The 60948-nt window shown below is 38.1% G+C and overlaps 2 protein-coding genes across 2 annotated transcripts in view; both read left to right on the top strand.

Moving 5' to 3' along the window:
* The first annotated feature begins 359 nt into the window (after window positions 1-359).
* On the top strand, window positions 360-39390 carry LOC133528657 (venom carboxylesterase-6). Its single transcript, XM_061866113.1, has 11 exons — window positions 360-579; window positions 9219-9457; window positions 10848-11042; window positions 15691-15886; window positions 16227-16361; window positions 22354-22489; window positions 25560-25687; window positions 26365-26470; window positions 33961-34133; window positions 38278-38561; window positions 38795-39390. Exons 1-11 carry the CDS (start codon window positions 451-453, stop codon window positions 38976-38978), a joined length of 1905 nt encoding a protein of 634 aa, XP_061722097.1. The 5' UTR covers window positions 360-450; the 3' UTR covers window positions 38979-39390.
* A 13271-nt stretch (window positions 39391-52661) lies between these two features.
* The window catches only part of LOC133528490 (uncharacterized), a 69418-nt gene continuing 61131 nt past the window's right edge, over window positions 52662-60948 (top strand). Inside the window, exons 1-3 of the mRNA XM_061865879.1 lie at window positions 52662-52806; window positions 53036-53142; window positions 55773-55940. Coding sequence (XP_061721863.1) covers window positions 52763-52806; window positions 53036-53142; window positions 55773-55940 — 319 coding nt within the window. The 5' untranslated portion in view covers window positions 52662-52762. The remainder of the gene's footprint in view (window positions 52807-53035; window positions 53143-55772; window positions 55941-60948) is intronic.

Raw genomic sequence — 60948 nt, 5'->3', positions numbered from 1 at the left:
GTTAGCAATTAATCAGAAACAAATTAGGAGTGGCGCAACAGTATATCGACCGCGAGATAGACTATCCGCGTTTTTGAAACGGTATTAATTTGAGAATGACGGGTATATAGTCTATTTCGCGAACGAGGTACTGTCGCGCCGTTCCAGTTAGGCTTACTTGTATAACAAAAAATCAGTACATTAATCACAGTTAAATATATACATATAATATGAGTAGGCAGTTTTCTTTAAAAAGGCTTAATAATTTAAGACTACTTATAAACCGTAAAATTAAAATGATTCTCAGTTTTGCAACACCTAGTGCGTCTAACGAGTTTCGTATGCGGCTATACTTAGTTTATGACTAAAACAGAGCAAAGGCAGTAAGTGAAAGAGGACGTTAAGATTTCAGCTGAAATTTGGGACAGCATAAGTAAAAGACAGTTGAAGAGTTGGTGAAACCAAGGCAAGATGCGCGTGTTTTCGCGCGCGGTGCTGTGCGCGTGCGCGCTGACGCTGGGCGGCGCAGTGGCAGCGCTGCCGCCCGCAACACTTGGCGACGTGGTTGCCAATGCCGCGACCAGCCTCAACAGTATGAAGGTAATTTTATAGTAAACAATTAACCGTCCGCTATAGGGACGTGGCACCAGTATAGAAAAATCGTTTTTTTTTTTTTACCACGTCGGTGGCAAACAAGCATACGGCCCGCCTGAAAACTAATAGTGTTATTTATTTCACTTTTTAAACACTGACAACATTTTACTATAAACGAAAGCTATTGAGATACTTAAGATTTATTTTTCATTGATTTTTGGTAGTTTTAAAGTTAATTTTAATTTATTCATAATATTGAAACCAATTGCAGTACCTATTATTAAAAACATCGAAAACATAAAGGACGAATAGGCCATTCAACTTTTAACGCATAAAGTGGTGGAAATTTTGCAGGTGTCGGTGACTATCGAAAATACTCCAAATTTTCTGTTAAATTGATTGGTGTCATTAACGTACAGCGGAGGTGTGAAGCTCAAGATCAGCGACCTTTTGAAAATTAAACTGGTTCCTTTTCTCACAATACAATGTTTGTCTTCACGGAAAAGCTAGAGATAAATATCTAATGATATTCCTGCCTGGGCGATTATATAAGTTAAGTTTCGAGTGCTAGAAATATAAAACCATGGCTGGCTTATTTACTTATTGCGTCATACACTACAGGCTAAAGTAAAAGGTAGAGTTTAATTACGTCACATTTACTATACTATACTACCAGAAATGAACTCTACCTTGAACTTCATCGTTTCGAGCTACATTTTAAATGTTATTGGGTTTAAAATAGCAAAGTCAAAATAATAGGATGTCACGTCAACGCAGAGCCGAAACTACTCAAAAACTTTCTAGTTTAAATTTATATTATATCGTGTATAATAATTAAATGACTTAATTTCTATACGTGAATGGGCGTCGTCGTTTGGTTTAATGGTCAACGCCAAGAAGTCGCAGGCAATTGTCATTGGTGGATCTTACTTTATCTCCAAACTAGTCAATAAAAGTTTGCCTAATGTTTTCTTTGACGGAACTCATATCCCGTTCTCCTCTACTGTTAGGAATTTAGGCATAACCATGGACCAGACTCTTTCCTGGTCGGCTCATATTTGTAATGCCAGCAAGGAACTCTTTTCCTCTTTTCATTCGCTTCGGCTACTACGAATTTTCCTACCGTTTAATACGAAAGTCATCCTTACCCGTTCTCTTCTGCTCCCTCTCCTGGACTATGGGGACGTAGCGTCCCTTGACCTCAACGAGGAACTCCTCAATAGGATGGAGAGGACCTTAATAATATATATTTATATTTATTCATATGTATATATATATAGAAAGATATTTATTTATATATAGTTTATAATATGTAATAATATATAATTACTTTAGATATAGTTTTAATTACTCTTTTAGGTATGGGTTAACTGGAAGAGATCCCTCTTAGGGATAAGTTCGCCTTTGTACTAACCAAGTATTTTCCATCTGATGTAATATTTATTTTTCTCGCACAATAAGATTTGACCCGGACAAACATAGTTACATAGATACATAATAGGTATATTGCAAGTTAAATAAAAGCTTGTAAAAATAAACTTATTATTTATGTTTAGCTCAATGGTTAACTGGTACAGACTACCTTTTAAGGTGTTAAGTCCGACATTTGTACTCTTTTTTGTAAATTTGTGCAATAAATTTTAAATAAACAAATGAAAATATAAAACTCAATAAGTATATGTAAACATAATAAAATAACTATACATACCTACTACACGTAGTTGGAAGCTTTGAGCTCTTTCAATTTAGAACATAAAACGTTAACTTCAAAACAAATTTCCATAAATTACAAAACTACTGATATAGGACCATGAAGCCGTCACAAAGAAAACTTTTCTGCTTGGAAATTGAATCAGGCATTTTCGGAGCAAGTAACGTCGCGTATTATTGCGCTATTCCCCTGACAAATATGTCCCAAACAGCAATATCCATTATTAGGCAACGAGAGCTGTCCCGCATTCTTACCGAACATATTACACTTCCTTACGTAACGGTGTTTGTTATAAAGCGAGTGCTTCTTCGAACGAGGATCACCACCATTAATTCTGTTGAATTAGGTATTTCATCCAGTGACAGGCGAAGTAACGAGTAGATATAGTGTATACTATGGAACTGTTTTATCACCTGCTTTGTTTTTTGTATTGGGTTTTCAGCTGAGTAAATTCTACTGTTAATAAAAGGAATCGGTTTTTGTGAGTCTGTCTAAATAAAATCTTATCAACCAATTTCAAAGTTCAACTAGGGTGCATCAGTTTCCCTAATTCGTCAATGCCAGAAAAATCTTTGATTCGTCAATTTCCCTAATTGGTCATTTTTCCTAACTTATCATCGCTATGCTGGCAATAAGATTGAACCAAAGAAGGGGCAATAGGATAGGATATGTAAAAAAATAGAACCTTTATTTCTGAAATTATTGGCACCCTGATTCGACTATCAAATTAATGTCATCCTCTCAATTTGTGTTTTTTATTGCTTTTTTCGCCCCTCTTACCTTCCACTCGGTTGCTTGGTTATTTTATGGCCAATCCGTCTCCAATGTTTTTTGGTCTATATGCGATAGAACAAATCCTAAGCAGTACATTTATGTCTATAGAATTTGGGCTCATTAGAATTGGTGCAGTGATGAGTTCGATTACGTACTCGAAAACATTTTTTTGCAGAAACTTGTCATTGAAAAAGAAAATACCTACGTTAAATGAGCAGTAAAGTCTGAGATCCCGCCTTTAAACTGTGACAGAAACGAAATACATTAATACTTGCTTCATTACGGTATTACTCGGCGGTCGACTGATGCAACATCCGCTAAGACTAATAGCTTTTACCATTGTCAAAAAACGTTTAAGCACTCAAGGTTGTGATGAGCTTGAAAATAAAGAAGTGCTTGCGGTATAGCTTGCTGTCGTGTTATTGAACGGATTATGCAACGTCTTGCTTAAATGAAACTTACCGCTGCAACCATTAAGATCCACAAAATGAGTACAATTTAGCTTGCAACAGTGTTTTCGTAGCACTTATATGTAAACTACAACAACACATCTGCTAGTTTCTAAGCAATATTATTACATAGTAGTGTTCTAATTGGTCATTTTTGTGCTATATAAGTATTTCAAAACATAAAAGCTTTAAGTTGGTATGTATATGATTAAGTATTGTAATATGTGTATATACTGCCCGTTTTGCAGCCTCATCGCAACCCGCAATAATAGATCCAAAACAAAACTACAAGCGATATCTTAAATAGGTAGGTACGTCACGGACTTTAATTGTTGAGTCAGTTAGTATTGACAACCAAATTAGCTTGAGCCTTAGATGGATCAACATTTAATGTCTGTGAGCTTACGTAAGCTACCATGTAATGTACATATAAGCTTTTTCAGCTCTTCGGTACGTACGAATTTCACAATGTCTATTTTGTTCGTTCCCCGTCTCTTGTCAGTGCATTTATTCTTCCTTCGATACTGATCTGCCTACCGTTCACATGTTTCACCATAAATTCCCATATTCCACATCTAGGCCAAGTATGTCATTTTAGTCGCAGTATTTTTCGCAACTCCCATTGGTCTACATCCTACGTGTCTAATCGATTTGGTGATCTCTTTCGGACATTTGCAATATCAATAATAACAGGTGTTTCGCGCAACTTCGATCTTGCCTGTACTGTAATTATCGTAATAATAATACTATGTTTATGCTTTTAAGCACATTCATAATCTTTTATAAGAATAACCTAATGAAGTAACAGGGGCTGTAGCTACAATAAAAACCTTCACCCCACAGTGTTTTCATTGACTACCAAGTAGGGTTTCTGCTCGAGAATTCTCGAAGCAAGAAATCTCGAGAAATTCGTCCTTCGCCGAGGCGGGAAAAAAAAACTCAATGCCTCGAGAACTTGAGAAATAAATCTCTTTTTATAGTAAAAAGAACACGCGTATAACACGTGATGTATTAAATATATTAAATAAAATAAAAAAACTCACATCTGAGGATGCCGAAGACCGGGCAAAGTGGAGAAGATTAAGTAGGAAAGCGGACCCTGGCGCTAGGCCGGGAAAACGCTAGGTTGAAGAAGAGAAGGATCGTATATGATTTATACCTAATTGTTCCATATTTGCCTCTACTTATTTTTCAAACGTGTTTTTCAATAAAAAGGACACGTCTTTAGATCCCTTATCTTATTTCTTATGCTAAAAGACGAATTACATTACAGGGCCAAGTAATAACAAATATTACAAAACTAATTAACTCTTAATAAATCAAATAATACCGATATACTCGTATTCCTATTGGCAAAATAAAGTAAGTATATATTACGTAGTAAATCTTGTGTAAGTTTGTCACTTCGAGTTAAATTAATTCACTTGAATATTCTTGCCTAATAAAAGATCATATTGTGATTTGTATAAGTACCTACATTTTGATAAATACCTAAAGAAATACACTATAGCATATTACATCGCCGGCGCGCACGCCTGCACCTATAGCTTTGTTTTTGGTTGTTGAATTTTTGATTATTAAGTGCAATTTATGGTAATTAAAAAACCATGTATATGATTATTAATCTCACCTACGACTCCTATGTATCCAATTTGTATTAAAGCAAAAAAAAATCAAATTAACATCATGTATTTTGAGACTTTAAATTTTTTTCGAGATACTCGAGAAATCCTGGTCGAGAATTCCCGTGCCTCTAGAAATAAAAAAGGTCGAGAAACCAGAAACCTTACTACCAAGCAACATAATTAAAACATACTCGTAAATCAACATAAACAGTAAACTTTTTTGGATTTCGATGAATCATAACATAAGTTATTTAACTACACAGGCACTTGATTGAACATTCTTAATTGTGATTCTACAGAATCACAATTAAGAATCTAGAAAGTGGAGCTCTTTAACTTATATTAAGTGCTTAAACCATCGCGCAATGAAGAGTGGACTATACAATAAAGGAGGATGGGCAAGAAATTCGGCTCTCGAGAGCCTTGGCATAGGCGAATTTGGGACAACCCTGTGCATGTTAAGTAATGTGTAACTCGACAAACTGTGACCCTGTTACATGCAACACTTGCTTTACGAGATAGTGAAAACAAAAGGTCAACGTACACTAGAAACGTACATATATACTTACCTACCATGAGTAGGTATAGTGATCATTAAACCTAACCTAACCTTAGGTTTAGGAACGTTTCTACAAAATTATGCAAACATTTTATGTCCTATGTGTTAGTTATTGGTGTTTGTTTAATTTATTGGTTAATTCAACTGCTTAAGTGATACAAATGCGCAAATATAATAGGGGTACTCACCTTGACATTTAGCAGTTCAATGGATGGTCTTTTGAAATATTATGTAACTTTTGGAACGGCGCTGATGTTACAATACAAACGAAAGAACCAATAGATTCGATTATCAAATCTCTACATGGTGTATTGAGAAAGTGCAGTAGGCTACTGTCACTTCTTATGTATGCAAATAGATATTATGAAAGAGCAAGGTTGGTTTAGCATGGAATGGAATTACAGTAATGGTCTTTTAAAGAACCTGATGGGCCCAAAGCAGCAGCTGAATATATATTATATGAAAAATATTATATATATATATATATATAGTAAGTAACACAAGTGTGCGTGCGTGCGTGCGTGCGTGTGTGTGTGTGTGTGTGTGTGTGTAATCGTAATCATATAATTTCAACTGTAACTGCCGCTTTACACCGATTCACTGTAAGCTGGGTTAAATTCATACTTGTGGAGATCTTGTTGTACAGAAATGGACCAAGGAAAAAGGCAAAGTTATGGGCAAAACTAGTTCTACTGGGTGGATTGATAAAAATTCGGTTTCTTCTTCTCTCAGAAACTGTTGAAGATGGCGCTTTCTTGTGTTGTTTTAAGATGGTTGCTTTTATAAATAATTGTCTTACTGATAGAACGTTAAATTCTTTATATAAAGCGGTTGTTGAGTATCTGAAGTTTTTAAATGTAGCTACCTTAATAACTGCTCTTTGAGCTCGTTCTATTGCAATCATGTGAGACTTTTTGGCACCTCCCCAAACTTCAATGCCGTATGATATGATGGACTGGCACAGTGCAAAATATACATTCTTGACAATATCAGGATCTCTTAAATGTCTAATGTTTTTAAATATATACATTAGTTTCCTAACTCGAGAGCATAAAGAATTAATGTGGTAGTACCATTTTAAATTTTGAACTGGGATAATCGCAAAGATTTGAGACAAAGAGTAATTTAAGGTGCTCATCTAATGATTTTTACTTGATCTAAAGGGCAATTCTAAACAGGTGACTCGCGCCTCACTCGAAGTCGGCAGCCCATAGGTATTGCATCGTACAATCAGTCTATGCATGGAGGGTATACATGAACAGGAACGCCGTTCGTGCCGTTCTTTATGGTCGAACTCACCAGGAATATTTTCTTACAAATATTTCGTGCAGAAATAGATTTTTGCGAACTGACCTTGCATCCCAGATGAGAAACTTGCGCTCATTGGCATTAGACTGGTCATCTTATCCCACCATACGATATTTTCGGGGTTCTAACCCACCATTTACGGTTTGAAAGCTTTATCGTTAGACTCCCAGCACTTCAAAACATGGGACTTTATATACTTTAGGGGAAGACGAGGAAGCGGCGGCTTAACCCTTTTCCAGGCCGAACCAATTTATAAGGTCTTGCCAAAAAATTCAAATATATTACAAATTTCGGGAAATGGGACTTGAGTTCAAATGAATCATCCAACCAATCAACCAACGATTGATGATTGATGATTAATTTGAACCCAAGTCCCATTTCCCGAAAGTCCAATCTAATACGGACCTTAAATCGGATTGCTAAGGTTTAAATTCTATTGGCGCGTATACGCGCCCCCGTATATGTGGTTGTTAAATCGTATTATGCCCTGGAAAAGGATTAACAATTACATGGTGCGATGCAAGATCGGTACCTACGGTGCAGTGTGAATCATATTACACTGATCAGTCCAACTGCAAAAATGTACGAAGTGAACGACAAATTCCTGTTTTGGTCGGTAACATTAGTTCTTCCTCAAGGAAAACTATAATGCTTAGGCAACATAACGCAACCAGCCAGACAGCGCATTGCTATCATAGTTTGAATGTTTTGATTCTCACAAACCCTTTATTAAGTGAATATCTGGAGCGCTGCGGTCATGCGGTGGGCCACAACTTCTTAGCTGTGAGATAGGGCCATTTATCTGACCAATAGACTTTCGTCATGGATTTAAGCCTTGCAAATACTTTAATAACACTTGGGAAACGGATATCAAACCAGATACACCACACCGAAAGCAAGCCTTGCCCTCGGTATAGGCGTATAGGTAGGTATGAATGCCATACCGAGCCGAGCAACCAACACTTTTGCAATTTCACACTGTTTTCGTAAAGTGTGAAAATTTTACTTAAGTGGATAATAATAATATAAGTGTAAGCGGCTCTGAATGTATGTAATTATCTCATCAGCATATGCCAGGTTACACCTGGTGTGTGGGAGGGAAGCCGTTAAAATCGATTGAATGATGATAAAGACAGTGATTTAAAGATTTTGACTCGCACATTACTCCGAATTATTGTAATTAATTCAAAAATAAAATTTACAGTGAAATAATTAACTGCAATTGAAATGAATAAGTGCACACTAGTAATTTACATGGTCCGTGTAACGTAATATTGGTATCAGGTAATAGTTGTGTTACATAATGGACGTGTTTCGATTTAAGTCTGTCGAAGATTTTGTTTTGAAGGTTAATCTAAGAAACTAGGTCTACGACACAATGTGAACGCAACTCAAGAAGTCGTCGGCCCCATCAGCTGAGTCTATGCGACATGCGTTCACTGTCACATAACTGACATAACTTTACTACGTTCGTACGACAGACTACGTCAACTATTTTGGCCCATTCTAAAGGGGCCCACAGATTACCAGTAGGGCTAAGATGGTCGGCTCTTTATCATTTGTCACCATGCCTGTCACGTTCTAACCAGTATGTAAGCGCGAAAATGACGGACATATTGACAAGTGATAAAAATGGAACCATACTGCCACCGCAGTTCGCCGGAAGATATCGCCCTGTCATTTATTCGCAAAAGCTGAAAATCGCGAATAACTCGGTTTTCCTTTAGATTTCGCAGAAAAACTTAATGAAATCATATAGTCAATTATAGTCTCTTTGATCCAAATGATGATGGAGCCGGCTTTGAGCACAGATTATACAGGCGGGCTGTCGATCACTTGTCGCGTTCATTCAGCCCAATTCCCTGAAGTTAGATTTTGATGTAGTAATGAAGCAATTAATACAACATTTTCACAAATAAGAAATTTGTTGTAACATAACAGTTGCTATTCGACTGTAAACCTTGTACTATAAATACCCCACTACCACCATACCATTTTTAATATACTAAATGTCCCGGTAACTGAGCCATTTATTCAAAAGTGACCTGATCTCTTCCCAATGTTGTCTACCGGACGAGCTGATGGTCGATTGGCTCTTCTTTGTCTGATAGCGGTCACTCATCCGGTGTGAGTCACTCATCCCTAAGTCCTGATCAGCTTGTCCCGTCAGCTATAGATTTTAATAGAGAAACTCGCAATTAAATATAATTTCTTGTCAGGTGACGGGAGCATGGCGTCGCCTGTCGAGCACGGTGAGCGAGTCCGTGGGGCTGAAGCACGCGCTGCGGCGCTTGCAGGCGGTGCCTGCGCGCGCGGCGCGGCTGGTGCACGCGCTGGTGGACCGCATGCGCGTGGGCGGCGGCCCGCTCGTGTTCACACAGCACGGCGCGCTGCGCGGCCGCCGCGTCGTGGCTAGGACCGCGCAGCAGGCGCCGTATTATAGCTTCAAAGGCATTAGGTATATCCAAGGTTAAAGATACTTACCTTTTTTGTCTGAAGTGGTGTTACTGAAATCCCTCGTTTTGTGCCTATATGTAATTCAAACTACCACCTGACACATCCTCAAAAATGTGGCGCCGCGATCTGGGAGCACGGTAGTGCCCTCGCGAACTAACTCTACAAGCCCTATTAACTTCACAAATTCTACTCCTTAGTCAAAATATGTGACTTGACCGTTTCTACTACTTACAACTCTTACAAGAACTATTGTATAACGGAAAAACCGGCCAAGAGCATGTCGGGCCATGCTCAGTGTAGGGTTCCGTAGTTACTCTTCCGTCACAATAAGCTAGCTTAAAGTATAGTAAAATTGTTAACCAAGGGATGAAACGGTACCTTTCACGCGAGTCAAACATAACTAAACAGCTAAACTGATCATGTCCGCTATAGTTTTCATTTAAAGTCTTTCTTAAGCTCTACTTCCACGATTTTTTTCATATTTTTTGGACCTATGGTTCAAAAGTTAGAGGGGGGGGACACATTTTTTTTTCTTTCGGAGCGATTATCTCCGAATATATTCACTTTATCAAAAAATGTTTGTTGAAGACCCTTATTAGTTTTGAAAGCCCTTTCCAACGATATCCCACACTGTAGCGTTGAAGCAGAAAAAAAATGTCACCCCCACTTTACGTGTAGGGGAGGTACCCTCAAAAAAATTAAATTTTTAGATTTTAATGTACGACTTTGTCGGCTATATTGATTTATATATCCATGCCGAATTTCAGCTTTCTAGCACTAACGACCACGGAGCAAAGCCTCGGACAGACAGACAGACAGACAGACGGACATGGCGAAACTATAAGGGTTCCTAGTTGACTACGGAACCCTAAAAATGACGATAGCGTAGCGAAACGGCCAAGCTACATATTTTGACAAAGGTGTAGAGTTTGTGAGGTTAATAGGGTTGATCGTTGACAGTGTCAAAGCTGACATATACGCTATCGACAACGTAATTTACTTGCTATACATCTCGCTCGCACTTATATGCGAGTACGAGTGAGATGCATAGAAAGTAAGTAACGTTCTTGATACCGTTTATGTCAGTGCCGAACAGGTCGTAGCCACACTAATTTTGGCTGGTAGAATTGAATTTTTAGTGGTGATTTTGAATAATAAATCCAATCATTTATTATAACTCAAGATAGGTTATGGGCATTCCAAAATTGAAGCGCTTACCTTGTGACAAATTGTACAAGTTGCCTTTAGTCGTCCCTAGGCAAGCGAGAGATGTGCACGTCCTAACGAGCTCGAAAGAGAAAGAGACAACATCATGTTTAACAAAGAGTATTAGCTAGAGTATGACATAGATGAAAGTCGTCTCGTAAAACAAGTAACTATTGTCCCACCAGATACGCGCAGCCGCCGCAAGGCTCCCTGCGGTTCCGGCCACCGGCGCCGCTGGAGCCGTGGTCCGGCGTGCGCGACGCGCTGGAGGAGGGCGCCGTCTGCCCGCACCGCTTCATGCTCTTCGACACCTACAAGGGCGAAGAGGACTGCCTGTTCCTTAACGTCTACTCGCCTGCTCTGCCGGACAAGCTCACTGGGTAACTATCGTATTTGTATCGCTTTTTTAGATAACAATACCAAAGGGATTTAGCGATTCCAATCCTGATTTTTTGACTTTCACTCGATAGAAAATAAAACCGGTAACGTGCGAGTTTATCTTACTCGCGCACCGAGGGTTCCGTACAAACTTTGAATTATCTCGTGTAACTATAAAGGCGAAAGACTTTTGAACAGAAGTACCTATCTATACTAAGTATATTTGTGTACAACGCCATCTATCGGCAAATTGTCTGAGATAATTTGCGCGATGTAATGCACGTATGTTTGTTTTTTCGAGGATAATTCTCTATAATGTGAACCGATTTCAAAAATTGATCTTTTATTTGAAAAATCACTGACCTATCACACATAGACAGTCCTCATTGAAAAATGATCTATTTAATGTAATCTCATAGAAATTTCAGGTGTAATAAACACACGTAAAGTTGGTTAAATTGCAAACTGAATTTGGAAAGGTTTTTTCCGCTTCCGATACGTAGAGGAGCATGCGCATCGAGGTTGGTAGGTTCCGGTTTAAACCCCAGATATGGTCCCTAAGATTTGAGACATTTTAGGAAAAATCCGAAAATGTTGAGTGACTGACAAAGGAAGAAATATTAAGCGATCTCTAAGCATGCTTTTAATATTCACGGATGTGGCAGACACACAGACAAATAGTAATGTAAAATATAAAACAAATTAACATAACAATTCCAATTAGCAACAAAAATTATATAATTACAACTTTTACCCGATCTGGGGACACAGCATTTTACAAACAAAATGAGAAATATACGAGTAGATAGAATTAAGGGTTGTATTATACTATTATTTTGAATACCTATATTATATTCAATGAATTATTTTATTCAATACTTATATACACTATGAAACTTTTACGGGAGGTTGCGGATACTCACCTGCTTAGAGTTGTATATTTAGCTCTGTGTCAGTCTATTTTAAGTTATTGTATACTCGCTTGGGGTGGTTCTGCTAAATCAACTTTAATCACTTTAGAGCGAGCACAAAGAGCAGTTCTGAAAGTCTGCCTAGGACTCCCCCGACGGTATTCTACTTCTGAACTTTTTATTAAAGCGCACGTCTTAAGTGTTCGTAGATTGTTTTTACTGCGTGCTTCCCTTTACGTACACAATATCGTCAGTCGTCAGCCTAATCTACAAGACATGATACTAAAAAGAGTGTACAAAATTCCCAAGCCCCCTGTTAAAACTGCTTTTGCTATGAGATTCTCGGCTTATCTCTTTCCGCATTTATACAATAAATTAGTAAAAATCTGCGACATAAGGCACTGTAACTTAACTGAAGCAAAAAGGCATATCCAACCCCTACTACTTTCTTGGAACTATGATGAGTCAGAGGATATTTTGAAATGACTGTAGTAGACGACAATATTCAATTGCGTCTGCTCCCGAAAGATGAATAACTTCTACAGCTACTTTTCTTTTATTTTGTTTTCTCTCACATTTCGTAGTTATACACACGCACATATTCATACATACATACTCACATATATACACACATACCCTCACATAAACACTTTCACTTACATACAAATTACTGAGACCTTTTTAACTGTTTTGTGCTTAGTTTGATAGTTAGTCATATAATTAAAAAAATCTTATTTAATTTAGCTTTAACAATAATGTATTCTGTTAAAATGAGAACCGTACCATTTTGATACTTCTCTGAGATTCCCACGTGACAGGCTGAGCCTAGTGTGGGGATCAATGTACTGCTGGTCGTGTAATGCCAAATTCTTGAAATAAATATTATTCTTATTCTTATTCTTATTCTTAATTATTTGTAAAAAATATGTGGCCGATCTTGACCATTTCTCATGTAAAAAAAAAGTTATAGATCGCAGAACCAGATTTTAAAACTTAAGTACTAAAAAGTCACTTAATACAAAATATATATCCACAACAAGTTTCGTCAACGGCCTACCTAGTATCTATATAACAAAAAGTAATAAACAAATAGAAACCTACCCCCCACTCTGATTTTCACCCGGACCAAAAGTGCCAAAAATACTGGCAGCATTGCCTCGCTGAATGGCCAGTGATATTTGCTGGACCAGGAAAGAACCAGAGCGAGGGTCGCAGCCCCTTTCTTTCAGCCGACACCCTATGCTCTTGATAAAGGCTTTGGCCTCGGCACACCAAGGCCCCGCCGTCTCAACGGCAACCGGGACAAAATCATACACTTGCTCGAGGTTGGCGTATTTGTTATGTTTTAACTTGGCCGCACTTTCAGCCGCTGCGCCTGCTTTGTTCACCGTGTGCGCGAGATGAGTAGGAGCAAAAGTACTCACACACGTGGCATCCCAAAGCAAGCTGCGGCCTTTCGCCCAAGGAACAAGCGTAAGACCATCCGGTCTCTTACCATCTAAACGACTCAGGCCCTGGGGCTCCATGATACACGGGACATTCGCCGAAACCAAAGCTCGCCTTATCAGATCGTTGATAGCACAGTGCCTGGGTATCCTACCCACGCACCGCGAACAGCTCAACCCATGGTGACCATCAGCCTCTACCATTACCCCACACTTACACTTATGAGGCTCGCACACCTTGCTCCCAATTCTCAGTGCCACAGCCATCCGCAACGTGTCATTATCGAGCAAGGTTCCCAAGTGCGGTGACGGCAAGGCATGCAGCCACGCCCCCGACTCCGGTTCTCTGACAGCCTTCAGTCTAGCCACATCCTTCCCAAAAGCACCCTCCACCAGGCCTTGATGCAAATCATGGCACAAAATATCGTCCCACTGTCTTTGGGATGAGGGGTTCTCCGGTCGTTCAACCCCCGCAAAGCGAGACGACCACTCGGAAAGAGCTTCCTGAAAAAATGCAACGCAGACATTGCCACCATCAAAAGAAAGAATTTTAGTGACAAGACCTGCCGCCGCATGAGATGATGCCAAGAAAGCTACCAAGCCGACGTCACGCATGCAACGTACCCCCAACCCCCCATAACGAACAGGAAGTGATGCCTGGCGCCACTGTGGCTCATCGAAGCTGACATTTAAAACACCTTCTAAGCCCTGTCGAAGCACACGATCAAACGCGTGTACGTCTTGTTCAAACCTCCAAATTGGCGCAGTCCTCAAGATATACGTTACGCGAGGCATCGCAAAACAGTTTCGCAGTAAAATGAGTGAAACGTGCGCCGACAAGTGTTCGAAATGCAAAAAAGCAGACTTCAACGCCTGAGTCTTAGCCTGAACCGCCGAACCCACCCCTTCCGCGAAAATGGGTGCCCCTAATAAAGAAAACGATTCTTTGTTCAGCAACATAAGACCTGGCAATACCGACTGAAAGTCAGGCAATGCCAAGGAGCCACATGGATACAGCTCACACTTTGTGGAATTTACTTTCAATCCAATTGATTTTAAAATGTTTTTATTTTGTAAACCGGCCAGCACAAAGCGCTTAATGTGAAGAAGATTTTAAAGCAAACCATTACACTAATGCTAAGTAAACGTCATAATTTCATATATGTTTGACCTTGCACTGTCTGGGCTATCAAAATCGCTGCCAACTTATCTAGGTCTGACTCTAAATGCGACCGTCACATGTCCATGTAGTTGAATAGTTGTATCCTTCTTTGTTTAGATTAAAATCTAAATCTAAAGATGACCATGTTGATTTGATGTCTAAATTAGCTGATTTATGAAGTGGATCGTAGATTCAACTTCCATTTCCTTGAGGATTTTCCTGCAAAACATATTATTATTTCATTTTAGGTAATTTTATTAAGTCAAAGATTACTTCCCTTAAGTTAGTAGGTATGTATTAGTTGCTTGCTTAACTTATGCTATACCTGACAACAATGAAAAGTATAAAACATTATACCTATTCATTATCCTACTCTACGAGAACTAGGCATTTCATAATGGAAGTGGTAAACCGCGAATGTACCTACTCATAATTACCACAGAACCTTATCAACATGAGTCATACTCTGGGTATACGAATAGGCCCCATACCGGGTCAGTGTTCCATATCAAATATTTCGAAACATCCTATTTCTAAAACATATGTTTTTGCTGAGTCAAGCGTGACCCAAAACTTTCTAGAAGAGAATTTCCACTATCGTGTGTGATTGCCTTAGCAGTAAGTCGTGTGGCTTGCAAACTGGGGTCGTGGGTTTGAAGTGTTCAAACTCCAATGAGTTTCTTGGAAGCACACAACGAAAAAATATTATTTGATACTTATTTTCAAAAGCTCCGGGGGGCGTAGCGAAGATGACAATCGTGCATCGACAAATGCTAAACGAAAAAATGTAGGTATCGGGATGACCGATGCTACGAAGTCAGGTGACTATTTCTATACATCATTCAAGTTTCGATTGGCGTCCAGGAAACCGAAATAATACCAATAAGATCCAGTTAGCCCTCTGGGTTGAAAGACCAGATCACGGAATATGTACAATAATAACCTTATTAACATTTTCCGGGGTGTGGGCCGGCTGGCATGGCGTTGCTTTCGTAAAAACCAGAATCCGCATCAATTCATGAGATTAGTTTCCAAAAGCGAACCCGGCTGTGACGACTGTCCATAGGATACAAGCGAAAAGCAGTATAGGTAACAAGGATATTAAGTTATAAATGGTTGGGTTTTACCAAAGGTACAATCCAAAGCTGGCGGTGATGGTGTGGATCCACGGAGGTGCGTTCGCGGTGGGCTCGGGCAACTCGTTCCTGTATGGGCCGGACCACCTCGTGGGCGCCGGCGTTGTTCTCGTCACCTTAAACTACAGGCTTGGAGCGCTCGGGTTCTTGAGCCTGGGGAATGAAGAGGTCTCTGGAAACATGGGCCTTAAGGTAAGTTTACACGATCGCTCTACATAGTTGTTGTGGAAAATCAATTGAATATATTAAATTGATATTGAATAAACGTGTTCTACTTATTTTCAATACCGGCTAAGTCTAAATCAATCACACAAAACCCTATGCTTGCTTATATAGATCGCTGTTATAAAATGTAACAAGGTAAGTACTTTACTCGCAGACAAAATGTAATCCCAAGATTGGAGGATCGTGGTGCCTATTAAAGTTTCTGTTTACATTGGCTGCAACCGCATTCTGCGGTATGCAACAGCACCATTAGGCTGCAATACGCACGTATATTCATTTAGTTAATGTAATTTTGATTCTTGTCCAGGATCAAGTAATGGCATTGAAGTGGGTGCGCGACAACATCGAGCATTTTGGTGGGGACCCCAATAAGGTTACCATCTTCGGAGAATCCGCTGGTGCCGCCTCCGTACATCTCCATATGCTATCGCCAGCGTCAAAGGTACCTAGAATCAACTTAATGTTTGCATGTAAATGTAGGTCTTGAAATTTGGAGACAAGAATGAAACTACTTACTGATGAAATAAATAATACAGAGCTTTTCAGTCGAGTACCGTGTTTAGGCAACGAAGCTTCCTGAGTTGCCCAGGTGAGGTACGAGATTGAAAACTTGATTATAATATATCACTATTGTATATACAATACTTTTTCTATGAGTCAACAAAAATAATACATAAAAATAAAATCTTTCGCTATATGCACGACTGTCACGCAACCTAGAGTCCGCAAGTCTAGGCGATAACGTCAATGCACTACATCTTATACAACTACTCCAAAATAAGTATGGTGGGGTTGTCTCTCTTTCATGGGTCTACAAAAAAAAACCGGACAAGTGCGAGTCGGACTCGCGCACGAAGGGTTCCGTACCATTATTGATAAAAACGGCAAAAAAATTATGTTTGTTGTATTGGAGCCCCCCTTAAATATTTATTTTATTCTGTTTTTAGTATTTGTTGTTATAGCGGCAATGGAAATACATCATCTGTGAAAATTTCAACTGACTAGCTATCACGGTTCATGAGACACAGCCTGGTAACAGACGGACGGACGGAAGTCCCATTTGACCCTTTGGGTACGAAACCCTAAAAAGTCCGCGATGTTGAATGTCTATCTTTTAAGGATAACTTACTATACCCATTCTTAACTTCTAGAAAAATATCATATAGTATGAGGCATTTGCAAAGCTATTTACACGGATACAGTATTAATAATTATCTTATTAAGCATTTCATACAGCTTACAATGGTCCCTTACATTACACCATACAATTTAAAAGAATATTTTAGGAGCAATCGTAAATTAAAGTTTAATTTCGAGCCATATAACGTGTACGAAAGTTAAAGACGCTATCCGTACTTAGTTAAAATTTTTGCCACCTTATGCGCTGGGATCGCTTTACTTACCGCTACCATGCACTTCGCCCGGTCCCAATACAGCAATATGAAATACGCGAGCAGCCGCGATAACTTCATACTCGTACGCGCCCGGGCCGCCGAGACCCGGCGGGCTGGTCAACGACTCGTAACTCATGAGTCCTTGGTACTTGCTCCTTGCTAAATTCAGATTTTAGACAGTTTTTTTCTCAATTTTGGCCACCGTAGCCTATGGAGACTAACAAGCAACGGTAAGCAGTTTTCGTTTCAGTTATGGATGTTGCTAATAGCAACTACGAAGCAACTTGCTATATTAAGGGTGTCACATGTGCGTTTATGACTCATGAAGCATTTGTTTCTACTATAAAACCTAAAAATAAATAATTAATTTGAGCCATCGTTTTAATTCCTCCTCTTGACCGCGGCGAGCTGTGATTGCCTGATTGGTCAATTTCATTATAGTTGACTAAACCGTTTCGAAATGAATATTATAGTTGAGTTGAGATACATGAAAAATACCCAATTACAGTTTGGTATACGAAATCTTGATTCAACCATTACAGTCGACGAGTAGAAAAAGTATACAGTGCAGCAGAAGTAATCAACTGCATTGTATACTGTATCTATATATCATATACGTGCGTCGACATGGATTATTTAGCAATAATCATAATGCGAAAAGCCTACAGTGTGTGTTCAATTTTCAATCTTATTCCCTTGGCATTAGTTCGAAATCATTAACTGTAATTGTAAATTTAAGCACGTATATATTAGCGACGTCACGTCTCATACCAATATATGAAAAGGTTAATTAGGTGCTTACTATTGTGGATTGATCAGTAAACTGGACGGTATACCTATACCTATCAATTGGTACCTAGGTACCCACCAATCAGCTGTCAATGTTTACGGACGTAATAATTAATTTTCACCACACCAACTGGTAAAGTCCCTCTTGATTGTTCAAAAACTAATGAAAAAGTTGCATTTTATCCACATGTGGGGCAAAGTATTCAGATGCAAATTTTAAATGATGATTTTGGATGATAATATTTTAATTAAGTTCATTTGGTTTGATTTTTTGGTATTTCATACTTAGTATTTTCCTGGCGATGGTGTGCTGAAAAATTTTGTGTTTCACTCGGTTCAAGGCACAAAGTTTGTTTAACCCTTTGTGCCTTGAAACCCTCGCAAAGCTCAAGATTCCACTTCTCGAACCACTCGCTACGCTCGTGGTTCAATTTTGGGATCTTTCGCTTGCTCGGGTATCAATATTAGCACGAGCGGTTAAACAACAACTTTGCCCCATTGTAAAACAAATAACTATTACCTATGTATGTAGGTAGTTTTTTTTAACCCCCTGGGTAGCAAAGGTATCTATATGTAGATAAAAGTATGGTTAAAATTATAAGTAGGTACTTACTAAAAAATAATCAACTCTATTTGCAAGATAATAATAAACGGAATAATGGCGTAGCGATCTGATGATCCCATCGCCAGCTCGTTTTCGAAGTGCAATCAGTCAACGCAGGGCAGCTTGTGGCGTCCAACCATCCAGAATAGAGCCGTGAGCGCTGCATTCTCGAGGGTAGATGTGGAAACATAAGTGGCTAGTTGGCTAATATATGTTTAAAGTCCAATGAAACCTCTCTATACCCTTTGCCTTGGATGTGGTTTTTCCATCTTGGCCAATCTTGTGGGGGCGGGGCGAGTCACTTCCTGCCGGAGATAAAATTGCATAGGTACGATAGGTACTTAACATTTCATTAGACAGGCAACCTTTTTTATATTCCATAGCCTAGTGACTAAATGTCAATCCCTTCCACCCAATAAAATCAAATACTAACAAATAATAAGATTACGAATACAAATAACTAAGATTTTGATTGAGAGTGCTATTACGTTTCAGCGTTGAGCGAGTTTAGGTATTTTATGTACACACATATCATAAACCCTCAATGATTGCCTTCAAAATCCGTAAATAATGGCCAACTTTACGATAAACTGTTTTGTTACAACAAATTTCTTATCTGTGATAGTGTCCGAATTTGCTTCATAACCACATCAAAATCGATTTGGTTAAGGCATTTAAATTTGGAACATCTGAAAAAGAAGCAATTCGATTTGACCTGTATTCTAATATCAGTTGAGATGCCTTTTTGTTCGAAATGAAATGTCAATTGCATACAATTTTGACAAATCTCGTCAAATGTTAGTTTGTATCGAATGTTACGGGAATAGGCCCCCGACTCTAGTTTGTCTCTGAATTAATAAAAAAAAACTACGGATGCGTGACATGCGTGAAAAAAGTTTTCATTTATCGCCATTTGACGTACAGTTTATCTTTTAATAAGTTTTAAGTATAAAATGAATTTGTTTTGTGGTTTTTAAAGTAACTATAGCAAAAGTCTCGTGTAAAATGAGCGATAAAAATATTTCGGTGACGCCACCACATATCCGCGAGTTCCGCCAAGCGAGCAACGATGCCCCAACGTTGGTTGTAATTTGGGTTAGTGAATATATGTGTGTAGATAAAATAGTGTATGTAACTGACACAAAGTTCAATTTTAGGTCTCGTAATCGCGACTTACTTGCGGCTCCTAAAGCGCGCACGAAGACGTACAGGCAATCACCACTGGTTCGTGCTTTGCACTACATCAACGCACTTCTCCAGTCGGCTCCAGACTGCGATCTTTTTGCCAGTAGTTGGAGGCAAATCTGTGAGCAATGCAAAAACCATTGTGAGGCAATGGATGACCGTCCGTCCTCAGTTAGTTATTAAGGTTCTCCTGTGTTTTGTAATTCTATTTTTCATGTATAACACAATTTAATGATCAATACCCTTCTATTTGTGTACGGATATATAACTTAAAATAATATTGACCTACCTAGTCCCAGATTGTATTCTGTACCTGATGTGTATGTATTTATATACTTTCTGTCCTAAATTTCGCAGTGCATTAGTATATACTGTAATAACACACTCGTGTATTTTAATGCCTTTTATTATGTAGCAGTCACGTAAACTACTATTAGGTACCTACGCGCTGCGGCAGGCTGTGCGAGCTCAGTATGCCGATCTCTTACTACCACATTTTCCCTCTCGCTCGCAGTACAATTATGGATAAAACAATATTGATCCTTCGTGACACATTGAAAACAACCATAACAAAACTATCTGCAATCAAATTACAAAAATCCAGTGCAAATGTACTTACATTGAACTGGATTTAGTATTTTCGTACCAAATAACATTTATTAGGACTTTATGCATAATAATAAAAATAAATAATATTTTTTTACTAGAAAGACCTACTTGTTTACATGTTTCGTTATTGCATTAGGAATAGGTTGGGTAGTGAAACTATAGCTTTATTATGATACAACGCCTTTGTTCAATTAATTTGTATCATACCCGTGACCACCTTCCTCGTCACCATCAGGCTAACATAACATTTAATTTGCTGTAACATCCAACTGTCAGTTTGTACTATTTAATATTATTCATATTCATTTAATCATACAATTTTAATTTAGTACCTATAGAATGTCAGGTCATTTCACAAGTACATTACGTACATTCGTACTTGTATAACTTTACCGCCCTACAGCGGGTTACTAGCACTATACGTGCGTATGTCGAAAATTTCAAGGGCCATATGTACTGTAAAACGTTGTACAATACACGTGCGAAAAGGTAATTCGCATCTCGTGTCGATTTAAAACTGATCAACACTCGTTGCGAATTTCCTATTTGTACATGCAGCTAATTATAATAACATTCTATAAATTTAATGTTGTCCGGTAGTTTGTTTTATTACTATTTAGTAATATAATACTATAAGAACAAATATTTACATTACTGCGATCAAAGTTTCTGGTCGCAGTTTACACGCACACAGTATGTGTTATTATTAATAAAGTATGAGTACACCACGAGTACACCGCCGCAGACAACGATAAAAAAAACCTCGTCGTCGCCGTTAAAAACGTGCCGAGCTGACCGACCTCCGACCGACACGCGTCCTGCCTCTACAAGCTCTGCCGTCGTGGTACGGAGATCGCGAGCGCAGCGCGCGTATCGATGATATTCGAGTTGTTTAAAAAAAAAATAGTAGCATTTCATAAGCATTAATGCATACCGATAGTATTAGCTAATGTTGCAGATTGCTTTAGTATGAAAATGACTTCGATATGAAGTAGATTTTCGTAGGAATTGACACTTGTTTCGAAGAGAAATTGAATTAATTTTACTTTGATTTTCTCTTTCTCAAAGGCATATAGGAAAAATATCGTATCGTATTCCTAAAGTACATGGTATTAGTAATACAAAATATTTACCTTTAGCAGAGTTAAATTCTCAAAATTTACAAATAAGAGCTCAAAATTCAGTGCTTTTTCGCGGTTTATCGTAAACGACCATCGGAAAAATAATCATTACTAATTAAATAAGTCCCTTTTTCTAATATTTAACATCGTATGCCTAAAGATAAGAAGACGCCTTTACTGGAACAAGTACTCTTTGTGTCTAATAATGAGCGCAAAGTCCTGAATTTCATCGAGAAATATTATCAATTTTACATTGTTTCGACTTTCCTTGTGAGAGCGCTCTTAACGACGTTATCTAATTGATCCAGCACATGTTAGTTATTGATATAAGTTGTTGATTTAAAGCATTCGTCACAATGATTAAAGTAATTAATTTTAAAGTATGTTAGTATCGCCTTACGTCACTGTAGGATTCAAGGCTGATAGGTATATCATGCAACAATCATATTTTTAAAAGTTTATTTTCGGTATTTACCTAAGCTTAAATAAAGACTGACTCTAAACCCAAAATTCAGATTAGTAAATATTATAGAATATACGAGTATAAGTATATTTTAATTAACAATTTTCAAAATCAAACCATTTTAGTCACATAAGATGTGTGTAGAGAGCCCGTTACAATCTCCGTCGACTTACCCAAACTGATTAGGTAGTTCATGGTTTTTGTTCAATATATATGAATGCAGGTTTCCTTTAATTGAATAATGTGGTGGTAACTCGTCGTTGTCGCAGGGTTTATTCCATGGCGCGATAGCGCAAAGCGGGCTGGCGACATCGCCATGGGCGCTCGCACACGACCCGCTGGAGCGGGCCTTCGAGCTCGGCCGAGAGCTCGGCATCGTCACCAACAGCACGGCTGAACTGCTCGGTGAGTGAGGATGTTATGAGGGCTAGGTTTTGATTCAGGATCATTGATAAAGCTATGTCAATAAACAGTTTTATAACTTAACATTACCTACACAGAGCCTCGGCATATATACACACTAGCGTCTCCAAGCGTCCGGTATGCGCACTATTATGGGTACTAATAATATTCTAAGTTCTCTTAAGGAGATACATATAATAGTTATATATAAATTGAGATTAATTTAGCTTCAGCTGTAAACATATTTTCAACTTTAAAAATAGTTTTTTTTTTATATTACGTCGGTGGCAAACAAGCATACGGCCCGCCTGATGGTAAGCAGTCTCCGCAGCCTATGTACGCCTGACTTATTTTTGTATATATATTAAAATGTTACTATTAGGAATTTATAAGGCATCTCATAACTAAATAACAAATGAAGCTGAGTAAGATAAAAAAAGGGTAATACAACTGCCTCATTGTTGAAAGCTAGTGATTTTTATTACTGTTTTAAAAAGAATAAATATACAACACAATATAAACAATACTAATAAAACAACACCGTGAACTGAATAGAGAAAAGACAATTGTCATTTTCCATTGTTTTACTTTAAATAATAATTATTTACTAGGCAAATGCGAGTAAAGCTATTTAGTTCATATGAGAGATACTTATTTACTGGCAATACATGAATCACATGTTAAATGGGCTAAAAGGTGTAATTTAAACTAAATAAGCTATAATTTAAAAATCATACTTTAATAGCAGTAAAAGTATTTAATAAACCACAATAATCATAATATTATACTTCTAACACTAAGCCACATTTTCAGTAATAAATGTATCTGTTACCGGAAATGTATGAAATCTAGGAATTGTATACAAATCCTAGGAAATTTATACAATTCCGAAGCTATTTAGGAAATGTATAAAATATGGTTTCAAAAACTATTTAATACATACTTGTCCTAGGAAATATGTAAAATTCCTAGGAATTGTATATAATTCCAATATCGGATTAGGAAATGTATAAAAATAATGCTTTCTGTAATAAAACACGTTGTTAAAATGAGAATTTTCATTTTTATTAAAGCACTCGTTGAGACAACAACGTTCAGGTAACAATCATATCATAAAATATAATAATCTTCATATTATCTTACTAATGAAAGCTTCGAAAATCAACTATCTAGTAACTTTTAAAATGTATTTATCAAAAAATCGACTTATATTATTCTTATAAAGTGAAACTTTCGTTTGGTAAGTCTATAATCAGTCTGTTATTTAAGTAATTATAAATGTCACAATATTAAAGTAAGTCTTTATAATTAATAGAATTGGCGTTACTTTGCGGAAATCCATGCTAATTAAAGCAAGAAATATTACTTTGCTAATCCGCGAGAAAATAACGTGTTAGTTAATCAGTGCTAGCTTGTCATACTTACTTGCGTATTTTTACATGCAATTAATGTTCCCACCCTTCCACCGCAAAAATAAATACGCAAATAAATATAACAACCCACACCACCAAAAGTACAAAACTCGACACGTGTATCGCCTCTACGAGGCATCCTCAGGAGATGCTGGAGATGTTGACGGTCTGACACCCGACAACTGAATGAGCTGTCTTGCTTCTTTGCACCAAAGTGCTTTGGTGTGAGTGGCCTTTCCATCCTTTTTGGATTTTTGGCGGTTTCTAGTCGCTGCCCGTAACAACGGGCGGGTCTTTCCTGTGCCCATTTCCAGGGGCGAGGGCTTCTGGGCCGGGGTCGGCCGGAGGCCGATCATGGCTTTGTTGTGGTTGTGTCTCCTTCTAAAAAGGCTGTTGGGGCCAGTCCGGGCTGCCCAAGAGCGCGATCAGTGCGTCGACCTTTTGTTCAGCGGGGGACGGCGGCGTGGATCTGGCGGCTGGAGCCGGCGTAGGCGGCGAAGATGGAGGTGCAGCGGAGGGTAGGGCTGGCGCTGCCTGGGTTGTGGTGGCTGGTGATGATGATGTTGGCACTGGCTTCGCTTTCGTCGAAGTCCCGGGCTCTCTTGCCTGCCGCGGTCTTGACACCCCCCTTTGGGTGGGGGGGTTTGCCGGGGCCATCAGGGTTGATGGCGCCGACTCTTCCACCGTGGGCTTCTGGATCGCGGCGTTAGTTTGAGGTCCCGGGCGGGACGGGGCCGAGAAATAGGTTTTCCCGGCTTTCCACATTTTGTAGGCCTTCTTGAACTCCGGACAGTTTCTGTGGCTTCGAGGGTGTGGCCCCCTGCAGTTTTTGCAGGTGGCCTTCACTGTGCGGGGTCTGGTGCACTGGTCTGCGCGGTGAGACTCGGCGCAGCGGACGCAGGCAACTTCCCGATGGCAGCCGTGGGAGGAGTGGCCGAAGCCTTGACAGCGGTGACACTGCGCGGGCCCCCTCTTTCCGCGCCATGCCTCCACCTTCATTCCTCGGATATGGAGCAGCTCTGACACTCCGTAGACGCTCGCGTGATCCCGGGCAGTCCCCGCGAGCTGCACGAAGTAAATTGAGCCCGAGCGTCCCGCTCTCGCGGGGATTTCCTTTGCGTATTCCACGGGGTGTCCTTGCTTCTCCATTGCGTCCATGAACTCATCATCGTCGTCATCTTACATTTCCGATTGCTATTTAGGAAATGTATAAATTTCCTAGGAAATGTGTCTAATATAATTTGTTTTACACATTTCCGTGCGATTTTAGGAATTACATACATTTCCTAGGAATTGTATACAATGACGGATTACATACATTTCCGGTAACATATCTAAATATACAGTACAAAATAAATAATCAGATTAAGGTACTTATCTCTGTCCGTGGCGCTGGTAGCACAACAAGTGACCGCTCGCCGGCGAGCATCATCCTTTTATACCTGGTTCAGGTAAATGGCATGATCTACTCGTTTCTTCGCCTACCGACATTATGCCTTATTTTAAATGTTTGAATAAAATGTACCTTAAAATGTTACAATTATGCGATTTCATAATGGCAAATCCAACACCTGCAACTCCAGAGGAGTTACATGCGCGTTGCCGACCCTAACCCCGCCCCCCGCTCTATTTTATACAACACATCTTTATCATACATCAAGGTTACCTCCGAGCGACTCCAAGCGAGCTGCTGGTGAAGGCAGGTGCGCGACTGGCGGGCGCGCCGGGCAAGAGCGCCGACCTGGAAAACACTGTAGCTCTGCCTTTCTTGCCCGCCGTGGAGCCACAGGTGAGACTATTCTTCTTGTAAGGTAATGGTAATGTTACCTCGGAGCGAGGTACTGGTGATAGCAGATGAGTCTTGCAAGCCCGCTGGGCAGGACTGCCGATCTGGAATACCCTGTAGCCCTGCCTTTCTCACCCGCCGTAGAGCCGCAGGTTAGACTTTCGTCCAATTAACAAAGCTACCTCAAGATCATGAAGGTCTCCGCCCGAAATAAGCGATTTAATTTCTGTTTGTAGCCCATTTTACAACAGGGATCCACGAATGTAGGCACAGTATGTGCATGATGTTCATTGTGAACTGTTGACTCTTTTCCGAATCTTGGTTCTGCTGAAGGCTAAAAAGGCAGATGGGAGAAGGCAAAGGGGTTGACACATAAGTGCACACGAGATTTGTAATTACTTAAGTTACCAACCTCACAGACTTCAAGTTTTTAAAATTTTACCAACAATCAGTTGTTAAACGGACGTGATTTAGGGAAAAGGACCCACTAAAATCTGTAAAATAAGTCCTTATTTTAAATGACAAATGTATGAGGATGTATCCACTGTAAACTACCTGTGTGTTGTTTACCTCTTCTTAATGTGCTGTATTATTTGTAGTGTTTCTGTATTGATGTGTGCAATAAAGAGTATTTGTATTGTATTGTAAACTACGTCCAAACTCCAAACGTTCGTGTGCAGGTGGCCGACGCGTTCCTGACGGAGCACCCACGGACGCTGCTGCCGGGCGCCGACGTACCCTTCCTCACAGGTTATAACGCGCAGGAGGGCATCATACTCTTCAGACGTAAGTTATACATGCCTAATTTAGTAAACATAGTTCAGCTAGTAATTGAAGTAATTCACTTCAAACAGAGACCTCGCACAATTAAAATGAATTAATATGTAGTAACATGACAGGCATATATTCAAATACCATCAGCCGTAAAAGTGCATGGCGACTTTATCAATGAATTCATTCATAAATAATGAATTTATTTATCTATGCAATTACCCACGCATCTCACTGTACATATATGGTAATGGCACCAATTATGAAACATTCAAGAGGAAAGTTGGGGTATTTTTGATATTTAACTGAGACCTGTAAAAATTCCATCGCTTTGCGCGTTAAAAATTGAACGTCCTATTCGTCCTTTATGTTTTCGACGTATTTAATAAAATTAGGTGTATTTCATCACAGAAAACATATACATATTTTTTTCCTCCAGTTTTTGACTGTATAGTAAATAATAAAACTTTAAATGTACGCAACTCTATCGCTCCAGTTTATGGTAAAACGTTGCCAGTGTTTAAAAACGGATGATAAATACTTATTACAGTACATATGGTGCTACTTTTCCGCACTAGTGCGAAAATTAGCATATTACGTTACTATGTCGAACCTTTAAAGGGCCATATGTACTGTAAAACGTTGTACGATACATGTGCGAATAGGTAGTTCGCAACTCGTGTCGATTTAAAACACTCCCTTTGGTCGTCTTTTAATTTATCGCCACTCGTTTCGAATTTCCTATTTTTCGCACTTGTATCGTAATGTACTATTTTAAAGGGTTTGTGGTTTACGTCTCATTATTGGTGCCACGTCCATTATAGGGTTGTTTGCTATACTTCATTCAATTATTACATGTTTATTTAATAATTTCGTGTTTTTATTTCTATGTACAATAAAGTATATACATACATACATACATACATACATGGCTATTTTTACAATTTTGTATAACTAAGACGCGTATCCTATAAAATGATATATTTATAGAAAAATACCTAAATTTGTGTAACAATTACATTACAACAAATGCGAAATGTCATAAAAATTGCTCAATATCTTTCAAGGTAAGAACGATACAAGGAAAAACTGATAACAGTAGTTATTTGCGATACAAGTGCGAAAAATAGGAAATTCGTAACGAGTGGCGATAAAATATGCCGAAAGGAGTGTTTTAAATCGACACGAGTTGCGAATTACCTATTCGCACATGTATCGTACAACGTTTTAGAGTAAGTATTACATATGACCCTTAAAAATTTCGATATAGTTACATAATGTGCTAATTTACGCACTAGTGCGGAAAAGAAGCACCATATGTACTGTAAACAATATTATAAAATTCACTCAATCACTTGTTTGTCTGACCTTAGGCGGTTTGAAGCACCTTGATATACATATATGACCTTTAAGCTTTTATTTGCGTACTATGTTGTGAAATCCTAAATTGCCACTAAATGACTAAATATAGAATCGTGATTGTCATACAATCACGTCACAATCAATGTATACCTACAACCTCTCTCTAAGGTTGTCATTCAATATTATAATTACATTTAAAGATATACATTTATCTAGTTACTTTTTAAGTATACAAATTGTGGTTCAATCTTATTTACATAACTATACTGTTTATCGCACAAATAATGAAATTAGAAATAGCGGATTTAACGCCTTAACACAGCAATCTTCAATAATTAACTGTTTCACTGCGGGAGTCTATCACGGGTGTGCTAAAAATGTACCATCGGTTAATATACCATTAGGCTGATGCTAAAGCCGAAACTGTTTAGTAACGGATTATGGATCACGGATCATGGAATCTACATATCTTATATCTTCTCCATATATTAAACATTCCGTTACTTAAATTAGACCTGATATACAATGGCTCAGTGTTTAAAAATGTTGTCGAATTCTATAAAAAAAAAGGTTTTTATTACACCAACTGGTAAAGGCCTTCTTGATTGTTCAAAAAGTGATGAGAAAGATGCATTTTATCCAAATGTGGGGCAAAGTCATCAGATGCAAATTTTGAGTTGTTTCATTATGTTAAATGATGATTTTGAATGATATTTTTTGTAACGTTTATTTGGGTTTGATTTGGTTATATTTTTTGTTTATTTCATACTTAGTATTTGCTCGCGTTGGTGTGGTGAAATCCCGCCCACTTGTAAAACAAATAACTATTCTTAAAACAAATAACTAAGGGGTGTTTTTTTTAACTGTGCGCGTGATTCATGTCGCGGGCGAAGGCAGATTTTGTAGAAAACTATTTCAGTATTGCTTAGTCTTTTCAATACTTTGTATCAAGCCCAAGTTTCCTTTTTAGCATCATACATAAATTACTTTGTTATCTAAAGTTATCGGTGCTCTAGCTGTCTCAGACAGAAAACCATGCAATATTTTTCCTAAAAATACCTACTTATATACGTTCCACTCAGTAATTTCTGTATTGTGGTATTTTGTTGTGCCAAGGAAGTCCACCAATAAGTAGGTTGATAGCATACCCGTATTGGCGGGAAATCCTTGGCGACGTTTCGCAAGTGAACGGAACTGCCGCGGCGGTCCTTCCGCAGCCCGCCTGTCCGCTCTCCTATACATAAACATTGCGTGTATTACCTTGGAAATGCCTTGTATTTGAGCTAGACCAACGATCACATTCTTGGTATTTGCTCGGTACAGGTGCAGAGCACATAAAGTATCCATGGCCATTTAGACCGGTCTCGTCTGGAAATGGGTCATTTCACGATTAGTAGAATTACGAAGGCAGGAGGTACTATTTTACGACGGATATAGGTAGATGGCCATATTACAGAGGTATGGTACTAGTAGTCCATTTCTACAAAAAAGTTCCATGCGAGAAATTTAATGTTCAATCTGATCAGTCAATTAAATTTTGAAGTGTTATCTTTTGTCCACACTTACAAAAATATCAGCAATTTTAGATTATAAATTGTGTTGTGTCATACGAAACGTCGCTTCTACACCATCCTATTTGATCGGGCACAATCGAATCCAGTGGTCTCGGACAACCGCCCACACTACACAATTCACTTACCTAGTCAAATTGCGGATAATAATAAGTCTGGTAAGTATCTACTACCAGGTGAAGTTTTTGGGTTGGGCTGGTGGAGTGAAAAAAGTTCACCGGATATGAGCTCAACTATTATACGTTCATAAGATGAGGCCGATTCCGTTTTAACGTTTTAACCTGGGTTTAAACAATATCGATTCTGTCTCATCAAATTCAGATTCATCGTTTACTCACGTTTTATTGCACAGCGAAATTGTGTTACGCTATTGAACATCCTGAGTAGATACAATTATTATTATTAGAGTAACACCGACATCGGCAGGAATAGCGTAAGCAAGAAAATACCATTTTACGTAACCTCTTATCCAACACACCACAATCAGAACAAACAGTGCACCGTAAGGCGTAATGGGAAGGCCGCATCGCGGATGTTATGTCCTTATGTCGTTCGTGAGTCCGTGACCACGCGCAGTGGGGCGCGTTAATGCGACTAATATACACTTTAGAAACTACTGGTTGCTTTCATTATGTCATTCTGAATAACTGAAATGACGGTACACCATATTCTTATCCAATTTACCGTAAAAGTAAACACCATACTATCATTGTCATTCGATCGCTATGCTATCTACGAGTCCACAGATTTAGGATTAACTAGATACCGCCAGTACAAGACTTGCGCGTGTTTTTACTTTTTAAGTAGTAAAGTGCACTACTTCCCGCTCAGTGGTGCTCATGACTTTATGTCTATTTATATATTAATTTTAGTAATGATTCTTGCAAAATGCTGACTATTTTGCAAGAATCATTACTAAAATTAATTGCCACACAAAAATAGGAGAAGGTGATTGCAGATGTATTAATGCAGATATTTATCATTGAGCCGAAACATTTTACATTAGCCAAACAGTGTCGCAATGTGTCAAACAACAGTTATGAAGCTAGTGTTAGCTTGCTCAACGTGTAGTGACCCTAGAAATTTAAAGGTGGACTTGTGAGGAGTTGTGACGCACGCTGCTCACGGCATATACTGCCGTGTGTAACAGGCATTGGAAAACAAAACGCCTTCAATTGATTACCATATTTTTCGTGAAATAAGTCTAATTCCTCAATGATTTTTATGTGTCAAGAAATACTGACCACTTTACTAGGCTATTTTCTTTTTATTTTATTTTATTTTTTTCTAGTAGCTATAATTACAGCATTACCTACCTAAGGTCACTGACCTAATTCGCAGAGAGATGAACATTATTGACTTCATAACCCTAAAAATAGGCGTAGCGGTTGCGATGACTATAGTTCTTTCATGTTCATTGTCGTGAACTAATTAAGAAATATGGAAAGTCGGTGCAATGGCCGAATGCCGCAATAGGCAATTGGAGGCTAAACAAACTTTTTTTATTTTTTACATAAATGTAGGTACCTTAAACTGAAATTCGTTACAATATTTGGGTCTAAATCGTGCAATAAGAGCAGATATGTGATCATGGCTTTTATGAACGATGGAAAAAACTGTAATTAAAATCAAGTAAAAAAGAAGCTCGTTGATGTCTTTTGTTCATTCCTTTTATCTACTGAGATACATACTATGTATTATTTTTGTTGACTCGTAGGAAAAGTATTGTATACAATAGTGATACAATCAAGCTTTTCAATTTCGTACCTTACTTCGGCCCCTCAGCAAGCTTCGGGTATTAACCAAAAGGGAACCAGTAACTCGTTTTCGTAAATTATAAAAAAGCTTATTACCTAGCATCTACTAGAACGCATTTCCTAATGTCAGTTAGGAATGTTAGATTGACAGTCAGCAATCGGAAGATATTTTTTTTTTATTGATAAAAATGTTTACATGACATTACAGTTGAACCAATACATCACGAAACTTAGACTAACAGCATTAATAATTATAAGCATTAAAAATTATAAAAAACAATAATAATGGCACATTGACAAATTAAATTGGAACAGTTGAGCACCTAGCATCCATCGCCTCACACAGAATCTCAAGCATTCACTATACACTGCCGCCCATCGCCAAGCAAATAGATCGCATTCAGGCGTCGATGCCAGGAGCGCATTGAGCACTTGAGCAGTGAGAAGGCGCGGGGCAGCGGCGAGTTCCTGCGCGATACGGTGCGCGCCGGCGCCGGCGGCACGGCCAACAGATCGCGTTGTCGTGGTCTGAGGGCCATTCTCGGGACGTCCGGAACAAACAGGCGTACGAGACCAGAAACAACTTCGGGACAGTCTGACTCCCCACGCAAGGCTCGGCATGCCATGACAAGGAGTAATTCTGCCTGACCTCCAAGGAATTGTACCCGAGGGAGCCGAGAAGATACTTTGTCGGGTACAGGTACGGATAGAATCCGAATATTTTTTTATAAAGGAACCTTGAAAACGCTTTCTGGACCTACTCAAGCAGTAAATCATACGTCGATTCGTAGGGGTTTCAAATGATCGACGAAGTCTCCAGCTTAGGAACTCTGAACTCTTCGATGGAAAAACATAATCACATTGAGTATAGGCTCTTTAGAAAGATCTCGAGGAGTACTTGATATAAATGCAAAGGAGAGAAACTACAGTCAGCAATAACGTGTTCGTCAAAAAATATTTTTGACGGTAACTTGCCTTAACTATTGCAATAATCGTAGCCAATATTACTTGATATTTAGCTTAGTGATAATAGTAAAGTACTCCCAATGCAGGTTGCGGATTTCACATACACCTTTGCATTTCTTTGTGGATGTATGCAGGTTTCCTCGCGATGTTTTCATTCGCCTTCAAAATAGGGTAACTGTAACTTAACCTTACATAAGGAAGACACATATGAAAGACACCTATTATTTCTGCCTTGACAATCTTGAAAATCTTGTCGCAATTTTGTTGCAATTGTAAATTTTATAAAGGTACGTGTCTAATTATGTACAGATTCGCTAGGTACTTGAACGAATGAATGTGTGATTTCCACATTTGTTCAGTGTATTATTGCGAGACTGATGATGAATATATGACATTCACTTGTCAAATTATTAAGTAGGTATGCAACAAAATACTATTGTTGAAAGGTCAAAGTTTAATAACTCTTGTATTATGTCGACGACTCAATGGCGAGCTGCTGTCAAGTCAATATGAATGTTGCTAACTGCGTTGTGTTCATAATTAATGTTGTTTGATTGCCGACTAGAGCGATTTGTGGCAAGTTTTAGTCAAGATCATGCAAACGAGTTGTCGGTTATGCAAACAGTTATGTGTGTTATGTCACACAACACAAGACCTCCGAGTGTGGGCCGCGCAAACAATAAGTTCACGAAACATTTCGCATCGACTAGCTTAACTTAACTTCTAGATACGGGACAAATATACGTAATCGACGAACAGTTTATACTGGTTTAAGCTGACGTGATGCAGTCGGTGAGCATTATTAAAAACAAGCCTAGCGGTATTGCTCGTACCGCACAGTATTTACATAATAACAATATGTCTTCATTTGTATCGCAGGTACACTCAGTGTACCACTTTCACGTTGTAGTCTTAATGAATTATCGATTTATTAATACTCGTAGTAACCTCAGATTATAGTCCTAAATAAATGTAATTCTTGGTACAGTCGCAATGAGATATATCGGAGCAGCCAAGGTGCTCAAAAGGGCTCAAGGGTTCAGATATTTGTGAGCACCTTGGCCGCTCCGGTATATCTGATGGCAACTGTACAAGCTTTTACCGCTGACTATACTATTCTTTCCACAGGCAACTATTACTCATCAAGACAATTTTAAAAACGCCAAACACAATTAGGTTGCGTTGTTATATCACAGAGTTTCTATGGCCACCTCCTGTTTCCATCACCACATCAGCTCGATGGTACCATAATATTGCATTGTCACCGGACTTACATATGTATTCTTCAGCTTACTTAGATTAGAAGTGGGGAAATGGGTCAATTTTAACCTGCAAGACTTCATTCACGCGTACATAGTTAAATGCATACTTACATTGCAAGTTAAATAAAAGCTTGTAAAACGATGAATATGCAAATAAAATCTGATATAAGGAATTCACTTGAAAATAAGTAATTAATAACATATTGATATTAGGTAAACCTCGGTACCAGACCGTCAATATCAGTATGAAATTGTTTATTTATTTTTTACAGTATGAGTACATTACACACTGTAAATTAAATTATTCTAGGTATGTACATTACATAGACCAGGTACTAAATTTGTTAAGCCCCCTCCAGACTATGCGCGTGAATCGCGGCGCCACTTCGCGGAGCGAACATAAGTTTGGTTCGCGGTAAGATGGCGCCAAAGCGTCAGCTGATCTGATTTAGTTTGCGGCAAGGCACTGATTCAAACTGGGAACTGTCAAATTGATTTTTGGTTGATCAAGTTCGCACCTATATAACCAAGTAAAAAAAATAAGGAATGAAGTTTCAAGATTTTGTAGAAACAATTGTCTATTACAGGTCTCCAGCGTTACCCGAAGTTACTGGGCGAGTTGGATCGCGAGTTCCGACGGGTGGTGCCGCCCGAGTTGCTGCGCGACCCGGCGCGCGCGCTCAGCGTCGTTGACGGCATCCGCGCCTTCTACTTCCAGCAGCGGCCTGTTGACGTGCGCAACATCGACAGCCTGATAGATGTGAATATAGCTGTCTCTAGCCGAGACGCAGCGTTTTTTTTTATCTCTTAAGTACAATAAAATGCTAGGAACTCCCGACTTAGAACGCCTCGAACGAAATGATTACTAGATAGGGATTGCAATCCGGTCCGGCGGATCCGGTAATCCGGCCGGATCCGGCACTTTTCAAGAGCTACCGGATCCGGTAAAAATCACCGGATCCGGACCGGATCCGGTAAAATAAAAAAACGTTTAAATACAGCACGCGCTGTGCATTTTAGATGAGGAAAAGGCGACGGGTGAGAAGTATGAAGTTAAACAGAACAAAAAATGAATGAAAAGTTTGAATTTAGTAAGATATTTATATATATTTATTATGACGATAAATGGGAACAGAAGAGGATTTCTTCTTCTTTTGTGTTGATGGCACGATATGACGATTACATAAATACTGTAATAGAAGGAAAAATTAAAGGATGCAGATGCCATGGAAGGCATTTGTAATTTATGCTAAAGAGAAAGTTAATGTTGTGTCATAATGTTGTGATAGGAGATTTATAATAGTGAACAAATGAGCAGGATTAAGTCGGCCGTACTCTACCGACTAGAGTTGGACTCATCAATATTTAGTTTACTCCGATTATATATATATATAATTAAGATAAAATATTGATTCTTTACAATCTCATTCGATCTTATGCGATTTCCTTTATCTCCTGGTACATGCTACTCTACGTGTAGCCAATTCGTTATTTCATCCAAGTAACTTTTCTTAGGGAGTCCCTTTCCGCGATGGTTTTTATTTATTTTATTTATTTATTTAAAACTTTATTGCACAAAAGACAAACTTAATGTACAAAAGGCGAACTTAATGCCATGAGGCATTCTCTACCAGTCAACCTTAGGGCAAAGCAGAAAAGATTGTAGGCGGCGCGTTTAAAACTAAAAGAAATTGTTATTGAAAGAATTAGAGTCCTAATACACATAAATTAATTATAAACTACTTAAATACATAAAGACACATACATACATTACACAAATAAATAAATATATATATACATATATATATACATAATATACATAACCGATTCGTGAGACTGATACTTAATTGATCTTTAAACTGCCAGCAAATAAATCACGCAAAGATTTTTTGAAAGCAAACTTGTTGGGAGCTTTTCTAATGTTAGGGGGAAGACCGTTCCAGAGACGTGCTGCCTGAATGGCGTAAGAGTTAGACATGAAGCTTGTTCTATGAGTGGGGATAGAAAGAGAGAGATTGCCAGTAGAGCGAAATTGACGGTCACGAGAAGCACCATAAAAGTGAAAGAAGTACTTAAGGTATTCAGGGGAGTGTGGATCATTGAGAATGGAATAGAGAGTGCAGAGCATACGAATATTACGCCGTTGACGAATAGGGAGCCAGCCCAACTGGGTACGAAACGAGGACACATGATCATATTTCCGGAGACAGAAGATAAAGCGGATACAATTATTAAGAAGACGGTCCAACTTGTCAAGTAGCTCTTCATTTAAGTCAGGATAGCATACATCACCATAGTCGATAATGGGTAGGATTAAGGTGTTAACTAATAAAGTTTTAGTTTTGACTGGCAAAAAGTGTCTGAGTTTGTTAAGAGCGTGAAGGGTGCCCGTAACCTTCCGACTGATTTCGGCAACCTGCGGTCTCCAGCTCAAAGTACAATCCAAGTGCACACCTAAATCCTTTACAGACGGGCTAAAAGGTATAGGAGTGCCATTGAAACACACCGGCCTAATCGTATCCAGATCCAACTTGGCCAGCTGACGAGAGCTACCGATAATAACGGCCTGACATTTGGCGGGATTTACAAATAGGCCAAACTTTTCTGACCACTGCTGAATATGAGCGAGGTCCCCGTTTAGCTTTTCCGTAGCGGCTAACATATCCGTTACTTTACACTGGTCGTAGAGCTGTAAATCATCGGCGTAAAGATGGTATGCGCAGCAAAGTTCGGCGGTGATGAAGTTAATAAAAGTGGAGAAGAGAAGCGGGGAGAGAATACCACCTTGAGGTACGCCAGTAGCCAGATCGCACCAGTCCGACAAAGCCCGATCAACTCGGACTGCTTGCTTGCGGCCCCCAAGGTAAGCAGAAAACCATCTAAGGGCTGTAGATGAGACATTTAGATGGTTGAGAAGAGCAAGGAGAATGTCATGATCAACAGTGTTAAAAGCGTTTGAGAAATCAATCAAAATGAGTACTGTGACCAATTGATCCTCCATGCCACGTCTGATGTCATCAGTTACCTTAATGAGAGCAGTACAAGTACTGTGGCCAGGTCGAAAACCAGACTGAAACGGGCTCAACAGTTTGTTAGAGTGTATAAAGTCAGAGAGTTGTCTGTGAGCCGTGGCTTCAGCGATCTTCGATAGAAAAGGGAGGATACAGATGGGTCTGAAATTACTAGGCAAGGTAGGATTACTAATTTTGGGAAGAGGAATAACAAATGCTTTCCGCCAGAGCTCAGGGAATTCGCCATTTACCAAAGAAAAGTTGATGATGTGAGTTATCACAGGAAGCACACAATCAAGAATTGCGACTATCATGTGACGACTCACATCATCACAACCAACGGCTTTAGATTTGATGGCCCGAACAATGTCTTTTACATCAGTTTGAGAGGTTGGGTTGAAAGAGAAGAAAACAGACAGGGAAGAGGAGGGAAGGGACGAAATAATTGAAAGAGTTGTTGCCTTAATGCGATCGTTAACGGACAGAGCAGATGCAAAGTGCCTATTGAGTTCGTTAAGTGAAAAAGCAGTGCCATCGCATCCAGCACCTTGCTTACCCAGCCCCAGTGATTTAAGGAACTTCCAAACATCGGCCATAGAGGAAGAGGAGACATTGTGGTGAATGAAACGACGCTTCGCTGCACGCACCATCTGATTACTCATGTCTGGTTTTCAATCTTATACTCTATTATTTTTTGCATGAGATCGTCGTGTCATGTTTTGTTCCCTATAATTTGACCAATATACTTTCCTGTAAATTAAAAAAAAGTTCATTTTTTTTATCATAGAGTCTGCTACATTCTCGGACAAAAAATTAAAGCAAGATGATACTGGAGCACATTTAATATCATTTTGGTTAAAAGTAAAATATCTTCCTTTCTTACTAGAATGGATGTCAACGTTACAAAGAATTCAATCAAAGAACTGTAACAAAAACATGTCCTTTCAAGGAGTTCCAATTCCCACCCCACATCCCATCATCGGGCTTGGAAACTAATCAAATTTATAATTGTAATCGAAAATTTGAGCACATCTGAATGGTTAAATATAATAAATGACCGATTTCATATTTTGTTATTAAACTGATATAGACATTGTAACACTTTTTAGTCTTTTTACTACCAAGTTCTATTTTATTGTTAAGAAGTTATTTATTTACTTCAAATTATAGATTTAGGAATACGTATTACCCAAAAAACTAGAAAAATATGACATTTAATTAACTTCAATATACCTATACCAAACCGGATCCGGTCCGGCCGGATCCGGCCGGAATATGGCCAAAATCCGGCCGGATCCGGCCGGATTGAAAATCAATCCGGTTTGCAATCCCTATTACTAGAGTTATTATTGGCATTTCATACCATACAATAAGTGAATTCTATTCCTGGAAAAAGTTACGAGCCGATAATATTGCAACACACTCTGAATACCTATCATTGTTTCATATTATCATTGTGAAATCTTCGTTAAAAATAAGTAAGTCGACCGGAATGTTCAGAATGTAAATTTGGTCACTGTAAAGTAATATTAGAGTGTTGTCCGTCGGCCACTGGAGACAGATGTCAAAGAGCATGTCGCCACCAGTATAAAAATTGAGCCCACGAAAGTTCATCATTATTTTCTGTACTTCAAGAGCGATTACGTCTCATAGATTTTACGCGGCTTCAAACACTAGTGACTGTCATGTCCTGCGCAAACCCAAAGCAGCGCATCTCGCTTGCACCAATGTCAGTACGTGGGAGATTCATTGTGAGTTACTTTACGCAGTCGCTAGTGTCAAACTCGTGGTAAGGATATAGTTCTCCCACCACATCCATCGCACAGTAATCACTTCAGTATACAGTAGTAGTAGTTTGACTATTAACACATGTGTATCTATTTCATTTCACAGCTGTTCACCGACGTGATGTTCTTGCGCCCGCTGTTGGACACGGTGCGCCTCTACGCCAACAGCACTCGGTCGAGCCCTACCTACATGTACCGGTTCGCGTTCGACGGAGCCCTGGGGCTCTTCAAGCGCATGCTGGGCATCAGCCACCCCGGCGCCTGCCACGGCGATGAGATGGGCTACCTGTTCTACTTCTCGAGGCTCAACTACAGGCTCGACGACGATTCTCCCGAGCTAGCAGTGTCTAGACGGATGGTTCAATTGTGGACGAATTTCGCTAAAACGGGGTCAGTTCCTTTCAATAAAATTTCTTATGGGACACAGTTGAACGAGGGATAAATAAGATAGGACGCATTCGAAGAATATTACGTTAATTATGACTATACCAGTAATATTTTAAATAAACCTTATCTGTAGTATTCCCCAACCGAAGTAGTTACATAATAAGTCAGTCCCTACATTTTTTGCTATTTACAAAAAGAAGCTCGAAATACTTAAGAAATGATCGCCAATGTTTCAGGAACCCGACTCCTCCCGTAGACTACGAGTCAGTCGTGGACTTCACGTGGCTGCCGGTGAACGATACAGCTCACATCAACTACCTGGACATCAACGGCAACTTCACAGTACTGGAGGACCCCGAGGCGAAGCGCGTGCGCTTCTGGGACTGGCTTTACGAGAACAACTCTTCGGCCAAGTCTTGAACGCCGGAAGGCCGTTGACTTTATAGTGCTCAGTGTTTAGTGCGGACGCTAACAGTGCCGTGGCGCACGACAAGAACGTGAAAGACCAGTGATCTCAATTCGTGATGAGTGTGACACGTTAACAAAACTTCCTATCATCATCGGATGATCATGAGGAACTTTTGACAGAGCTCCATCCCATTTTCGGAGGGAAGTGGGCTTTCGAGTTTCTGAGTGTTGTAAATATTGTTGTATGTACCGATTTTACTTAATTTATGTCTTCGTAACTACCTTGTTGTTTATGTTAATATTTGCTACTTACAAATTACAATTAGCTAATCTTGAAATTGTAGATATAAAATAAACGTAAACAAAATTTGATGGTTTATGTAACGTAATCACCTCGATCATGAACAGAACAAAGGAGTACCTATTTTTACAAGCTTTTATTTACTTTCACCTGACCGTTGTCTGTTTGTAATCAAATCTTGCAAGTTAAATTTGACCCACTTCCCGGTTTCCAATGAAGCTGAAAATTTGCATACTTATGTAAGTCGGGTGACAATGCAATATTATGGTACCATCGAGATGATCTGATGATGGAGACAGGAGGTGGCCATAGGAACTCTGTGATAAAACAACGTAACCTAATTGTGTTTGGGGTTTTTAGAATTGTCTCGATGAGTATTAGTTACTTGTGGAAAGAAAAGTACAGTCAGCGATAAAAGCTTGTACCAAAAATGATTTTTTGCCAAAAACTTATATTACAAGCCTTTATTTACTTTCACCTGACCGTTGTCTGTTTGTAATCAAATCTTGCAAGTTAAATTTGATCCACTTCCCGGTTTCCGATTGAGCTGAAAATTTGCATACATATGTAAGTCGGGTGACAATGCAATATTATGGTACCTTCAAGCTGATCTGATGATGGTGGACATAGGAACTCTGTGATAAAACAACGCAACCTAATTGTGTTTGGGGTTTTTAAGATTTACTCTATGAGTATTAGTTGCCTGTGGAAAGAAAAATACAGTCAGCGATAAAAGCTTGTACCAAAAGCGGCCAAGTGCGAGTCGGACTCGCCCATGAAGGGTTCCGTACCATTTATGACATATTAAAAAAACTACTTACTAGATCTGGTTCAAACCAATTTTCGGTGGAAGTTTGCATGGTAATGTATATCATATATTTTTTTTAGATTTTTCATTCTGTTATTTTAGAAGTTACGGGGGGGGGGGGGGACACATTTTTTCACTTTGGAAGTGTCTCTCGCGCAAACTATTCAGTTTAGAAAAAAATGATATTAGAAACCTCAATATCATTTTTAAAGACCTATCCATAGATACCCCACACGTATGGGTTTGATGAAAAAAGATTTTTTGAGTTTCAGTTCTAAGTATGGGGAACCCCCAACATTTTTTGATTTTGTTCTATTTTTGTGTAAACATCTTAATGCGGTTCATAGAATACATCTACTTACCAAGTTTGAACAGTATAGCTCTTATAGTTTCGGAAAAAAGTGTCTGTGACATAATCGGACAGACAGACGGACATGACGAATCTATAAGGGTTCCGTTTTTTGCCATTTGGCTACGGAACCCTAAAAATGAATATTTTTCCAAAAACTTATTGATAATTACGAGTATTTCACTGATACCTGAGAGCCTACCACCAAAAAAAAAAAAAACAAAATTGTTATCTTTTTTTATTTTTTATACCACGACGGTGGCAAACAAGCATACGGCCCGCCTGATGGTAAGCAGTCACCGCAGCCTATGGACGCCTGCAACTCCAGAGGTGTTACATGCGCGTTGCCGACCCTTTAAAAACCTGTACACTCCTTTTTTGAAGAACCCCATACTGTAGACCCTCGGGAAAACCTCGGAAGGGAGCTCATTCCACAGCCGGAGCGTCCGCGGGAGGAAATTCCTCTTGAACCGCACAGTACGCGACCATTTAGGTTCTAAGGTGTGAGGGTGAACTCCCTGCCGACGGCGAGCGGTGCGGTGATAGAAAGTGGCCGTTGGCATCATGTCAAACAATTCCTCAGAGCACAGCCCATTGTACATATCGGGCTCTCTATCGCTCTTGCGTATTCGAGCGATCGAGAGGCAATAGGTACTTATTACAGGACGTGTGTGTGTACCTAGTAATGTGAGTTAAGCAAAGTTTCGGACGTTTTAACCAACTTCAATTTCATAGAAGGAGAAGGTTCTCTGTATTCGGATGTGGGTATTTTTTTATATACGTTCGACAATTACTCCGATACCGGTGGTCCGATTTGTATAATTCTTTTTTTTTTAAAGAAGTTAGGAGTGGTTATGGAGTGTAGGTATATTTATTTGGTTCTGATCTAGCAGATAAGATAGATAGATAAAAATATGTTTATTGCACAAGAAAGGACACAGAAAAAGTATACAACGGTTGTTTTTAGGAGTTGGTGCATAACTAGATTGACAACAGAGTTTCCAGGAGTCCCCGCACTAGGCTAGGCCTGTATCGCGGGAGACCAGAAGTACATATAAATGTCATGCAAGTCAACGAAAAACTAAAATATATTTTTATATATTAAATATGAGATTCAGGGTGATGATGGGATCCATGACGAATTTAGAGAACTCCTCAATTTTTAAAGGCACATGTATGGTGATTTTACTGTATTCTTAAGCAACTCTAGCATATCCTCTCGAAAACTACCAATTTCATGTAGTGCAACTGTAGCCTTACCACGAGTTTGACTCTACATATTCACTGGCATGTTTGTAACTTAATTTCTCTACATCTCGCTCGCACTATTAGGATGGCAGTACGAGCGAGATGCACAGAAAGTAAGTTACGCCAGCGAATAGTAGTCAGTGTCAAACTGGTGGTAAGGCTACTTACTGATAATGATAACCTTACTTAACTTCTCTCTTATAATTGGATGCCTTATGACTTTTGATGTAGGTAGTGTTGGAAATAAGAGGTGAGGGGTAAGTGTAAGAGGTGAAGGTAGACGGTGGTGGTGAAGATAGAGGGGGTCTCCCAACTAGCAAAAGAGTCTCAGGTTGCGCACTTTATAAGACTGATGAGCTTATAGAGCTCTTATTATTGTTTTGGAACATATCATCACTCTTATATTAGTCTTAGACAAGCTAGTACCGGCTTTAGTAAGGTCAGTCTTATTACCTAGTCTTATATATGTATATAAGAGCATTTTATAATACTATTATAAACCTCTTGCTCTTACAACAACATTTACGAAGTCTCATTGAACTTGAGAGTGCCTGGTCTTATATCCCCTTTCTCTAAGTACATTTGATTTTATATTAGACTTTATAAATGCTATTGTAAGAATGTGAGACTAATATCAACATAGTATAATACTATTATAAGCCTCTTGGTCCTACAACAACATTTACGAAGTCTCATTGAACTTGAGAGTGCCTGGTCTTATATCCCCTTTCTCTAAGTTCATTTGATTTTATATTAAACTTTATAAATGCTATTGTAAGAATGTAAGACTAATATCAACAAAGTATAATACTATTATAAGCCTCTTGGTCCTATAATAACATTTACGAAGTCTCATTGAACTTGGGAGTACCTGGTCTTATATCCCCATTCTCTAAGTTCATTTGATTTTATATTAGACTTTCTAAATGCTATTGTAAGAATGTAAGACTAATATCAACATAGTATAAGAACACTGTAAGTACGTACTTTTCTGATCTTATTTAAAGCTATAAACAAGCATAATAAGACCAGCAGCAGCACTTTAGTAAGATATTGGAGTGATATAGGATAAAGATACTTATATCACAAAAGACAAGATCAATATAAGATCGTTTGATCTTAAATCGATTTTGGGAACACTATTGTAAGTATGATATTTAATTTAATTTTTTTTTGTAATTTAAAGTAAGAGTGGAATTTTAAATAGGTATGGATTACGACAACTGGAAAAAACGTTCGAGAGGTGATGGTTATCGGCGGAAAATTCAGAAGTACAAAAAATCATAAGTAAATCAAATACATATATACAGCTCCTGCCAGGACAAGGTAGTGTTGGTGAAAATATTAGTGAGGGTTCTGTAGGTTCTGCTTGCATGAAAGATGTAGAGGTTGAGGACAATGTTTCAGTATGTGAAATTAATAATTTTAGTGAAAAAGAATCTTCGACCGAGGATGAAACAGATTATGAGAAAGATTTTGCCTTAAAAAGTGAATTACAAAAATGGGCGTTAAAATTTAATATCCCTCATGCAGCAGTAAATGGATTGCTAATTATTTTAAACAGAAGACTAAATAATGTTCTACCAAAGGACGCAAGGACACTGCTTAACACAATAAAAGAGATTGTGCAAATTAATGAGTTGTCTCCTGGAATGTATTGGCATAGTAGCTTAATAACAAGACTTGTATATTGTGTTTCTTCCCAAGGCCATGTTAAATGTTTTAACATGCGTATATATAATGGTCTATATCCATAAATACAACCATTTTGCATTACCAACCTTGTCACTTAAATAAATAAAAAACATTTAGTTTATTAGTATGTGTCAAGTGATCTAGTAAGGATAAACAAATGTATTTAGGGTTTTAGTAAGTAAACCAAGGAACCCTAATTAATTCAACATGGCCATATCATTTGTATTCTGAATGCAGAATTTAGTGTAAATAATCTTATAATAGTCTAATAGTGCGCTTTTGTAAATACACCTACAGCTATGGCCGACTATCAATACAAATAAAGAAATAAAATAATTATAAACGGATACAAATACCATATTTGATCAGGCGCATGAAGTTTGAAGTGTAAAACAGGGTCTACTTTACAGTAAATAATATTTTCCCACGTGATTACTTACCGTAAAACATAAACACACACGATGATAACGAGCACATTATTATATTTAAACATAATTCATAAACAGTTAGATAAATACTTACACTAACATATTTTTGTCACGCTGCTGTATTTAATTTCACTCGTACACTTATACTTCACAAATAGAATGTCCCAACTCTCTGTGTGATCTTACAAAAAATCAAAATAAGCTTATTTAGGCTCATAAGATTCTAACGTTGGACCAATATAAGCCTATGTAGGCTTACAAGATACTTACGTAAAAGCGATATTAGCCTAAGGTAGCTTAAATAAGTTTTGGAAAGATTACTGTAAATGCAAGCAGCATTCAATTAGACTGATATTAGAACGATATCAAAATAAATACGCTTATTATTTGTGCCCAAATCCGGGCTTATAGGATGCTATAAAATCAATATAAGAGCGAAAAAATTGTAGTCTTGAGACTATTCTAAGCGTGTTTTTGCTAGTTGGGTCTGATGTTGGGGGTTGAAGGGTTGGGACTTGACGAGTTAGGGTTTGAGAAGTAAGGCGTTGAAGGGGCGGTGAGTTGATGGGTCGGGGACTGAGGGGTTGGTCGTTGAGGGATCGGGGGTTAAGAGTTAAGCGGTCGGGGGTTGGAAGTTGAGGAATTAGGGGTTAGGACCGGATTGCAAGCGCTGGTGGCCTAGCGGTAGGAGCGTGCGACTTACAATCCGGAGGTCGCGGCTTGAACCCCCGGTAACGTACCAATGAGTTTTTCGGAACTTAAGTTTAATAATTATGTGCGAAAGATCATTTGATATTTACCATTTGATCATAGAAGGAAAACATCGTGAGGCAACCGGACTAATCCCAATAAGGCCTAGTTTTCCCTCGGGGTTGGAAGGTCAGATGGCAGTCGCTTTCGTAAAAACTAGTGCCTACGCCAATTCTTGGGATTAGTTCTAAGCAGACCCCAGGCTCCCATGAGCCATAGCAATAAGCCGGTACAAACGCTAGGAAGATGATGATCCTTTTTGAAGTCTGTTTACTTTTTCTTGTAAAAAGTTTTTATTAGGTGGGTTCAGATGGTGTTGGATTTTATTTTCTCATCTTGTGGATAGGTATTACGGACGTGGTTAAAATATAGAATTGGTAATAATGAAATCCTCTATATAATTTAATTTTATTAACGTTCTAAGGCGCGTAATAATAAGTGTTTAAAAATACAAAAAAAAATTGATTTATAGAGGAAAATGTGAAAAATATACAACCCCCCCCCCCCCCGCCCGTTTTATCTATGAAGAAAAATTATGATTTTTTACATTATATTAACATTACTATACATTTTACAGGAAAAATAAAATCAGACCTCTATCTTGGCACCATACGTGTATTAATTACATCGTGCAAATTAGTTAGACAATTTGCCGATAGATGGCGCTGTATACAATTAAACTTAATAGAGGTACTTCTGATCAAAAGTCTTTCATCTTTCACACGAGATAATTCAAAGTTTGTTCGGAACCCTAGGTGCGCGAGTTAACGAATTCGCACTTGACCGAATTTTAAGAAAATATGGTTGGGCAAACTTTTAAGTGTGGGGTCAATGAACCCACGGTGGGTTCAATATATTCAAAATATTCGGATAAAAACTTAAATCTCATTTTTTTTGACGTTTGCACTTAATGGCACATATATGACGCGCGATGTTAGACGGAGCAACAAGTGCGGACCAAAGAGCATATAATCACTACGTTGTGCGGACCACGGACTTAATCTCCATGGTGCGGACTCAAGGGGGGGTCGGGACAAAATGGCGCATTGCATAACCTTGCCAGCATTAAAAAAAGCGGCCAAGTGCGAGTCGGACTCGCCCATGAAGGGTTCCGTACCATTTATGACGTATTAATAAAAACTACTTACTAGATCTCGTTCCAACCAATTTTCGGTGGAAGTTTGCATGGTAATGTATATCATATATTTTTTTAGATTTTTCATTCTGTTATTTTAGAAGTTACAGGGGGGGGGGGGGGGGGGAAACAATTTTTTTCACTTTGAAAGTGACTCTCGCGCAAACTATTCAGTTTAGAAAAAAATTATATTAGAAACCTCAATATCATTTTTGAAGACCTATCCCCACACGTATGGGTTTGATGAAAAAAGTTTTTTTGAGTTTCAGTTCTAAGTATGGGGAACTCCCAAAATTTATTGTTTTTTTTTTCTATTTTTGTGTAAAAATCCTAATGCGGTTCATAGAATACATCTACTTACCAAGTTTGAGCTCTTATAGTTTCGGAAAAAAGTGGCGGTCACATAATCGGACAGACAGACGGACATGACGAATATATAAGGGTTCCGTTTTTTGCCATTTGGTTATGGAACCCTAAAAAGCCCCCGCAACAGACGGAAATTTGAATCATACGATCTTGCCCGGTGTCCAATCTTAGTCTAACTCACCTACTTCACTTTATTATTGAAAATTTCACGTATAGCTTTTGTATAAATTTACTTTACCTACATATTTACTCTTCGTGATAAATATTTTCCTAGAAATTCATAGTTGCATAATTAACAATAAATGTCGCCTATTCTCAGGTATGTAGATAATTCAATCACGCCGTTTATATAACTGTTCTTCCGTGATGCGTTATGGAAATGAAATTGAATTACCACGTCAACATGGCATTGAATTCATTGATAAATATAGAACGACTCGTACATACCACGAAAAACCAGTCACGATTTCATTGTGCGTTTTGATTAAACTTTACTTTTCGGTTAACATGTTTTGGAGTACCTAAGAACGTTAACATAATGGAGATGAATTTAACACTTGGACAACTTTGTATGGAGCTTTCTCCAAAAACCAACAGAGTTGAGACTTAGGTCATTAAATAGATATTTTTACTTAATTCATTTCATTTTATGGGCACCAAGTGGAATTCCATTGCAGAACTGAGATGTTGGTATTTTAGTCAAAAGTTAATACCTAACCACTCATCATCCTTATTACCTTGGCCATACAGTTCACATTAGAAATATCGGTTAAATAAGTGAATGAATTGCTGCAACTGCTTTGCCTGTTCTAAACCATCGTTGGGCGAGCGAGGATGAAGGTTTGACTAAACGAAGGACCAGAATACGCGCGCTTCCCGATTATGCAGCAGCAAGCTGGAAGCAGCAAGCTTTGCAGCTTGCATTATGTTCTCTTAAAATATGAATATTGCAGTTCTGCAATGGAATTCCACTTGGCGTCCATATAACAAAATCAAGTACTTAAATAAAACGATCTATTGAATAAGATATCTCTCAGCTTTGTTGGGTTTTGGAACATTTACGCATCTAAATCACGATAGGAGACAATTAGCAATTTTAGGATGAAAGTATAATTAACATGGATGTGACCGAGTTACTTTCGCATTTATTAATATTAGTTTTTGAATGATAATTGAAAACGACGAGCTATCGCTTTACAACTTCGCACCTCACTTCTGTTGATATAGAGAAGCCATTCTCTTCACATATTGGACTTACTACATCCATCCTGCCATCGGACGGCTAACGATCAGCAGAGACGTCGGTGCCGATGTCCTGCCCGAAGAGTCTTGTACCCTTACAAAGTGAAAACCGTGAAAAGGGAAAACGATCTTGGTCGGGCGCGACGTTAGAGAGCCTACCGCAATATGGAGGGTAGAGGTAAGGAGAACAAACTATGTGTATGAAAAGTGTCCGTCTTAAAACCTTAAATAGGTGGCACCACAATACCTCGCGAACAAATTTTTCACTTTGATAAAAAAATCAAATCACTGACAGCGCACTTCACTCCGTCAATAACGTTTAAGTTTATGTCATATCCTTGTGCTACCCTAGCGCCTCCGGAGAGATTTCGAACTATTATTTACAGCTGCTAGCTGGACACGTTAGCAACAGTTCTTTCATAAGAGAATGTTCTCTCCTTACCTCTACCCTCCATATATCGTGAACCACGTTTGACGTGTTGCCTCTCTGTCGCGCCGTTCGCGGTAGGCCCTCTGTACCGACGTCAGCTACGATCGTAAGGCCCGATGGCAGGATGGATGTAATGAGCCCTTAAGTGAATCGTCAATGTAAAACCTGATTTACATACGTCCCGAGACTTGCCAAGCGTCAGGGACGCAGCTATGTGGTGGAATGAGATAGCATCAATATCGCTTGCTCTATCTAACGCATAACGCGTCCTCCTGACGCTTGGCAAGTCTTGGCACGCGTGTAAATCAGGCTTTAAACGAAATATATTGAAAATGTCAAACAGAAAAAAAACCGGACAAGTGCGAGTTGGACTCGCCCACCGAGGGTTCCGTACTTTTTAGTATTTGTTGTTATAGCGGCAACAGAAATACATCATCTGTGAAAATTTCAACTATCTAGCTATCACGGTTCATGAGATACAGCCTGGTGACAGACGGACGGACGGACAGCGGAGTCTTAGTAATAGGGTCCCGTTTTACCCTTTGGGTGCGGAACCCTAAAAACCGGACAACTGCGAGTCGGACTCGCCCACCGAGGCAGGATTTTTTTTTACAGTTTTATAGTTTTCAGATTTTTCCCTGTAGTTGTAGTGTAAGACGATATTAATTGCCTAGTTCTAGGGTTCTAGGTCAACGGGAAGTACCCCATAAACTTTGATTCCCTTGAGATTGTCCAAATATATGTTTTTTGCGGCATAAACACCCGTATCTTTTTTACGTTAACTTAAAAGTTTAATTTTTTCACAGCTTCAGGGGACTGTAGACCTGAGTATATGGTTTTAATTTCAACTCGATACCTCCACGCGTTTCCAAGAAGGGTCTTCATAGACAGACAGACAGATGGACGGACAACAAAGGGTTAAGGGTATAGGGTTCCGTTTTTTCCTTTTGAGGTACGGAACCCTAAAAATGGTGACTTACTACAATAATAAAATTCAGTAGGTAAGTGATTTTTACACTATAGGTATCCCCATATGTATTGTTTTATTATGTCCGACATCAGTGACAGTAAGTATACATTGTTACTTTTGTTATGATTTCACCGAGTACTTGTCATGATTTCACCGAGTACGTTACTGTGTGATTTGTGTTTGTGCTCCTGACTTGGATTAATATTGAAGGATGAAATTCAAGAGTAACGATTAACCTCAGCTACTTATGCCTCTTCGTTTGTTTTTTATTCGATTTTTTCAATACTTTATGTTATGAATTATGAGCTTTTAAACATTTGCATGGAAATAGTTTTTTAATAATCAACTATAGTCTGTCAAGCCATTTCCGTCAGTAGATAAAAGCGGCAAATTTAAAAAAATATAGGCGGTAAAGGATATCGTCCCATAGAAAATTTGAAAATCTTGCCTTTTTCTACTGACAACCATGTCTAACCGGCTATAATAAAAAAACCGGTCAAGTGCGAGTTCGTTTTACTCGCGCACCGAGGGTTCCGTACAAACTTTGAATTATCTCGTATAACTGTAAAGGCGAAAGACTTTTGATCAGAAATACCTATACTAAGTATAATCAATTGGTATAATTGTGTACAGCGCCATCTATCGGCAAATTTTCTAACTAATTTGCGCGATGTAATGCACGTAGGTATGTTGGTTTTTCAAGGATAATTCTCTAATATCATAGGAACCGATTTCAAAAATTGTTCTTATATTCGAAAAAAGGTAATTAATCTAATCTCATAGAAATTTCAATGTAAACTCATAGAAATTTAAGTGTAATAAATACACGTAAAGTTGGTTAAATTGCAAACTGAATTCGGATTTTTTTTTTAATTAAAAAAAAAATTACCAAGATAGAGATCTCATTATATTTTTCCTATTAAATATATAGTAATGTTAATATTATGTAAAAAATTCAGAATGTTTCTTTGGTAAACTTCGGAGATAAGGGGGAATAGATTTTTTTTTCACATTTTCCTCCATATATCAATTTCTTTTCACTGCGAGAAAAAGAGAAAAAAGGAAGAGAAAAAAATGTTTCGGAATGTACAATTTGAGCTCTTTCAAATGATACCCCACTTGAACTAGTCACAGACCTTGAAATTTTGCCCCCTCTTCATATTAGGCATTTTCCATTTATAATATAAAAAAGTACTTTCAATGTGTCTTAGCGTTGTTCATAACTACTCCAAATTTCAAATCGATAGCTTAAGATGGTTCTCGAGATATTTAGCGTTGTGACAGACGGACGGACAGCTAATCGCACCATAAGGGTTCCTCTTGTACCTTTTTGGTACGGAACCCTGTTTACCACACCAACTGGTAAAGGCCCTCTTGATTGTTCAAAAACTAATGAGAAAGTTGCATTTCACCCACATGCGGGGCAAAGTAATCAGATGTAAATTTTGAATTGTTTCCTTATGTTAGCTGGTAGAATTGACTTTTAAATGATGATTTTGAATGATATTTATTTGAATTTGATTTGGTTAGATTTTTTTATTTCGTAGTATTTTTCCTTGCGTGGTGAAAAATGTTGTGTTTCACTCGGAGGCGAAGTTTGTTTAACCCTCGTGCCTCGTGCCTCGCAACGCTCAAGATTCTACTTCTCGAACCACTCGCTACACTTGTAGTTCAATTTTGGAATCTTTCCCTTGCTCGGGTATCAATATTAGCACGAGCGGTTAAACATCAACTGTGCCCCTTGTAAAACAACTATTTCCATTAGGTTTGTATAGTATGGTATGTACCTACGCATTTTTTTCTGTAGGCTATTTTGAGTGTCCCACTGCTGGGCAAAGGCCTCTCCCCTGGTTTTCCATAACATTACATTTAAAAAAGGTGACATAACAAAATTTAAAAGTCAGTAACAGTCAAAAACCGAAACTCCTAGCTTTTGTGTGCGTAACAGCAAATGAGACGTGTGAGATACGCTGATTTCTTAGTCGTGAGGAGTCCATTATAATAGTTCTGCGGACGTGAAGTGAAACCAACTTTAACCGTTGTATTCAACGAGCCAGGCGACGGGCGTTGCTTAGGTAATGTCATTTAACACAGATATTTGGCTTTTTTATTAATATCTGGCTTTTTTATTAATATTTGGGGAATTTAGTTTCACCCATAGGATGACCTACTACAGCACATCATATAATTTTTTTTTTATTATATATTAGCCATACACAAATGCTCATCGTCACGAGCCGCATTGTGTAACAAGACTAAAACAAGTACTACAAAAGTTAGATGAGTATTAACTTTAAAAACTGGGGAAACCATTGCTTGTATTAGATTGGGTTGGTTGTTAAACCGATATTTAAATAGTAGATTTTGAGTAGATTATTAACCAAGCGATGAATGGCACTCATTTCTGCCTAGGAAGTTTGGCGCTCGTATGCAGTGAAAGCGCCAATAGTCCGATGCTGAAATGATGCCTTTCATTCGAGTTAAAGACTCTACTTTTCATTTCTTGAAGTTACTTTCAATTAACCATTTAGGTAAAAGTATCGTTATTTATTGAATGTAGAGTTAAATATTAGAATGAAAATTGTGTATCAAATCCATTTAAAACCAAATTTAAATTGCTTATCGTAAAAAAAAATCGTGCTCAGAAAGTGAAATACAGAAACGTATCACTTTCTGCACACTTTTTAGAACAATAATGACCCTCTTTCAGAGCAAGCAAGCAGAGAGGAATTAAAACACGTATTTTTAACCCCGAACTGCATTTAACTTAAGATACCTTAATAAGCTACTGACAGAGGCTGTCTTCACCACCGGTCCAGTCATTCAACTAATAAAAGTTGTAACTCATGTCTACATCATTATTGTTATAAATAAATGGGTAATAAACTAGGAGCTCCGTGAGCTGTAGACCTCGTCGCGAGTATTACTAATTTATAGCTGAATAAAAGTATGGCTTCGTCATTTTCAAAGTTTTTCAAAAACTGAACCGCCAAAAAAATCTACCTTATTTAATTATCGAACCTGCTCATAACTTAAGTATTTAAACGAGTGAGATTAGCGTATGAAAAAATTAAAGTAACTCTTGAAATTATCAACATTAAATATCAGTAAGTATACCTCCCACACCCCCACACACAACACACACACTTACACTACACTACACTTACTTACAGGTTGTAAGGCGTCACGGTAGACCTCGTCGGAGATGGCGGGACGAACTTGATGCCTTCGACAGAGACGGGTGGGAGACTTCCGAGGATAGGGACACGTGGAAGAATAAGGGGGAGGCCTTTGCCCAGCAGTGGGACAGTATGGGCTCATAATAATAATAATAAGTATACCTGAATATTTATACAAAGTGCTTTGTTGTTGCAAAGTTAGTAATTGGCTACTTGACAGCTTTTGTAAATAATGTCAAACGATCTTGATTTTCCTGAGGATCAAATGTCTATATAGGACTCATGGCATTTAAGCAACACAAAGATCAGAAATGAGAGTTAAAGTCTGACGCTCGCACTCGACGATTGAAACGCCTCTAACAAAATGATAAGGTGATGTGACGTCACATCATATAAGTCTGTCCTAAATGTATGGAAGATCAAGGAAATTGCCATTTTGACCCTGAAATATTGCGTTTATGTGTATAGTTGTCATACAATTTATTTTTCAATAAAATGTAAGGAATCGAATGGTACCATTTTCTTTTCTATTATTGAAAGACAAAAAAAAATTGTATTTTTTATAATCTCAATATAATTTTTTAAATTCCACTTTTTTTTATAATGGTTAGCTCATTTTCTATCCATTTAACTAAATTTTGTTATAATATTCAACATGTGTCAAGTACCCAATTATGTTTAATAAATACCTATATTAGGTACCGCGAACAGAACTTTACTGAAAGTCCTTTTTCATAAAATCTTGGAGACGTGATAATTATTGTCGATGCAGTTTATATAATACCAGCTGATAACTGATAGTACCTCGATACAGATTGATATTGATATCTGAGTTTAGTCTGCGTCGAGATCTAGGCATTAGCGTGCGCCTGCAAGTTTCTCGCGCACGTTCAAAATGTACAGCAACGCGAAACCGCATACCGCGAACTGGAAACCGGCGTAAGAACTGAAATAATTATATAAACTTTAAATAACCAACTGAAATAATTATGAAATCTAGAAATAATAAGTAACACAATTATTGCCGATGTTTAAAAGTGAATAGAATATTTTATATTATGGTTATTATTCATGTTTTCCTTTTTATTCGGACTGCCAAAAACTTCACTTATTCGTAAAAATAAATAGGAATTTAACAATTTAAACTGACAATTCTAATATTTTACAGACGTCGCGATGCAAAAGTTTACGATAACATACTACATGTAATCGGAAATACTCCTCTAGTTAAGCTTAATCGGATACCGAAGGACCATGGACTCGAATGCGAATTTTGTGAGTACCCCCATCATGTTTAAATATTATTTAAAAAATATATACTTAATCCGTTGTTTTATTAACCTAATGGCACGGCATAATTTATTTCATTCGAGTTAATACTAAGCTTCGAGGGCTATACTTAAAGTCTTTCCGGGGACCGAAAGCAGCATGAATGCAATGTGGTGCTTGAAATGGATTATAATGTGTAGTTATTTCCAAATAACCATGTGTAATTTCCTTGAATTAGTACTTCACTTGCACGTTCGGTATATTATCAAAAATATACCTAATTCCATTATATCTTTTAACTATATTTTGCAATAAAACTATTTTGTAACCAAATCATTTAAAAAATACAGTAAGTACCTGCCTACAGTTCCCTGTATCCCTGTGTAGGTGCGTGAGTCACACTCGCTTTTGCACAAGGTACCTAGTTCTATGCCCATTAGCAACACATCACCTTGTAAACACTTCATATTTATCCAAGAAATATGAAACATTTGCCTCATGACTAAATTTATAGTGATGTTGTATGCACACTATGCACCAGTGTTGGGCGAAATCAATTACTTTTGTAATTTTAACTACAAATTGGATTACATGTAGTTGATTACATGTAGTTACAACTACTTGCAATTGAGATTACTTTGTAATTGTAATCGAAATTACATTAATTTATACCTAGTTGAAGTAGAATGAATGTGATGGCCTCGTTGCACTCTCGGAATAGCCGCAATCGCCTCTTGACTGTTTTTTGCATACACTCTGTCATTCTGGCGGTTACAACATTCTTCAATGGTAAAAAAAATTTCATCTGTAAATAGTATTTATCGGTGGCCATTTTGTGTGTACCGCTTCAATAGCACGTGACTCTCTCTAGCCTCATAGTCTTTAATCGTCCATTAAGCAAATGACCTTTTTGTCTGCGGTAAGCGTGTAGTCCAAGGTCTTCATTGATAACTTTTTTAGGGAGCTTCTCTTCACTAACATCTGTATTGCCAACAACTTTTGCTTCCGGACGGGATTTCTTGCAATTCTCGCCTTCACTGCCTTTATTAGAGCTGGGGTCCGAACGGTGCGTGGTCTTCCAGACCTCTTGCAGTCATCGAAGCTCTGAGTACTATTGTATCTATTAATTGCGCGATAAACAAATTGTTTGTTGATTTTTAGGTTTTCAAGCAACTTCAAAATCATGTTTGGCGGGTGCCCACATTTGTGCAACGCAATTACTGCGATATTTTAGGCCCCAAATCATTATAGATACGACGAGATAAGCGTTATGTGTGGTATATATTTATAGCTCACAAATCCACCACATTGTCATTTTTTATTTTTTCGGTAGCATTTAGTAGCATAAAGAGGTTGTAAATCGAGTAACAGAACTTAGTAACCAACTAGGTAATCAACATTACTCAATTACATCTTGATAGACAAAGATGAACAAATTTAGTACTCTCTCAGTAAACAAAAGTAATAACCACCTGCGGCCCACCATACAAAAAATGCTCTTTGAATTTGAAATCAACTGTGTAGTGAATAAGGTTTAGTTTCCTTTGTTTTAAAATGAAATGAAACAAAAGAAACGCAACTCTGTTTAAACAATTGTAAAAAGTTTAAATTTCATTGAACTAATTATTCCTATGGGTCGGCTCGTGGTCCCTAGGAGGATAATATTTTTTTTCTATAATTTTTTTTTATACATTTATTTAACCTCATGCCATAAAAATTTTAAAAAAATGCTCGGGTGTTGCTTGATGGGACTGACCACGTGACAAAAACTCGTTTTTGCCCTAAAATTTTCATATTTTTTAATAAGTGCCTTTGTACAAAATCTTGTAAAACTAACATTCCTTTTTTATGCAAAAAGTCAAATTTGATATGTTAAGTTTAACTTAAAATTCGTCCATTTTTTTTAGCCGGATTTGGGAAACAAAGATGATCGCAAACATTTTTTGAGTAAAAGTAATTTGTAATCGAATAATATAATTTATTACAGATTACAATTACAAAAAAAAAAGTGCTTTTATTAATTCGATTACAAACTACAAAATGTAGTTGGTAATCGTCAATCAAACACTCAACTACTTTTTCCTAGTAATTGTAATTTGTAGTTATAACTACATTTTGTAATCATAATCGTTAATCTGTAATCCAACAACTTTTTGCCCAACACTGCTATGCACTAAAGTTATTGTGGGCATTCAGTTAAACTATTTTGAGGCAGTCCTAGAATTTCAGCATATTTTCTGGCGCTCTGTTCCGCGTTTCATTCGAATTACATGGAATTACAAATAACAGCTACATGTTTCTAATAACTTCATCAAATTCAGTCAATCACCAACATCCAATAAATCGTTTCAGCCCGGCAGGAACTATGTATTGGAGAATTTGGAGAACAGAATTAGGTTTGACTTTATTTTAAAGTCCAGATGGTTGAGTTTGCACCGGGTATCTGTAATCCATAAACATTCAACTTGGCCATTCTGGTTCACAGTATTCATAATGAGAATTGTTACGAGTATTATACTTAAGTGCGCCAGAGATGGATGAAATTGTATTTTGGCTTTACTATAAATAAAAAACTATTTAAGAATTTCCAGCCAACCGTCAAGTGAAACGTTAAACCCATATGAGTATGTTTTCAGACGCAAAGTGCGAGTTCCTGAATCCCGGGGGCTCCATCAAGGACCGGATGTCTTACACGATGGTGGTGGACGCGGAGAACACAGGGAGAGCCCGGGAGGGAACGCGCTTCGTCGAACCTACTTCGGGGAACACCGGCATTGGCATCTCTATGACTGCAGCAGTCAAAGGTAAGTACATAACATAATACCTATTGAGTGCGCATACTTACTTTACTCTTTGCTCTTAACCGTTATAAAGTTTCCTATGAATTGGACGTTTATGGTGGCATTCCACACTTTTTCACTGCATTTTGTCAGTGCAGGGTTTGCCGAAAAACTAACTAGCGACTGAGATCATAATGCTGTCTCCTTTACCCTTATTAAGACCAACCAAGGGTGAAAGAGACGGCATTATGACCAGACTTGCCACTATTAGTTTTGCGACAAGTACCTATAAGTCCAATGCTACCTATTACTAAAATCTTTTATCTACTGTTGGCACAGTGGACGTCAAAGATAATTTTTTCACCTTACTATAAAGGAGTAAGGTACAAAAGTGTAAACATACAACAGCGGTTGGCGCTTGCATTGCAACAGTGGTGATATGTCGCCAACTCACTGCAACAAGTGGGTATGTGCTGTGTACTTGCCAGTAAGGAGGAGGAGGCACAGGGGAGGCACCGTGAAATTCGAAATTCGCAAATTGCGGGGATCTTTCTCTTTTACTCTAAGTATTAGAGTAATTAGAGTGACAGAGAAAAATGCCCGCAATTGACAAACTTCGATTTTCGCGGTTATAGCCCAGGGCTCCTACCGGGAAAATCGAAGTTCGTCAATTGCGGGCATTTTTCTCTGTCACTCTAATTACGTCTTAGTAAGAGTAAAAGAGAAAGATCCCCGCAATTTGCGAATTTCGGTTTTCGCGGTAAGCCCCCAGGTGCGTTATCTTTCGTCATTCGTCATTCTCGATTTTGCAGTTGCTCTAACTACAACACAAAATGTATCTTTCCGTTTCACATTGTAATTTTAATATTGTAATCAAGTACATATTGGGCAAAATTCATCTTATGTAAAATAGACAAAAGCGGGGGTTGCGGGAAGTATCACAAAAATCTAAAGAAGTACATACGGGGCAGGGTAGGTGTACCAGATATTAGTCGCAACTAAGATTACTTCTTGAAGCAGGAAATCATAAAATTATTTATTCATAATATCATTATTTTATTCTTATCGAGTCTACATTGTTTGTCGAGTCCTTGTGCGTTCCGGATATGCAACAACTATATATAACATTTAGTGCGTGAGCGCATGTAGGTACTGCTGACGCTGGATGCAGTAGATTAACTCCAGTCTCAGTTAAAACAAAGTAACGTTCTACTACTGGCAAAATTAGCATAATAAGTAGCTTACTATTTATGCACGCTGTGTTCACCTATAATTGGTGGCGCAATTACCATTAAATAGGACGCAAGTGTATTACCTTATAAAAATGATCGTTTCCTTAAAAAAATAGAGTATATAAGCGTAATAGGAAGACTAGGATATTTTAGTAGTTAATCTCAGAAATTATCCCTCACGCACTTAAGAGCAATTCCTAGCTGAGCAACTTTTCAAATCTCGAATTTTTGAAGCTATGTTTCTGTCGCGCTGCGGTGGGCGGGAGCCGGAGCTATCTAAGTGTGAGTGCGCGCACACAGACGCGAGACTCGTGCGCTCGCTCATTGCGCGCCGCGCGCCGTTCCGTCGACATCGCCCGCGAGCCAGACGGAATTTATTCTGCGCTGCCCGACGCAAGTTGTTTTTGTTGTTACCACGTAATATTGTTTTTCATTTTTATATTATACTGTATCTATTACACCCTAATACCAAACACCCTATCACCTGTAGGTACTAAATGTATTTTACACCTATGATGACGAAATAATAAATGATTGATTGATTGATTGATATTAATTACCATATCGGTAAAAACTGCAAAAAAGAATGATGTCTCAGCTTCGGTTGTCGTCGTACAGTCAAGTGCAAAAATATGTATCGAAAGAATCGTCTCATAAATATGGTACTACGCTCTTATTACACTGGAATAAGATGCTATGGGACATATTTTTGAGTAAGATGTGTACACCCATATTTTTACACTTGACTGTACCTATCCGTATCAGTAAGTTGGGAGTGATCATGGTGTGTTGTGAAATTTTGTAAGTAGGTATAAATATACCTATGGTTAAACTACAATCTATTTAACTTGTAGTACGATGGGGCTAAACTTGGGCCGCCTTATTGAAGAACGTATCGCAATGACAATCTGGCTAAAGTATGTTGGGATAATGCCGGACAATTTTGGGACCAATTGAGAGAACTCGTGAAAAAATGTTTTTTCGAGATCTCGACACGTGACAGATTCTTGAAATACGTAGCGAATCGTTAAATAATAACCATAGATTCGGCCTGAATTTAGGTAATCTTCAATATAGAACGGTTTTAGTTTTGTACCTGTGTAAAGATGAGACATACTTTTTTTTAGGGTAACGAGTGTTTTGCCATCAAGGGAGAACATTGGATGGTGAAAAAAAGTTGCTTCTAATGGAAAGAGAATAAGGTATCACAAAGAAATAGGTCCGGTGTCTACCCTTTTGTATCCGATCTTAACCCGGATACAAAAATTGGTAAAATTGTGGCTCTCAAACTTTGATACCTATGTCATAAGGCAATTTGATAAGTAAACAATGTGCTAAGAAACCTCTTATTGTAAGGTTTACCCGAAGTAATAAAAAAAAACCACTAAAATAATAGATACGTTGCGTAGTTTTGATAATTTAAGATTTCGTGAACTGTACAGGTTTAGGGAAAGTGTAAATGTATTGTTTATTGAATGGAATGTACTGGAAGATATTAAGTACTTAAGCAGGAGGGACAAAAATCAAAATAAAAAATAATCGTGCCCAGTCATTTTTAATGAAGGTCGCCAAAAAAATAAGAATCAAACTTAGAAATCAAAAAGACTAAGTAGTTCTTTAAAAAGGTCAAGGTCACTGAGAGCCCATCTTGAAGTATGGAAAATAATTAAAATTGCGATTTTGTTGGTTTAATTTTGCAATTATGTATATATAGTACAATTGTGTATGTGTAGTTGATATACAATCTTTTTTTTTTATAAAATATAAGGATCGTATGTAAAGAGTAAAGTAAATATATAGGAAAAGAGAGCCCTCTTGAAGCATTTTAAGGAAACTAATTTCGAAGCCCTATCTCTATTTTGTATCCGAAACTAGTAATGTATGTATGCGTGCACATCTACATATGCATCCGTATGTGTAGGTACTTTATTGCGAAAAATTGCTCATTTGCTATCTATTTTACTCGATTTTGTTATAAATTTCAACATGTATCATCATCCCTATACAATATAAATACTCTTTATTGCACACCTCAATAAACGAAAACAATACAAAAGAAAACATACACATAAGCACAGGTAAACAACATGCGGTCTTATCGCTAAAAGGCAACCTTTGGGTTGCGGAAATTAAAAAAAATTACATTGTCAGTAACCGTCGCGCTGGTAGTGGTACTGGATAAAAATAATGGTACGAAAGTGTGATCAAGAAAACAATAAATGTGATTAATTATCACATAGGTCAGTAGGTAAATTGAAGAAAATTTAAAGTTTGATAATCACTGCTGTTTTTTAAATAGGTAAAGATCTGATTGTTTCTGGTCCGATCTTTACCTGGAAAGGTCAAGATCGGATATCGGTCTACAGCAGTGCTAGGTCTGTTAACACAATTACAAAAACAAACACAGTTTCTTCACCATACGCAAAATAAATTACAGAGCGAAGATCGGATAGAAGGAAGAATTCGCGAAATTTACCTTGCTCTCTGTGATTGTGATTGCACATAGCACAAGCCCGACTCCCTGAGCGACGCGGGGACACTGACAGTCGAGGCGCAATGAAATGGCGTCTTACACAATGTTGCCAACATTAAAAAATAAAGCCAAATTAGGGGGAAATGAATGTCCTACGTTCTTCACCCGCATCCGGTATTTACCCAACATACCTTAATCGTTGAACCGCCGCATTTCAAAATGGCCCTTATTTTGATATCGGCTAGCCGTAATGTAATACGGCGGATTATACAATACGACTGCGATACTTATATATAAATCCCCTCGTCAATGTAATTTCATTAAATTTGCTATCTAGTGGCAAACATCAAAGTAGTTATCTTTTACTTGTGACGCACAAGTGTGAGCAATGTAAAATACTATATTTCTAAAAAAAATTGCCTACTACGTAATAAAAGAAAATGTGATTATTAAATTATAATACGAAAGGTGGTCAAATCGCAAAATGCTGTCGTTTTATTTAAAATAATGAAATAATTAGACCAGTTCCGAAAGTACCGAGAAATCCCGGTTCTTTAAAACAGTACCGGTTCTGCAATCCCTAATAAGAATGTTATGCCCATCACTATTCCTTCTGTGTACGTATATTTAGAAACTGTCTCCGCCTCCAATTCGTGCGATAAGGACAACTGCAGCTCGGACCGAAATTCACTCGCAAAAAACTCAAAAATCGAGGTTTCGCTCTCGACTGTTTCCTCCTCCAAAACGCAACTAATCATTATGAAATTTTGGAAATTGCAAGAGGAAGAAATAATCTATGCCGCTATGTTTTGATTTTTTGGATATTTTTTGTCATATTTGTATACTGTGCCTTTTTTTACAGCCAATTCAATTTAGCCGTTTTTGCGATTTTCGAGGCGCTGTATCTTTCTTCAAAATAAAATAATCCAAAAAAGCAAAACATAGCGGCACAGATATTGATGATATTGATCTTATTTGAAAAAATCACTGCTCTAGGTTAAAAATCCAGGGAGGAATCAGTCGAGAGCGTTTGTATGGAAAAATCGCAACTAGGAATTCCTCTTAAGCACCTGCTGTCTAATCAGCACATCAAATTTACGTAAAGCATTGTATCTATTAGATTAGGTACCTGCACATTATGTAAGAATTCTATATGTTTTCTGAAAGAGCTACGTATTTGTATGATTGGATATGACATATATATTTTTTAATCAAAATTTATATAAAGAAAAGTACCTACTCTATGTAATTGCATGATTTCTATAGTGATCTAAATTTTATTTTTTCTTATTAAATGCATGTTTAATTATAAGACGTAATGTTTTGA

The sequence above is a fragment of the Cydia pomonella genome, chromosome 19 (genome assembly GCF_033807575.1).
Source record: "Cydia pomonella isolate Wapato2018A chromosome 19, ilCydPomo1, whole genome shotgun sequence".
Lineage (NCBI taxonomy): Eukaryota > Metazoa > Arthropoda > Insecta > Lepidoptera > Tortricidae > Cydia > Cydia pomonella.
This window is presented reverse-complemented; position numbering and strand designations above follow the sequence as displayed.

Coding starts and splice junctions, on each gene's coding strand:
- LOC133528657 (XM_061866113.1), top strand. CDS start 451: ATGCGCGTGTTTTCGCGCGCGGTGCTGTGCGCGTGCGCGCTGACGCTG. Junction 580..9,218: donor CCAGCCTCAACAGTATGAAG/GTAATTTTATAG, acceptor ATTTCTTGTCAG/GTGACGGGAGCATGGCGTCG. Junction 11,043..15,690: donor CTGCCGGACAAGCTCACTGG/GTAACTATCGTA, acceptor GTTTTACCAAAG/GTACAATCCAAAGCTGGCGG.